The sequence below is a fragment of the Rhincodon typus genome, chromosome 32 (assembly GCF_021869965.1).
Source record: "Rhincodon typus isolate 14 chromosome 32, sRhiTyp1.1, whole genome shotgun sequence".
Lineage (NCBI taxonomy): Eukaryota > Metazoa > Chordata > Chondrichthyes > Orectolobiformes > Rhincodontidae > Rhincodon > Rhincodon typus.
In genome coordinates, this window is record NC_063363.1 from 18,528,317 (window position 1) to 18,600,405 (window position 72,089).

A 72,089-nucleotide genomic window follows, 5' to 3' on the forward strand; every position below is an offset into this window, starting at 1 on the left:
CTGAGCTGTCTGCCCTGGGGGAACTTATCAAAAGCCTTACTAAAGTCTATGCATACCATATTAAATGCATTAATCTCATCAACACACCTGTTTACCTCCTCAAAAAGTTTGATCAAATTTATCTAAATGCAACTTTCCTGTAACAAATCCATGTGGACTACCCCAATTAATCTGAGTCTTTCTAAGTGTAGATCCATTTTGTCCCTCAGCCATTCTTTCTAATAATTTCTCCACCACCAAGGTTAGACTGACTGGCTTGTAATTTCCTGGTCTAGTAATTTCCCTTCCTTCCTTTTGTAATAATGGGAAAATATTAGCAGTCCTCACATCCTCTGGCCTGTAGCCAGAAAAGATTTGAAAATTAATACCAGGGCCCTAGATTCAATCCTTCACCCCCTCAGGGCTTGGGTTACATTTCATCCAGGTTAGGTTTATCCAATATTAAGACAACTGAACCACAAGTACCTCTCTCTCTCTCTGTTGACTTGTTGTAATATTTCAGTTATTTGTTCTGATGCCTATACCTACATTATAATTTTCCATTGTGAAGACTGTCACATGGTATTTATTAAGGACGTCTTCTGCATTCACGCACAGATTATTTCAATAGTCTATAATAAGCCCTACTGTTTCCCTAGTGATTCTCTTGTTCTTAACTTATTTTTAAAATACCCAATGGAATTTCCTTTATTCAACACACCAATGCTTCCTTATGCACTCTCTTAACTTTTTTTAATTTCCTTTTTAAGTTCCCCTGTACTTTTATATTCCTCTAGGGATTCTTGCATATTAAGTGTTCAGTATATGCTATTGGCTTCTCATTTCCCATACTCTTAACCTTTGACACCCATGGTTCTCCAGTTTGGTCCCATCTTTTGTCTTTACAGGAACATGTTTGGCCTGTACTCTCATTATTTCCTCCATAAATACCTCCTACTGCTGCTAGGGAAGGTGATGACCTAGTGGTATAATTGCTTAAACTATTAATATCAAGTAATGTTCTGGGGTCCTGGGTTTTAATCCTACCATGGCAGATGATTGTCAGGAAAAACCCATCTGCTTCACCCATGTCCTTGAGGGAAAGAAACTCCTTCCCTTACCCAGGCTGGCCTACATGTGATGCCAAAACCACGGCAATATACTTGACTCTTAACGGCCATTAGGGCAATTAGAAATGTTGGCCTAGCCATTGATGCCCATATCCCGTGAATGAATTTAAAAAGAAACTGTTCCCAGTTCACTTGGGCCAAAGTATATCTTAGCAAAATCAATTTTTCTCCAGCTTAGAACTTTCATTCCATGTCCATCCTTATCTTTTCCATAGCAATCTCAAAATCTAACTGAATTATCTTCACTATATGCAAAATGTTCCCCTCCTGATATGCCTTCCAACTGCCTGCTGGATCCTTTATCACTCCCTGACTGTCTTGAGAGGCTATAGTACACACTCAACAGTGTGCTTGCCCCTTTTGTGTTTTTTATTTCTACCCTCTGGCCTAATTTAGTGATCCTTCCAAAATACCCATCCTCAATGGTATAATTCATTCCTTTATCAGTATTGTGATTCTTCTATCCCCTCTTTATTTGGTCTGAATAAAGTTAGTCCCAACGTTAAGAATGGGTTCTGTTCTTGAGTGTGTCCGTAAGTTGATTTGTACTCAAGACTGAACACATTACAGTACAATGTAAAATAGCCATTCATACTTACAAGCAAACGTTCACATGTCAGATCCTTGGAGTGTTTGAGATAAAAGGAAAGGTTGAATAGTCTGGGATGACAAGGTGTAGAGCTGGATGAACACAGCAGGCCAAGCAGCATCAGAGGAGCAGGAAAGCTACCGTTTCAGGTCTGGACCCTTCTTCAGAAAATTTTCTGAAGAAGGGTCCGGACCTGAAACGTCAACTTTCCTGCTCCCGATATGCTGCTTGGCCTGCTGTGTTCATCCAGCTCTACACCTTGTTATCTCAGATTCTCCAGCATCGGCAGTTCCTACTATCTCTGAATAGACTGGGACTTTTTTCACTGGACCGTAGGAGCTTGAGGGTGACCTTATAGAGATTTATAAAATCACGAGGGGCATAAATAAGGTGTTTCCCCAGGGTGGGGAGTTCAAAATTAGGAGGCATATTTTTAAGGTGAGAGGAGAAGGAATTAAAAGGAACCTAAGGGGAAACTTTTTCACACAAAGCGTGGTTCGTGTGTGGAATGAACTGCCAGAGGGAGTGATGGGTGTAGGTACAGTAGCAACATTTAAAAGATGTTTGAACAGGTACATCAATAAGAAAGGTTTAGAGGGATGTGGGCCAAATGTAAACAACTGGGACAAATTTATTTTGGGAAACTTTTTTGGCATGGACTAGTTGGATGGAAGGGTTTGTTTCTGTACTGCATCACTCTCTGACTCTATATGGGATCTCATTCCTAGGTATGAGCATTCATAGTTTGGATGTTTGTAAATCGGTGACTGTCTGTATCCTATAACTTGGAATATCGAAATGCCAATCTGCCCATCTTTCAGCCAAGTCTTGGTTATAGATACGATATCATACTCATGCCTATCTGTGCAGTCATTTCATCTGTCTTATACCTCAGGCTGTTTGCATTAAAATACATTAAAATAGCCTTGTTAAACACATTTCTTTCTTACCTAGCCTATTCCAAACTCACTTACTAACATTTTAACTTCTAATTCCATCTTAATTTCTCTCCCCTCTGAACCACTTGTTAGGATCCCAACCCTTGCCAATCAAATTTAAAGCTACCTCAACAGCAATAGAAAATCTCCCCATGAGAATGTTGGTTCCAGTCCTGTTCAGATACAATGCATCCAACCCAAACAGAATATACCATCCCCAGAAAAGGTCCCAATGCCTCAGGAATTTAAAGCCCTCCCTTCTGTAACTTTTATCCAGCCGCATATTCGGCTGCTCTATACTTCTAAACCTATACTCACTACTGTTTGGCACCAGGCGTAATCCTCAGATTGCTACTTTTTTAAAGTCCTACTTTTTAATTTTCGACCTAATTCCCTTGCAGGACCTCATTTCTCTTTCTTCCTAAGTCATTGGTTCCAGCATTGGGTAAGCCCTCTGGTTGTTCACTATTCCCCCTTAGAATGCCCTGCAGCTGATCTGTGACATCCTTGATCCTGGCATCTGGAGTCAACATATCACCCTGGAGTCATATCTACGAATGCAGAAGCATCGATCAATTCCCCTTGTTAATGAATCCGCTATCACAATTGCCCTTCCACACTTCATCCTCCCTCACCCAAGCAGTGGGATCACTCTCAATGTCATGGCTTTGGTTCTGGGTGGTCTCCACAGAGGAACCATCACTCTCACTGTATTCCAAGTCCAGAAAACAGCTTGTCATTGTAATGGATGTGGGGATTCGCTCATTACCTGCCTGGTCCTCTTCCTCTGTCTGCCAGTCATCCATTCCCACTCTGCCTGCAAGGCTCACATATCCTGAAATTTGCTCCCCATGAATCTCTCAGCTGCATGAATGCACCATAATACCCTCTAGCTGCCACTCAAGCTCCAAAACCTGGAGATCTTGCTCCAATGAGAGGCACCTCCTGCTGGTCATCCAGACTGCTGGGGGTGTCTAGGATTTCCCAAATAGTGCAGGACGTGCAAAATCACGGGACTGAGGTCCCCAGACATATCTTAAATCAATAGAATATAGATCCTTGTTTTAGTTAAACCCTTGTACCTACTTAGATATAGACTAGAAAAAAATGTATTCTTCTTTAGCTCCTAAATCTGACTCAGATCCATTGTTCTTCTGTTTGCTTCTTTGTGAGGATTCTCACCTCACCCATTCCTCTCTGTGATACTGATTGTCCATTATGGAATCCTCACCTCACTCATTCCTCTCTATGATAATGACTGTCTCAGGGTCCCCAATCTGAGCAGCCATCCCTGTATGACCCAAGGACATTGAAAAAATGCTGAAACTTGCAAGTTCTATTGTATATATGCATCATGGCAGCTCCCAGGATTTCTGCTGCAGATGTCCAAAATCTGGCATCAATGGTCAGAGATGAGCTGGACAATGCTAGAGTTGAAGCCTTTTAATTTGATGAACTTTGCACGTTGGTGACAGACATTTACAAAGCAACATAGGTGCAGTTTATAATATCCTACTTTGAGGGATGCCAGCAATATTGGAGAATCTCACTGTCCAAGTTTGACTCTCCTCATCACGTTGGAAGGATATAAAATGATGTAGTTTAAAGAAAATGGTGTATGTTACATCTTGGATGCATTTGTGGGTCAAGGGTTGGGAGATGCCAAAACTCCCCAGTTGCTCCTTGGAAGAACCTGCTGGCATAACATTTCAGGGTCAATGTAACCTTGATGGGCACTGTGATGGGATGGCATCTCATTCATTCTGAGCATAAATACCATATTAACAGATGACACAGTCAGGCGATGATGGCCTGGACATCCTCATTCACTGCCTGCACCGGTTCTGTAAGAGCTGTGGGTGACAGAAAAGCCAGTAGATTCAGGATCTGATCATTCTCCTCTGCCTCCATGAGGGGCTTTCATCTGCTGGTTCTCTCTCTGCAGGCTGTGTGCCAGTCATTGGAGGTTGCTGGGTTTAGTGACATTGTTGTAACTGATGTCTTCTTCAACACTGTCATTGCATGTTTACCAACGCTTGAGGGAACTCTCCAAGTGAGGCTTCCATCTCAGATATGTGAGCTGATAATCTGTTAGAAATGTTGGAAATAGAAGAGCATATCAGTAACAGTTCTTCTGATCCTGTACCATCATTCTCAATGAAGCAAAATGTCATGTTGAAGTTACAGTATGACATGGAAACTTCACAAACAGACCAATGTCATACCTCGCTATGGAGCTCTGAGTTAATACAACCTTATTCAAATATATGCTGCAGATCCAAAGTGCCAACGCTACATTGGTGGACATATATACACTATACCAGTAACACCTTCCAAAAGAAAAACCACCTTTAAACATTACAGAGCATATAATTGTACACTTGCAGTTAGGTGTGAGAATGTGGCAGCTCCAAAGCATTATGCTTCAATGTCCAGGTTTGAATAGTGATGCAGAAATGAGAAAGCCAGGTGAAACTTTTAGTTTTTCATCTGCATAGCTTGTGTACCTGAGGGTATCAGTGAGCCAACTGATGCAAAATATATAGTGTTCATAATTGCCTTAAATCATAATTTTTAATGTTAATTGTTGTCAAAAGAATGACTTATAATGGTATCTAATTTGATGGCAGATGGGCAGCATTGCAAAATCAGTGGATGTGTGGTTAATACATTACATACATGCACTTCACTATTTGCTGTCTGTTGTTTCTTAGCTCCATCAAAACAAATTCTCCAACTTGATCATCCAATCTAAAATCACCTCTCAGTAAGGTATTGACCACATTCTTTATTACCAGCACTACTCACTTCCTTTTCCATTCCTTCCAAAATGGTAAATACCCTTTAACATCCAGTTCTCATCCTTGCTCACCTTGCAATGGTGATTTGGTAATGTCAATTACATCATATCTATTTACATGTATTTGTGGCACCAATACATCAACCTTGTTTTGAACGTTGCATGCATTCAGATAGTGTACCTTGACTGTGTTTTTTAAAATTGTTGCTAACTTGAACCTTAGCTGCAGGAACACTCTTAACTTTGTAGCTGTCCTATCCTGTCCCACTCTGAATTAACAACCTGCAGCCTGATTTTCAAAAAACACAAGCTACAAAGTGCTTCAAACATGATTATCTTCCATTCCCCATCGTCACGTCATAAAATGGTCACCGTCAAGCCTATGTCAAACATTTTAGAAAAGTGTGACTGACAACAATAATAGGTGGTATAAAAATATTTACTCAGTGAATTGGAGAACCCCACCCTATAATGAAACCTAAAAGTCACATAATCAGAAGTGGCCTTGGAGTAATCATACCCTGATATAATACATATTGCATCTTTTGAGAATAAGTTAGTGCTGAAGCAATAGTTGATACATCACCTCTTTCACTGTCTTAGAGATTTCACCGAAAGAACTGGTTTCAGTTTTACCAGTGCTTCTTTTTTGCCTGTTTTTTCAATGCACACCAACCTACGCTCGAAATCCTTGCATGATTCAGAATGCTACTGCTGGCGGTCCATTCAACCTAACTATTAATCCACAGTATTACATGGCAAATACAGAATATAATGGTGAGTTACTGTCAGTTTCAGCAAAGGCAATTTTCTTTTCTGTAGGGTCAGCCTTAATCCTTAAGACAAATGTTATTATATATTTTTCTATCTTAAAAATAGAAAATGCAAAAATGATCGTAGTGGAACTTTGTTTTTCTAACAATTGATACATTGGTATTTTCTTCCATGTTCTTAAAGTGCAAAAAGAATTTGGGAAAGAAGCAGATAGTTGATGAGTCATGATGTCCAAAAGGGTCTCATAACTAGCAATGTGCAGATATAGATAATTAGGTTATTAGATGTAAGCTGTGAGATGTAAAGATATTTCAGTTGGGTCATAGTAATCCACTTCAGAATTTTGCACAACTCTGTGTTGATCTAAAGTCAACAATTAATCTAGTACTAATATGAGTTTTTTAAAGCATTAACAAAGAAGGTTGATGAGGGCAGAGTATTGGACGTGACCTATATGGACTTAAGAAAGGTGTTCGACATGGTAGACTGGTTAGCAAGGTTAAGTCACTAGAATACAGGGAGAGCTAGCCATTTGGATACAGAACTGGCTTGAAGGTAGAAGACAGAGGGCGGTGGTGGAGGGTTGTTTTTCAGACTGGAGGCCTGTGACAAGCTGTGTGCCACAAGGATCGGTGCTGGGTCCACTGCTTTTTGTCATTTATATAAATGATTTGGATGTGAACATGGCAGGTATGGTTAGTAAGTTTGCTGATGACACCAAAATTAGAGGTGTAGTAAACAGCGAAGAAGGTATCTCAGAGTACAGCGGGATTTTGATCAGGTGGGCCAATGGGATGAGGAGTGGCAGATGAAGTTTAATTTAGATAAATGTGAGGTGCTGCATTTTGGAAAGGCAAATCGGGGCAGGACTTATACACTTAATGGTAAGGTCCTGGGGATTGTTGCTGGACAAAGAGATCTTGGAGTGCAGGTTCATAGTTCCTTGAAAGTGGGGTCCCAGTTTGATAGGATAGTGCAGAAAGTATTTGGTACGCTTGCCTTTATTGGTCAGTGCATTGAGTATAGAAGTTGGGAGGTCATGTTGTGGCTGTACACGACATTGGTTAGGCCACTTTTGGAATACTGCATGCAGTTCTGGTCTCTCTGCTGTAGGAAGGACATTGTGAAACTTGAAAGGGTTCAGAAAAGATTGACAAGGATGTTGCCAGGATTGGAGGGTTTGAGCCATAGAGAGAGGCTGAATAGGCTGGGGCTATTTTCCCTGGAGCATTAGGGGCTGAGGGGTGACCTTGTAAAAGTTTGTAAAATCATAAGGCGCATGGATAGGGTAAATAGACAAGGTCTTTTCTGTAGGGTGAGTAGTCCAAAACTAGAGGATGTTGTTTTAAGATGAGAGAAGAAAGATTTCAAAGGGAACTAAGGGGCAATTTTTTCACGCAGAGTGTGGTACATGTACGAAGTGCTGGAGGCTGGTACAATTACAACATTTAAAAGGTATCTGGATGGCTATTTGAATAGGAAGAGTTTAGAAGGAAATGGGCCAAATGCTGGCAAATGGGACTAGATTAATTTAGGATACCTATTCAGCATGGAGGAATTTGACTGAAGAGTATATTTCCATACTGTACGTCTCTATGACGGTTTACATACGCTTGAACATAACATGATCCTGTGATTGTCATGTGGTATTGAATGTTACTCATAATAAATGACAATAAAATTTTATGTAAGATTATGTCATGTCCTTTGTCATCTTCTTTGTTCATACTGCAGCTTTATATGGAAGAGTTAGCAGCGAGTCTACAGTTTATAATCTTCCATGCTCTAGTTACTGAACTGCTTTGCCAACAACACAGTTTGCTGTATTTATCAAATCATATCATAGTTTGAACTTTTTTAGTAACTCTCCACTTAACCTTCTCTGGCACTAAGGGGAAAAATATTAGTTTCATTTGTCTGACCAAAGTGTGAGTCCAGAACCACAGCAATGTGGTTGACTCTTAACTGCCCTCTGGGCAATTAGGGATGGGTAATAAATGCTGACCTAGCCAGTTAAGTCCTAATCCCATTAATGAATTTTTAAAAAGGGTTTGATTTGACATAGTGGCTAACACTTCCAGCCATCAGTGAAATTTTTGTCTGCATAGAGAGGGCAGAAAAAAACTAAAACAGTATCTTGATATTTTGGAGTTATTTTGAATTAAAAAGGGAATGATTTATATGTTACTATAATCTTTTTTACAACTATAATGATTTAAGATTATAAATACAGATTTTGTTAACAATTTTACCCCACCCCCTTGTGGAATTTAAAATCCTTCCACACTAACTGATCACCACCTAACCTTACTTCATAAGTTTATTATTAATAAATTAAAATGACTAATTTACTGGACATACACATGTTCTGGTGTGATATCAAGTCATATAGATAACACTGTCCCAAGCTCCATCCAGCCTTTGCTAACTCCTGTTTCTAGTCAGGATAGCAGAGAGGCAGCCTAACAGATTTCAAGACCTTTCTGCTGGCAAATGTGAAGGTCAGATAAAGTCAGGCTCATTTATGATAGCTCCTTCCACCAACTCGATAGAAATATTCACTTTTCGTATTCATACAGTTTGTGGCAAGGTGTCAAGAGACAGATATTACCTGCAAAACTGCATTTCAGAATGACAGATGTACTCAGTAGGTCAAATCTGATGAAAGGTCATTGACCTTAAACTCTGAAAGATAGGCTATTATGCTCTCCACCAATGCTGCCAGCTCAGCTGGGTATTTTCAATGTTTTCTGTTCATATTTCAGATTTCTGTTGGTCTAATATGTTTTGGTATTTGTAGATGTAATAGTAGAAAAAATAACATAATATACTATGGATAAATGCAAGTTATTGCATTTTGGTAAATCAAACAGGGGTAGGACTTATACAATTAATGGTAGGGTCTTAGGTAGTGTTGTAGAACAGAGGGACCTAGGAATTCAGATACTTAATTCTTTGAAGGTTGCGTCACAGGAAGCAGGGTGGTTGCAAGGCATTTATCATGCTTACCTTCATTGCTTTTGTGTATAGGAATTGGGAAATCACTTTGAAGTTGTACAGGACATTGATGAGATCTCTTCTGGAATACTGCATCCAGTTCTGGTCGCCCAGTTATAAGAAGGATATAATTAAGCTGAAGAGGGTTCAGAAGAGATTGACCAGGATGTTGCCAGATATGGAACTTTTGAGTTATAAAGAAAGGCTGGATAGGCTGGGACTTTGTCCACTGGAGCATAGGAGGTAGGGAAGTGACCTTATAGAGGTTTATATAATCATGAGGGGAATAGGTAGGGTTAATGGTCGGTGTCTTTTCCCTAGGATGGGGAATTTCAAGACTAGGGGGTGCATTTTTAAGGTGAAAGGAAAGAGATTTTAAAAAGACATGAGGTGCAATTTTTTTGCACAGAGGGTGGTTCACACGTGGAATGAACTTTCAGAGGAAGTGATGGATATGGGCAGAATTACAATATATAAAAGACCCTTAGATAAGTTTATGAATAGGAAAGGTTTGTAAGGATATGGGCCAGGAGCAGGCAGGTGGTACTAGTTTAGTTTGAGATTATGTTTGGCATGGATTGGTTGGATTAAAGTTTCTGTTTCCATGCTGTATGACTCTATGATAGAATTCTGGTTAGCAGTCACATACAGTGTTATGGGATTGCGTGGCAAAAGTCATTATCATATTGAATGGAAGAACAATCTCAAAGGTAGGGCTAAATATCCTGTTCTTATGTTCCAATAATCTTCCTTACACCTCTAAATTGCAAGATGAGCTTACCACATTTCACTTACAAAAGAAAAATTGCAATTAGCTGTCATTTTTACTGTAATGCTATGTTTGTGATTGCCATTATACCAAAATATAATGTCAGTGTTGCTATTTTATCTCCAGTTACCATTTTGGGAATTGAATCTGAGGCTAAAGTGGGTCTGTCAGCTGTGAAGAACAATACCAGCTTTGGTTATTGGAAGAACAATTCATCACATTGCTCAGGTATTTATGCGAATCAGACTTCACCAAGTGACACCTGGATTTCACCGTCAGTTATGTCAGCTACTGTGACATTTAGGTATATGAATAAAAGCATTTTTACTTATGATCTAATTCCCACTCTGTAGTGAGAAACTGTGACACAGGAATATCATATGCATCCTACATGGTGTACTTTATAATTGTACAAAGGATATAAACTATTTTACAAAGCTGCCATACCTGTGAAAGGTATCAGACAAATTCTTTTATTACCACTTCTATCATCTTAACTATCATCTACCTGATGATGGTCAAATTACCCATCGCTGGTCACTGAGTAGGTTACTTGAAAAAGGTCCCAAAAGTGCAGTGTAATTTCAAACTGACAGAGGAATAAAAAAATGTGAGGTGGTAAAAATCAGAGTCAATACTTATTCCAATTAAGAAGCAGCATGTTACAAAAATCAATTCAGAACAGTCATCCTCACTGCATGGCTTCTGAATAACTGAATAATCCCTTCCATCAAGTGGTGCATAAGCACTATAATACAAGACTGGGAGTTGCTCACTAAAACCCAGAATTGCAAGAAGAGAAAATAAAATAATATCTACGGTTACCTTAACTAGCCCAATTCAGGTCAAATTATGGTTTCATTTCAACTTAGACGCTTCGCATAAAATTGCAAAAAGTCAGGGTATTTTCACCTTCTTAAGAAGATTTGAAAATGTTGTTTAACTCAATGAGGAATAAAGCAGAACATTCATTGATACTGAACTTAATAGTCCAAAGTTAGTTCTCAGTGTTGTTTAGAATCTTTAATTGTGAATTCAGTCATTTGGTAGCAAATATTAACCACTGGAAATGGCAACTTTGTACACTTTTCACCATACTCATGTAACCACGTACTTAAGTACATGGGACAATGAAAGTCTAGTTCTAATTCTAACTTCCTTTTTTTTCTACTCTGTTTCAGAGCCTATATCAAGACAGTGAATAAAACACATCTTCTAACTAAAATGATCAGCACAAGTAGGTCTTATCTTCAAATACTGCTCATAATGATAGATCGGTGGATAGATTTACCACTCTTTTTATAAGGTTTCATTCTATAATACATTTCATGCAATTGAATACGTAATTATTCCCATAAAGGTTAAGGTCCTGGCATAAGGTTACTTTCAGTGGAATCTCACTCCTCAAGCACAATTTGAGTAAACATCAGATTGTCGAATCTCATTGCAGACATAAATGGTAACTAATTTAGAAATCTTTAGCTACACTGTGCATAAATATTGTGGCATATGGCTCATACATTGAGTTCCTCATCTCAGTCATCCATTACACAACGCAATAATCAGAAAGATTAATCAACTCATACAATGATGAGTCCTTTGTCTGTCTTAGGTTATAGTGAGCAAAGAACAAATTGTCTACCTTCTCTTCATATCTGAAATATTAGTCAATTATAGACACACAAATATTATGGGGCATAAATACCTCAAGGAATTCATTCTCTTAGCAAACTATCACCAAATGTAACTTGTCAGTGTGTGGGATATGTCTTTTATACTCCTAAGATTATTCAGAATAAGATGTTTCCCCCAAAATGACTGCAACATCATTCTATATGCACATGGATCATTCTCAACAAATATTTCAAGGAATTAGTATATATAGCATATTTATTTATATACATATATATTTTGGAACTTAAATTCTTCTCTTCTATTTAGAACTTTATACTTTGTTTCCACTCCCTCTTTTTTCTTTGCCCTCCCCACAACCTCTAGGGTCTTCTTCAAAAAATATCAGTAGAATTTGGGTCATTCAATTTGCCCAATGCAGAGTTAGATAGATTTGTGATAGTCACGGGTTATAGCGGGTATACAGGACAGTTGAGTTGAGACCGCAACCAGATCAGCTATAATCTTATTGAAGCTTTTTTTAGCCACTTAAATGCAAATTAAACCATATTAAATCAAATTAAACTGGATTAAAGGGTGCCAGACCATTAAAGGAGCACTGAAATAAAAGTCAAGCGTTCAAAATTTAAATCAAAACAAAACTTAACCAGAAGCTCAGTTGCGAAATTAATGAGGAGATCACATAGGAAAATTCACTTCAGGCCATTCTCGACCTGATACCATGAAAGTCACTCGCCTTCACACTTTAACTACAAATGGGAAAATTCAAATTCAGCCTGAAGTGTTCAGGGTTCATGCCTCAAACAGAATTCAGCCTCTTATGTATACAAGTAAGAGCTGTATCGCAGGCCGTCTGATACAGGGCTAGCTACATTCAAGAAAAACAGGACTTCACAGGACCAAACAGGTATTCCGTAAATGTTCAACTGTAAGCTGCAAGTAACAGGAAAAGTATTTCAAACGTAGTTGCCTGAATGTGAAGCCAGGGAGGAGAAGAGCATTCCTCTCAGTTCCATACTGAAATTTTACAAGCTCCTGACTGACACCATTCTATACCTAAAACCATGCTCCAACACTCGACAATCAATGACATTACTGTCTCCAATTGCCAGCTTCAACATTCATCCTTCTGGTCAACAGAAACCTCATTCCCATCCTCACAAACTGCCCCTTTCCCAGCCATCCCTGATCCTGGCTGCCTCAACCCTGCAACACCATACCCCTCTTTGCCACTGCTTCCTGTTTACAACCTTTCCTTGCCTCAAGGCCTGCCCAAGGACCAGGCCTGATCATTGCGACTTCTCTTGTGTCGCAGCTCCATGGCAATGAGGCCAAAAATCCAATCTTATGTGCACCTCAGACTTACCTAATCACTCACCATACAGCGTTTGTTACAGTGGTGTCCACAGTTCTGAGCCAGAAGCCCTGGATTCAAGTCCCACCTGCTCCAGAGATGTATAATAAACGGTCTGGATAGGTTGATTAGAAAATACCTGCACAGCAAGATACTTAAAGGAATGTCAATTATACAGCCCCTGCCAGTGAGAACGATTATAGTGCAGTGGCAGTGTCCCCACCTTTGAGCAGGAAGCCCAGATTTGAATCCCACCTGCCACCAGAGGCATATCATAACATCTCTGGATGGGTTAATGTAAAGAAAAACCTGCCTGAGGGACCTCACGGTACAGTGCGAGTGTCCCTGCCAATGAGCCAGAAGGCCTGGGTTTAAGCCTCACTTGCTCCAGAAATTTGTCATAACAAATTGGAACAGGCTGGTTAAAGATTTATATTAAAAGACTTGGTTCTTGGTTGGGCTCTTGTGGCACAGTGGTATTGTCATTTCTATGGACCAGAAGACTTAGGTTCAAGTCTCACCTACTCCAGATGTATATAATAGCATACCTAAACATTTTGATTAAAAGTATCTGCAGTAACTGAATGCCCACTTTATGCAAAGATTTAGGTCCATAATTGATGAGAGAACCCAAGGGTCCCCCCAGTGACCATGTCATCCACCAGCTATCTCAAATGTTATGCACTCTATATTATTTTTCTCTGTGCATGTTAAGATGCCAGCTCTCAAGTTAATAAAATATTTACTGAACAATTAATGCTGTTTTCCTTCAGAGACCTGATAATGATTCGAAGTTTTAGTCAAGATATCCCTGAGAGTATGTCAATGTTTACAGGGACTGTTTGGGGATTTGTTGATATTTCCAAGGAGAGGTCTCAAATATAAGTATTTAAAAGCAACGTTGTACATGGTCCTGATGTGTAGCCATTGAATGACAACACAGAATTTTGAACGACCACTTCTGATAAACAATATCATATCTATTGAAAGGTTTATATTGTTGCAATACACAGAAATGTCTTCAGTGCATTGGAACTGATAACTCCTGATTGAATAAATAATGTCAGTCATATATTTCATCATTTATAGATTCACAGCGTTAATTTAAACATAGAAACTTCACAGATTTTAAAAATGTATTTTGTCAAGTATCTTCTGATTTTAAAGACTGAGAAGTGCAAATTTGTCTTCTGCACTGTGATCACCACTTTGTCAAGTTGAATGTAAGATAACCAGGAGTTAACAAATAAGTGTAGAAATGGAATTTCTAGCCGTCAGTCTATAGCATTAAATCCTAAGGAAATGTATGTATTGTTAACTACAGAGAAAATATTTATGAATACAATTGAAATTGCACAGATTCTAGTTCTGGAGCTGGGACCACTGCTTCACCCAAAGTCAAAGTAAAAATTGGCAACATGACCATAGCTTCATCCAAAATCTATGTAACAACTGGCAACATGACCATTGCTTCACCCAAAGGCAATGTGACTACCACTGGTGCGAAGATGAACAGTACCACAAATTCTCCTATCAGGATTGTGACTGTGAATACCTCTACCCTTTCTCGTACCAGAACAACCACCATGAAGATGAATGTCACCTCATCAACAAGCACCATGTCAGATACTACCGCCACATGAAATGCTGTGAACACTGTCAAAATTTCAGGTGGAATCGTCATTACTTTGATGCTCTTAATATTTATAGCAATTGAGCACACAGTTTCACAATAAAATTAATGTCATTTCTGTGGAAATGTTCACCTGTACTTACTTACAGACATAACTATCCTAACACAATTTATGTGATTTTGCATATTAACACTCCCTGATGTTATACAGTGGTGATCTTAGAAATGTTATTTGGAAGCACCTGGTGCTCTTTACTTTCTTTAATATGCTGTTAAATTCAATCGATAAATGCTGAACTGTGCTTTGCCCTGTTATAAATTGCAGTTGATACTGATTTCCTAAACTAACTGGCATGAAGAAGCGTGAAACATTTTTTCTTGTTGCACTTCTGATCAGAACTTATTAAATGAATATACTTGTTCTGCATTTATTAATTCAGAAGTTCAGCCAACAACTGTCAATATGTCAGTGTGGGACTACAAGAATGTCACAGCTATTTTGTTTTGTGTAATTTTTATGGCTGTTTGTTGCCTTGTCTTTTTTTGACATTATTAAATTGTATATAGGATGTACAAGATACCTGCACTGTAGTAGCACTTCCAAAATATTGAAAACTTATTGGTCAGCTGTTGAATTATTTAACTACATCACTTCGTTTTGATGATGAGTCTCACTTAATCAGGCAGCATGTTAGATGATCTGTTGGCGATGGAAACCAATATTTGGCCTCTGCTAAACAGTGAAGTCAAACAACAAGTTCAGAGGAAGCCTGAAAATTACAAAGGATAGATTCCGCCTTACAAACAAAATTTGTGATTGGCTTGTTTTACTTAGGCTTCTTCAAGATCCTGTTCCATCCTGACTAATAGATTGAAGATCAAGTTGTTTGTAATCTTTTAAAATGATCTTTGAATTCAACATATCATTGATTAGTGGAATCTTCACATTGATTGGATGCAATGCGTTCTGGGTAAAACAGTTTCTATGGGATGTCATTATGAGCTATAACAGTTCTGACACTTTAACAATCCATTTTAACAATCACAATCTAAGACTAAGGGGCAAGGCATTCAGCACTGAGATGAGGAGGAATTTCTTTACTCAGAGAGTTGTGAACCTGTGGAATTCTCTCCCACAGGAAGCTGTTGGGGCTAGTTCATTAGATATATTCAAGATGGAGGTGGACGTGGCCCTTGTGGCTAAAGGGATCAAGGGGAATGAGGAGAGGCTGGGAATGGGATACTGAGATCAGCCATGATCATATTGAAATGGTGGCACAGGCTTGAAGGCACAAATGGCCTACTTCTACACCTGCACCTATTTTCTATGTTCCTATGTTTGTTTGAGCTTTAAGTGCCACTAATGTAATTACATTTTATTTGACATCATTTATAAGAGGTAATCCTTTAAAATAATCTTACATTCTCAAATTAATATGTATCATCATGACACACAGTCCATTCTGATTCCAAAATTCAGACATTACCATAGATATCACGTGAAAATCATTGACTATTAATTTATTTTCTCAGCTTTCATTCTTGCTCATTTTCAATGCTCATTTGTTGCTTGAATTGGTTTGCTTATCCCTTATTAGTGCTATCTTAATTGTTAATTTTATCTTTTTTTCGTGCATTTGATTGAATAAAATACTGCACAGCTCTAAATATTCCAAAAGCAACAATATATTTGAAATTTTATACATGTTATGAAGATTTGTAGTATCTGGTATCTGTAGTTCCTGCTATTGCACTTTAAAAGATAAACACTTATCAACTCATTTAAGCTTCCTCTCTCGTTAATTGAAGTAATTGTTAACTTTTTTGGTGAAGTAGCAGTGAGATTACTGGTATACCTCACGTATCTACTTGAATAATACATTAAACTACGTAAGAATTATTGGGCTAAATCTTAACCTGTTGCAGCATGTGAGTGGGGAGTTGATGGAGCTTTCAAATTGGGTGTGAGGTTGGTTCAAACACAATTTCTTCTACACTTTGACTGACTACATTGTAACAGCCAGTGCGCCATTCACCATACGTCAATTGTTTAAATAGAGCAATATTTAAGTGTACATTACAGCTGAATAATAAGGCCATAGATTATTGGGCTTCTACAAATCGCGAGTGCAAACAAGGCATGTACACAACAGTAACGAGGAGACTGAAGCAACTTCAAGGGAACATACCACATAATATTTAGTAGCACCATTGATTTCCTACCTGCTTGCAGGACTGAGTTTATTCACAACACTTTTACTGAGAGTTTACATTTTGGAGATCAGATGTTTGATCTCTAGCATCACTCTGATGCAGATCTAGCTCCCTTAGATTGGACCCCAGACGAGGACAAGATGACCAGGAAAATCACCAACAACAGCTGCAGCCTGCTAGCCACTGATGTGTAGCTGCGCGGAAAAGAAACCAAAGTTTGCAGAATTAATGATGACTCTTAATGAGTCACAGTATATACTGTTACAGGAAGGGATGGCAAGCCTTGCTCTTCCATGCAGCATCGTGGCAAAATGAAGCTGCAATCAGATGTTTCTTAATCAAACTTAATGTTTTCCTTTTCTCAACAGACTATAAATGCATGCTTCGATAACAGAAGAAGGTCAAAATATCAAGAAACAAGAACAGTACTTTCATACCAGCAATCACCAGAAGCATCCTACAGCCAGGGAAATACATTTGAAGTGTGGTCACTATGGTAATATAGGAAACATAACAGCCTATTTTGCAAATGACAAGCTTCCATAAACAGCAATGAACACATGAGAATGACCAGATCTGTATGTTTTGCATTAATACCATGACTGGGGGCTGCATGTCATTGTTAGAAAAGAGCTCACAACCATGCTGTTTTTATAAAAGGCATGAAAAGTTTTCATTGCTGCCATAATCTAGTAAGTGAAAAGTTTAAAGATCTTGAAGCCACTGAGAGAAGCTAAGTTTGTAAGGTAAGTGGTAGATGGAGCAGGGTGTCAGCTGGATATGTTAGGGATTAGGGTGGCAAGTAGATAAGGGGGTTAGTGTGCCAAGTTTGTACAGTTATGGGGTAGGACATGCATGTCGAGCTAGGTTGGCAGGTGGGTGAGGGAGTTGGTTAGCAGCTAGCTTAGGAGTAGAGGTGTCAGGTAGGTAATGGGGTAACGTGAAAGATGAGTGAAGGGTCAGGCTGGGAGTTGAGTGAGAAGTTTGGGTGAAAGATGAGTGAGAGGGGCACAGGTAGCAGGCAAATGAGGAGATAGGGTTAGGTTTAAATAATAAGTAGAATTGCAGATGTATGAACATGGTATAGGTGGCAGATAAGTGGGTGAAAAGGTAGGTTGATTCAGTTGTCTGGGGAAGCATTTTAATCAACCTGTCTGGACATATTATGACAAACTTCCATGGTCATGAGGTACGACTTGAACCCACATCTTTAGGTCTAGAAATGAGGACACTATTGCTGCATCACAAGAAGCTTCTGAGGATCAGTTAATTGTCCATCAAAATTTTAAACTTCCTGGGCAATAACCCAAGCAGCCTTGAGGTATATCCAGTCTCCATCTATCCAGATATTGAAAGATCCGGATTAAGATTCCCAGGCAGATGCCAGAGTGATTTCATCAAGCATCAGGCCAGGCAAACTGGTCTCTTTGGCCTTGGAAGCAAACTTAGAGAATTGCTAAGGGCAAAACTAGCTGCTGACATTCATCAAGTCCCCGCTCAACACTGGACCTGCTAAAATGAATGCCATACCACCATCAGATACGTGATTGGCCAGGCCATTGGCTTGTCCTTCCATGGAATGTGCAGATCTGGAAACACCATTCGGTGTACAAAGGTTGGTGTTTCCAACAAGGCCTGAGCTTGCTGGCTACTGCCCAGCAGTGAGGCTGATACATGCAGGAGAAATAATTAAAGTGAAGACTGGAGATCCTCCCTCGAATGATTTAGAGAAGGAAGAAGATGATGAGGGCAGTAATACCAGATGCTCTTATTAATATCAAATACAGCATCTGGCAGATACAGAAAAACTTAAATTAAAAGGAAGAACATTCTGAGAATACCTAGCAGATTTGATAACATCTGTGAAGGGTGAAATGAAGTTAATGTCTCAGGTCAGTGACGTTTGGTCAGAAACCGGCCAATGAGATTGATGATAGCAATAAGGGTCATAGAAGTGGTGTCCTCATCAAAATGTTAGTGAGTGGTAAATATCGAGAAAGTTAGCCTTTGATTACAGGAGGATCTGGGTGGGCTAATCAGATGGGCTGAGCAGAGGCAAATGGAATTCAATCCAGAGAAGTGTCAGGTGATACACTTAGGCAGGATAAGCAAGGCAAGGGAATACATGATAAATGGTAGGACCCTGGGAAGCACCGAGGATCAAAGGGACCTTGGTGTGCATATACACCGGTCCCTTAAGATAATGGGATTGCCTTTATTAGCCAAGGCATAGTTTAAGAGCAGGGAACATTGGTTAGGATACAGCTGGCATATTCTGTACTGTTCTGGCATTCACATTATAGGAAGGATGTTATAACACTGGAGAGGGTGCAGAGGAGTTTTATCAGGATGTTGCCTGGGCTGAAAAGTTTCAATTATGGAAAGAGATTGGACAGACTGTATTTGTTTTCCTTGGAGCGGAGGAAATATACAGGGGACATGATTGAGATGTATAAATTGTGAGGGACATAGATTAGATAGACAGGAAGAAACTTTTCCCCTTGATAGAGGGTTCAATTATCAGGGGCATGGATTTAAGTAAAGGGGGCAAAAGGTTTTGAAGGAGAGGTAAGAAAAAGCTTTTTCACCCAGAGGATGGTGGGAATCTGAAACCCACTACCTATAAAGATGGTGAGGCAGAAATCTTTGTAAAATTTTAGATTTAGATGTGCACTTGTGATGCCAAGGCATACAAGACTATGAGTCAAGTGGTGGACATAATGGGGCAAAGGGCCTTTTTCTGTGGATTCTGTGGATCTCTATGACTTTATGATACTGCCAACACTGCACTCAGATATAGGTTGGTGCATACCAGTATGGCTCTTCTTTGTAAGGCCAAAGTCAAGATATATATCCACATATTTAAGGTAGCAGACATGATGGCATAAGGTGACGTGAGTTCAAATCCCACCAAGTCACCTGAGTTGAATCGAATTTAAATTCAATAAATAAATCTGAAATAGTCTCAGTAATGGTGAGAATGAAACTAGAACAGAGAACATAGAACATAGAACAGTACAGCACAGTAGAGGCCCTTCAGCCCATGATGTTGTGCCAAACTTTACCCTAAACCTAAGGCCTATCTAACCTCCACCGCTACCTTATACTATCATCCATATGCCTGTCTAATAGCCGCTTAAATGCCCCTAATGAGGCCAACTCCACTACCCTCTCCGGCAATGCATTCCATGCCCCTACCACTCTGTGTCTGTGAAACTGTCATTGGCTAGTTTTAAAAAAAAACACCTATTTCACTAATCCCATTAGGGAAGGAAGCCTGCTATCCTTACCTGGTCTGGCCTATATGTGCTTCTAGAACCACATCAATATGATTGACTTTTAGCTGGTCTCACAAGCCACTCAGCTCGAGGTCAGTTAGGGGTAGGCAACAGTCTTGGCCAACAATGTCTCTGCAGTCATGGTGAGTCCATTTTGAAGCCCTGTTCCAGCTATTCAAGAACTTCAGAACTTCAGTGACAGAACATCAAGTGAATCAACTATATCCAGCTGTATAGAGCCTGAGGTGGGTTGTCTCTTCGAAGGCAGACAGTCCACTGCCATTTTTAGCATCTGTTCCTACTCACTAATGATGTCCTAGATTCATATCACATAGCAGAAGGCCATTTGGCCCATTAGCTTTGTCTCACTACAGAGGAGACAAAAAAGCATTCCAGCGTTCTCTGTAAATTGAGGGGGAAGGTATTCAATGCAATTGCAATCATGAGGGAAGTCATACTGAGCAAAATGATGGAGCTATGATCTGACAAGTCTCTGGGTCCAGATGGACTTCAACCTAGGGTCTTAAAAGAAATTTGTATTGAAGGTGTAGATGCGTTGATGTTCATTTTTCAAATTCCCTCGATTCAGGAAGGGTTCCATCAGATTGGAAAGTAGTAGACATATCTCCTCTAAAAAAGAAGGGAGAGAGGCAGAAAACAGGAAACAATAGGCCAGTTAACTTTATGTTTTTACCAAACAAAAACAGAAATTGCCAGAGAAGCTCAGCTGGTCTGGCAACATCTGTAGAAAGAAAGCTGAGTTTTGTGTTCACTGAGGGTGCTGAAGAAGAGTCACTGGATTAGAAACATTACCTCTGCTTTCTCTCCACAGATGCTGCTAGTCCTGCTGAGTTTCTCCAGCTTTTACTGTTTTTTTTCAGATAGGCAAGGTAATCTGAAGTGTCAGCATTGTTTCAGCAAAGGGAAATCAAGTTTAACCGGACTGTTCATGTGCTTTGAAGGAGTGATTTGCACAGTGGATAAAGGGAAGTCAATAAACTTGGTGTACTTGGATTTCCAGAAAGCACTAGATAAGGTGCCAGATCAAATTCTGTTATTACAGAAATTAAAAGCTGATGGTGTAGGGGTTAACATAATAGCATGAATAAAAGAATGGTTGGCTGGCATAAAACAGAGAATATGTAAATGAGTCTTTGTTTGATTAGCAGGATGTAACATGAAATCCTGTAGAGGTCTGTGTTGGAGCTCCACCGTTATACATTTACATCAAGGACTTAGATAAGGGAAGCAAAGACATAGTAGTGAAATTTGCAGATGACATGAAATAGGCAAGTACATTGTGAAGAAGGCATAGGATGTTGCAAAAATGTTGGGTTGAGTGAATGGGCACAAATCTGACATATGGAGTATAATTTTTAAAAATGTGAAGTTGTTCACTTTGGCATGTTGTAAAAACAGAGTTCTTTTTTATTCATCTTGTAGATGGTACACACTGCATCTACTGACCATCTGTGATAGAGAGAGGATGTTTGTGGATGTGATGCCAATCAAATGGGCTTTTTTGTCCTGGATGCTGACAAGCTTCTTGAGTGTTGTTACAGCTGCACTCACCCAGGCAAGTGAAGAGTATTCCATCACAGTCCTGAGCTGTGGCTTGTAGATGATGGGCACATTTTGCAGTCAGGAGGCAAGTAACTCGCTCCAGGATTTCTAAGCTGTGACCTACTCTTGAAGCCATTTTATTTATATGGTTGAGCTAGTTCAGTTTCTGGTTACTTATTCTTGCCAGGATGTTGATAGTGGGGCATTTAGTGATGGTATTGCCATTGAATGTCAAGGGATAATGAATAGATTCTCTTTTGTTAGACATGGTCATTGCCTGGCATTTAACTGGCACAAATGTTACTTGCCAGTGTTGTTGTCCGAGTCTTGCTGCATTTGGTCACGGACTATTTCAGTATCTGAGGGGTTGTGAATGGTGCTGAACATTGTTCAATTATCAGTGAAAATCCTCAGAGTTTGAACTTATGATGGTGGAAATGTCATTGATGAAGCTGTTGATGATGGTTGGGCCTGGGACACTATCCTGAGGAATGAAATCAGGATCATTAAGTTAGGTAGAAATGTAGAATTTAAAATACAAACAGATCAACCACAACCTTATTGAATATTGGAGCACACTCAAGGGACTTTTTCTGCTCTTTTTTTCATAAGTTCTATATTCAAATACATGATGAGTCAGACCATGTCTCTTCAGATTATCACTCTACTCCGCAAACAAAGATGCCCAAGTCTGTGGGTATAATTTTGCTCTGATTATCTTTCACCATATTCCACTTTATCTTTTGTGTATAATTATGACAAAGTTCAAATAATTCAAAAATGGAACTCACCTATCAAGATCAGTGACAAACAGGTTGCTCGATATCTTCACAATCATGAAGCAATCTTCAAGGGGTTGTAGACTCAAATTCCATGAACGACCTTCACATTAATGACCCCCTACTGCCTTCAGACTAAACCAAGAATGAAATAATTGGTCAGACAATGCCACTCTGACCTATTCAAAGGTCACCCCCACCGTGGCCTCCAGCTCCTTCCAGATGCCTATGAGCCCAGGGCTGGGGTGTCTCCCAGGAGCAGTACTTCTGCTCTACTAGAGGAATCCCTTCAATTAAATGTTCCCCATGGAGTGCCAGGAGACCTGATAGAAAGGTTGTTGCTGCCAGTTGCGAACTTATAAAGCCTCTATGATTTTGAACATTTCCATTGAATATCCTCTTAATATTCTCTTCTCCAAGAAGAAGAATCCTGGGACAGGATGTATGAGGTTGTTAGACTAAAAAGTCATTTCACATCAAATCATTCAGTTTTTTCCTGCACAATGTTGTTAGTGATAGCATTGCCGCAGTACAAAAAGTACCCACAAGAGGGCATTGGGTCCATTCTTGTGTTCATTATGATTCTCAATTCCTAAGTATTTTCCCATTTTTATCAAAGGCACCAAGATTAGAATGATTTCAGAAATGAGAGCTCATTGGAGTGACCAGAAAGGCCAATTTCAAATTTGGATATTGCAGAACCTAAAACAACAATTTAAGTCACAAATGACATCCTAAGTGACTGCGACAAGGGTGAATCACCTTCTTACACTGTCTATTGCCTTTCGTGCAGTTAACCACAGCACACACCTGCAACACTGTATTGTCCTCTGCTTGCAGGGGCTCTGCTCAGCTGGTTCCATCCTTAGCTGTCTTCCCTTTCTCACCAACATGTGTTCTTTGGCGAGGTCATCTGCAGGCATGGGATTAGGTTTCAGGTGGGCACTGATGGCAGAGCCACAACCATTTCAATCCACTCCTCCAATGTTGATAAATTATCAGACAGCTTATCCAACATCTAGAACCAAATGGGCAGAAATATCCTCCCATTAAATATTGGGAAAACTGAAGGCATTGTTTTTATTCTGTGATCCAAACTTTGTTCCCGTTCTGCTGATTCCATCCTCCTCCCTGGCATTATTTGGTATATAACGTTGATATTATAGTTCACACTGTCGTGAGCACCCAATTATATATTCACAGCATCGCTAAGACTACCTCTGGTACAGCATCCAGCTTCAGCCTGGCTCAGCAAATCTGCTGCTGAACCTCTCATTCATTTATCAACAATCTAAAGGCTAAACTATTTCTGTGCCATTGTGGTTGAGTCTTCCACATTTTCTCCATGTTAAATTTGAGGGTAGTCAAACCTCTGCTGCCTGCTTCTGAATATAATTCCCTTTGATCCCTGAGCTAAATTGGTTCGCAGTCTTGTTTTTCGAAATTCTCATCCTTAATTTCAGATCATTCCATAGTTTCACTCCTCCCCATCCACATAATCTCTTCCACTTAATAACCCTCTGGAGATACATGCACTTATCTAATTTTAACCTCTTGAACATTTCCAATTCCTATTTCTTCACCAACAGTATCTGTGCCTCAAGTTCTGGAATACCCTCCCTATATTTCTCTGCTTGAATTTCAACCTCACTTTAAGACACTCTTTAGTGTCAATTCGTGTCAAGTCAGTCAGTGAAACAGGAACCAGGACGCCTTCCTTTAGAGTATAGTTTATTTACAACAGGGGGATAGGAACCTATGTAAGGAGTCAGAGAAGGAGGGAGCAAGGACAAAAATAAAACGTAGAAAAGGGAGTAAGAAATGTGACAGGCAGACAAATCAAGGACAAAATTCACACAGGGCTATTTAGAGAAATAACAGTGAGACAACAAATGTTAAAAAGAGATAGTAAGAACTGCCGATGCTGGAGTCAGAGATAACACAGTGTGGAGCTGGAGGAACACAGCAGGGAAGGCAGCATCAGAGGAGCAGGAAAGCTGACGTTTCAGGTCGGGACCCTTCTTCAGAAAAAGATTGCAGTGAGAGAGAGATCCACTGAGGTCTTTCCGCAGGGAGGAGGATAACTTCTTCAAGGTAGGCATCCCTCGAAGAGGTTTCGCCGTGGAGTTATAAGTCATTCAGAGATAGTAAGAACTGCTGATGCTGGAGTCAGAGATAACACAGCGTAGAGCTGGAGGAACACAGCAGGTCAGGCAGCATCACAGGAGCAGGAAAGCTGACGTTTCGGGTCGGGAGAAGGGCCCCGAACAGAAACGTCAGCTTTCCTGCTCCTAAATGTTAAAAAGACAAGCTTAAAGGCTTTGTGCTTTCATATGCAGAGCATTTGCAATAAAATGGATGAATTAATCGCACAGACAGACATAAACAGATACAATATAATTGGGATTACATAGACATGGTTGCAGGGTGACCAGGGATGGGAACTGAATGTCCCAGAGTATTCAATATTTAGGAAGGACAGACAAAATGGAAAAGGTGATGGAGTGGCATTGCTGGTTAAATAGGAAATTAACACAATTGTGAGAAAGAATATTAGCTCTGACAATGTGAATTCTGTATGGGTAGAGTCGAAAAATGCCAAGGGGTAAAAAAAATTAGCGGGTGTCACAAATAGACCCCCAAACTGCAGTGGTGGTGTTGGGAACGGCATTAAATAGGAAAGTAGGGATGCATGTGACAAGGGAATATTGGTGATCATGGGTGATTTTAACCTGCACATAATTTGGGCAAATCAAATTAGCCACAATGCAGTAGAAAAAGAATTCCTGGAGTGTATACGGGATGGTTTTCTTGACCAATAATATGTGAAGGAACCAACCAGAGAGGAGGCCACCTTAGACTGGGTACTGAGTAATGAGAAGTGAACCATTGCCAATCTACCTGTGTGAGACCCCTTGGGGATGAGTGAACATAACATGATTGAATCTTTTATCAAGATGGAGAGTGAGGTTGTTGATTCGGAGACTAGGGTGCTGAATCTTAATAAAGGAAACTATGAAGTTATAAGGTGTAAACTGGCCCTGATAGATTGGGGAGAGTCATTTAAAGGGATGACAGTGGATAGGCAATGGTAAACAGTCAAGGAATGCATGGGGGAACTGCAACAACTGTTTATTCCTGTCTGTCGCAAAAGCAAAATGGGTAAAAGGGCCAATCCAAAGGAAATTAGAGATAGTATCCGACCCAAGGAAGAAGCATACAGATTGGCCAAGAAAAATAATATGTCAGAGGATTGGGAACAGTTTAGAATTCAGCAAAGAAGGACCAAGGGATGGATTAAGAAGGGGAAAATACATTACGAAAGTAAGCTTGCATGGAGCATAAAAACTGACACTAAGAGTTTCTATAGGTACGTGAAGAGAAAGAGATTGGTGAAGACAAATGTAGGTCACCTACAGACAGAAACGATGTAATGTATGATAGGGGACGATGGAATGGCTGAGCCCTGAATACATGCTTTGGTTATGGCTTCACAAAAGATGACATAAGTCAGATACCAGAAATGTTGGAGCATGCAAGATTTAGTGAGAGTGAAGAATTGAGGGAGATCAATATTGGTAGAGAAATGGTGCTGGGAAAATTGATGGGATTGAAGGTGGATAAATTGCCAGGGCCTGGTAATCTACATTCCAGAGTACTTAAGGAAGTGGCTTTAGAAATAGTGGATGCATTGGTGGCCATCTTCCAGGATTCTATAGACTCTGAAACAGTCTCTGCAGATTGGAGGGTGGCTAATGTCACTCCAATATTCAAAAACGGAAGTAGAGAGAAAACAGCAAATTATAGACCAGTAAGTCTAACATTGGTAGTAGGGAAAATTCTCAAATGTGTTATCGAGGTCTTTATTGTGGAGCATTTAGAAAGCAATGGCAGGATCAGATAGCGTCAGCATAGATTTATGAGGGGGAAATCATGCTGAAAAATCTGTTGGAATGCTATGAAGATGTAACTAGTAGAGTTGACAATGGGGAGCCAGTTGATGTGGTGTATTTGGACTTTCAGAAACCATTTGACAAAGTCCCACACAAGAGATTATTGTGCAAAATTAAAGCACATGGGATTGGGGAAACAGTGTATTGAGATACGTAGAAAACTGGTCAGCAGAGAGGAAACAAACAGTAAGGATTAATAGGTCCTTTTCAAATTGGCAGGCAATAACTCGTGGTGTGCCACAGGATTGGTGCTGGGACCCCAGCTATTCACAATATATATTAATAATTTAGATAAGGGAACAAAATGTAACATCTCAAAGTTTGCAGATGATACCAAGTTGGGTGGGAAGGTGAACTTTGATGAGAATGCAGAGATGTTTCAGCATGATCTGGTCCGCCAAGGTCACAGGTATCTCCGCAATGTTCAAAATTCCACAGAGAGCTGTTCTCACCACATCCTGAGATCCACCCTCAGTGCTATGTATCGTCATATGCACACACTCGACCTCTCTCTCCAACAGCGCCACTTCATGCTGGCTCAGAGTGCACTGCCCACCAGTTCCACTTTATCCTCCGACTCATTCGCCATGATAATAAGAAACTTTTATTTTCCTTGTAGGCATCTAGGAACACAAGATGCAACAACTCCGAGATACCCATGGCCCTCTGGAACCTTCTTCCCCTCCCCTCCCTTCTAACTCCACTTCATCTCCCAACCCCCACCTCAGAACAGAAATTGCTAGAGCAGCTCAGCAGGTCTGGCAGCATCTGTGGAGAGAAATCAGAATTAACGTTTCAGGTCAGTGACCCTTCCTGGGAACACAGGGTTCTAAGGATTATTAACTGATTGGATCATTATAAGACAGCAACTGAGACATGAGTACAAGTCCCACTTGCTCCAGAGGTGTGAATAATATCTCTGAACAGGTTCTTTAGAAAATATCTATAAAATGGAAATTGAGGGTTCTTGTGGTGCATTGGCAGTGTCACTATCTCTGAAGCAGGAAGCTTGGGTTCAAGTCCCACCTGCTCCAGAAATGTATACAAGCATCTTGGAATGGGTTGATTAGAAAATACCTATCAAAGTGGGACTACAAGGAACTGTACAACTGAGTTAAACATAGAATGTAGGAGTAGGAGAAGTCTATTCAGCCCTTCGAGCCTGCTCCACCATTCTTCACGATCATGGCTGATCATCCAACTCAATAGCCTAATCCTGCTTTCTCCCCATAACCTTTGTCCCCATTCACCCCAAGGGCTATATCTAGTTGCCTCTTGAATACATTCAATGTTTTGGCATCAACTACTTTCCTGCGATAATGAATTCCACAGGCTCACCACTCTCTGGGTGAAGAAATGTCTCCTCATCTCTGTCCTAAATGGTTTACCCCGAATACTGTGATCCCTGCTTCTGGACACGCCCACCATCAGGAACATCCTCCCTGCATCTACCCTCTCTAGTCCTGTTAGAATTTTATAAGTCTCTGTGAGATCCCCTCTCATTCGCCTGAACTGCAGCAAAAATCTAACCTAGTCAATCTCTCCTCATAAGTCAGTCTTGCCATCCCTAGAATCAGCCTGGTAAACCTTCGCTGCGCTCCCTCGAGAGCAAGAGCACCCTTCCTTAGAAAAGGAGACCAAAACTGCACACAATATTCTGGGTGTGGCCTCACCAAGGCCCTGAATTACTGCAACAAACATCCCTGGTCCTGTACTCGAAACCTCTCGCAATGAACCCCAACATACCATTTGCCTTCTTTACCGCCTGCTGCACCTACATGTTTACCTTCAGTGACTGGTGCACAAGGACACCCAGGTCCCACTGCACACTCCCCTCTCCCAATTTACAGCCATTCAGGTAGTAACCTGCCTTCTTGTTTTTGCTCCCAAAGTGAATAACCTCACATTTATCCAAATTATATTACATACTGATTTGCTCACTAAAGATGGAACTTGAGTTGGAATCCACATGGGTGAGTCCGAGCTGGAGGCAGTCACTGAGGAATGTGATATGGCTGTGGAAACGAGCTTTCACAAATACCTTGTTCAACACCAGGAGCAACAGCAAAAATAACGACAGTAGACCAGAAAAACGATTGGAAATGAAATCCTGTCAGAGAATCAGAACGTCTTCAAGGTGGTAGTGAGTTAAATACTAAATAAAAAGTGAAAGAACTGCGCATGCTGGAAATCAGAAACAAAGCAGAAATTGCTGGAAAAGCTCAACAGCTCTGGCTGATCTTGTTAATGTTGATCTTGCCTTGCACATGTCCTGTGTGGTGTAAGCTGTATGTCTTACTCCGTCCAAGTTTTCTCACCCAATGATCTCTATGTCCTTGCTTATTAAGATGTACCTGTACTGCTCACAAACAAAACTTTCCACTGTGCTCGGGTATGCGTGACAAAAAATCAAATCAAAGTGTCTGTGGAGAGAAATCAGAGTCAACGTTCCACTGGGTCTCCTTCTTGCTGTTGCCATGTAATAGTTATATTGCTTTTTTTTCTTGCTTTATGAACATTAACACTAAAAGTATGAAAAAAACATCATTTCTCTTCTTAAAAAAATGTAGCAGCACTCATTTGTGCTGCTACAGTAGAGGGTAAGAAAATTAAATCAGTGGATGAAAATGAGTGTGGGGTTTTGAGGGAGTGAAAGAGATTTGCAGTTGTTGCTTCAGTACATCTGATTATAAATGGAGGGGAGATGAAGGATATTCCCTAATGTCAGTAAAGTGAGAGATACAATTGTGATCCCCTCCCTTCCCTCTCTGCTGCCCCAGTCATTCCCGATACTCCAAAGGGGAGGTGATGACCTTGTGGTATTAGCACTGGACTGTTAATCCAGAGACCCAGATAACATTCTTGCAATCATGTTCAAATCCTGCCATGGCAACTGGTGGAATTTGAATTCAAAAAATATCTGGAATTAAGAATCTAGACCCATAGCAATGTGGTTGACTTTTAACTGTCCTCTGGTAACTCGGGATGGGCAATAAATGCTGCCTAGCCAGTGACACCCGTATCCCGTGAATGAATAACAAAAAAAAAGATAAATAACTCACTGCTGCCTCCTTGGGCAGGATGGAGCTCAAAGATATAGTTAGAATCAGATGTGCCTTTAAGGAAATCAACACCAAACCAATACTATGGCTCTCTTAATTCTCCATGACTCATCTGCTTCCTACCTAAACATTTCTTCAACTTTAAGGGGATACAGGCGGATTTATTGCTGTATGATCCAAATAGCTATTTGGCAAGGAATTAAAGCCATCATACAAAACAATTCTCTACGAAAATCTCAGGGACCTGTGTTCACTAACAGTGGCAATTTAAAAGGAAACAAAAAGTTAGATTTGCATTTATGTAGTACCTTCATAATCTCGAAATGCTTTTCAGTTAATGGCATTCTTCTTGAAGTGAATCGTAGTGAATTAAATAGATGGTTCTCCCTTCATGGAAGAAACACAGGAAATGAATGTTTCTGCCTCTAGTGGAGTCTGAAAATATTTTGTATAGTGCAGTGTTTCTTAGGAAAGGGACTAAATTTCACAGGAGATTTTGGCCAAAAAGCACTTTGAGCCATGTGGCAGTGAAAACTTCTATACAGGCACATGTCAGTTTTGTTTTGGTTTTAACTTTTCTTCTTTCTGTGTTTCTTTCCTTTCTACCCTTCTTTTATTTCTGATATTTTTTCTTACTTTCTAATCTTTTTTCCCTTCTTTTTTCTATCTTTCATTTTCTTTCTTTGATTCCTTCAATCCTTCTTTCTACTTTGTGTTCCCAATTGCTTCATTCTTTCCTTCATTCTTTCTTTCCTCCTGCCCCAAGATTTTCTTGTAAATTCTTGTATTGTCCTCAACAATTCACTGAGAACAATATTCAAATTCACTACTTTGGGATCCTAGTGTTCATACCTTAAAGCTAAGTATTCCCAAATCACATCAAGTCTTAAATATCAGTGGGGAAATGTGTGCTTCGTACAATACAATGCTGCAGGTGACAGTGAGTTAAGTCAATGGAAATGAAACTTGGGTGAAACATAAAATGGCTTGACATTCATTTGACAACTGCTAAAGTCAAATTTGATCCTAGTTTGTCCAGAATTTGTGAAAGAAGTGGAGTTATTACAGGAAACAAGGAGATAACAAGGTGTAGAGCTGGATGACCACTGCAGGCCAAGCAGCATCAGAGGAGCAGGAAGGCTAACATTTCGGGCCTAGACCCTTCTTCAGAAATTTCGAAAAAAAAATCTCAGAGCTGGAAAAATGCCATCAGTTAGAGTCATTATTATTCAAATTACCTGTGGTTTCCGTAACTGGGGGGAGGTGTTTCCTCTGCAATATAACTGCACCTGACTCTCAAGAGTCATCAGAACTCAAGCTGCTGCTGACTCTTCTCTGAATCAATCCAGAGGAGCCTCTAGAAGAGAGAAATGGCTTCAATATTGTCAGCCCTGCTTCTTTGCCTGTTTCTTCAGTATGCATCATCTGGATCTCTCAACCTTTGCATGATAGAAAATGCTACAATGGGAGGCTCATTCAGTTTAATGATTTCACCAAAATACCTCATGCCAAACACAACATACAAAGGTGAGTTGCTGATCAACTTTGTAATCTACATAATTTGTTCTTTTGTTCAACTATTCTGAAAATTTTTCCAGATTTTCAAGGAAAACTGAAGTTTGGATTATTAAGCGCTCTTCCTGTTCCATTGGATTTCAAATAACTGAATGTGGCTTTATGGGGGATGATTATTTTAATTGGGTTTCAACCTACTTTGTTTGTGAGCCAAGATTTTGTTTGTGAGCAAAGGTGATTCCACTCAGAGCAAAGGGCTTATACATCTAGAGTAAGATTTTTTATACTGAAGTCATGAACAGGTTAAGAGTTTATAAATTTACTACTCTGAGTGACAGAGGGAATGTTCCATCATGAATGTATAGTTGTAACTTTTTTTCCCATGTTTAAGGAACATTCCAACTGTTATAAAATCTGAGTTTAAATTGTTCGTATTAATTTATCCCTGAACAGACGACCTGAATCAGTCACTGTACTACCTGCCTGCCAGTATTTGTTCAGGTGTGGCGCACATTGCAATAGCTCCTGTTTGGCACAAATACAGAAAAAGAATAAGAAGCTCTGAGACAATGAACCACTTAGCATGATGAAACATAGAGTACAATTTTATTTGAGTCCTTTCAGATTTAAGTATCTCACAAGATGCTAATCGGACTTTTGCAGTCATGTTGTAATAAATAGTTACAGAGAGCACATGAATTGTTAAAAACCGAACTTCGTACACTTAAATGTGTGCCCACTAAATGTGTGCACTTTACAGAGAAATTAAAAAAGAAAGATAGGTGATAGATTTTGTAACATATACAGAGAGCTTGTTTATATCTTCAACATTCTAGAACAAAGAGCAGTGAAGTTTGTGAGGGAATTTTCACCACATTCAATCACTAGGAAAGAAGCATTAAAAAGAAAGGTTAAAGTGGAGTAGTTTAAATCCCTGTTTTGTTCATACCGATCTGCAACTTTAATGCCCCAGGTTTCAGCTGTAGATGAGGCTCCCATCCATACTCACAGAGTTAACTATCCAGTATCGATTGCTGAGCAGGATCAACCTGAGTTAAAATGCTGTCTACAAAAGCAACAAATTGCATTTATATAGCATGCTTGTTAGAAAAATATGCCTTAAAAGCATTTCACAGATGCACAGCAAAAAAATTGGATTAGCTGAGGATGAAAAAATGTGGAATGATCTAGGGTGTTGGCGAGGATTTGAAAATGGACAATCAAAACAGCACGGCAAAGACAAGGCTGATGCGTGAGTGGAAACAAACAGAGAATGCTGGAAAATCTCAGCAGGTTTGGAAGCATCTGTAGAGAGATAAACAGAGTTAATGCTTCAAGTCTGAGCTGACTCTTCTTCAGAAGAGGTAAAGCATTAAGTATGAAGTCGAGTTCTAAACAAAAGTCATATTGGATTTGAAACATTACGGCAGGGGAATTGAGTTTAATAGCCATGAGGTTATGCTGCAACTCTATAAAACTTTGGTTAGACCACACTTGGAATATTGTGTTCAGTTCTGGTCACCTCATTACAGGAAAGATGTGAAAGCTTTAGAGAGGGGGCAGAGGAGATTTACCAGGATGCTGCCTGGACTGGAGGGCAGGTCTGATGAGGAAAGGTTGAGGGAGCTAGGGCTTTTTCTATTGGAGCAAAGAAGGATGAGAGGTGACTTGATAGAGGTGTACAAGATGATGAGAGGCATAGATAGAGTGGATAGTCAGAGACTTTTTTCCAGGACGGAAATGACTATTACAAGGGGGCATAATTTTAAGGTGATTGGAGGAAGGTATATGGGACATGTCAGAGGTAGGTTCTTTACACAGAGAGTGATGGGCGTGTGGAATGCGCTGCCAGCAGTGGTGGTGGAGTCAGATACTTTAGAGACTTTTAAGCGACTCTTGGATAGGCACATGGAGAATAGTAAAATGTAGGGTATGCAGGCTAGTTTGATCTAAGTAGGATAATAGGTCGGCACAACATCGTGGGCCGAAGGGCCTGTACTGTGCTGTACTGTTCTATGTTCTATGTTACCTCTCTTCCTCAGTCCACAGATACAGTCCAATTTCTCCAGCATTCACAGTATTTTGTTCTATGAGCAGACTAGTCTTCGTACAACTGTGGAAGTAGTTTTTTTTTAATTCATTCGGCAGGTGCAGATTTCACAGGCTTAGCCGGCTTTTATTCCCTATCCCTAATTGCTCAGAGGACAGTCAGGAGTTGATCACATTCCAGTGGGTCAGGTGTCACGCGTAGGCCAGTGCACATAAGAATTGGCAGGCTTCTTTACTTTGTTTGCACTGTCACCTTTAGGTTAGTTTTTTAATCTAGATTGTTATTGAATTCAAACTTCAACATCTGCAATACTGGATTTGGCACCCGTGTCCTCAGAATGTTTAGCCTGGAGTTCTGGATCACTAGTCCGCTGACATTACCTCTGCACTACCAGGTCTCTGCAGTAGAAGTTGGCAAAGATAAAAATTAAGATGAAGACATGCTGGAGCTGGGCAATGTTGTAGAAGTGGAAATAGATTTCTGTTTCTTCAACTGACTAGATTCTACAATTTGGAAACTCTTCTCTTTAGTTTTGCGTTCTTTTCTAGAAAAGCTACCTCCTTGATTGAGCTTTAGTCCATACCTTCTAGTCTTTTACATTTTTGGACAAGTGCCCATTTTCCTTATCTCTTTGTGAGACACTCTGTGTGCAATGCTGTTGTTGTCTAGGAGATTGGCTGGATGCAGAGTTGGAAGCTCAGTTGAGAGTCAACAGATTCTAACTCACAATACTCAGCACCATCTTAAGTGGGGAGCTGGATGACATAGGGAAATATTCCAAATTTCTGATGAAAGCAGATGAAGTTCGTCTTGCAAACCTTGCAAAATTCATGACATCTTTAATAACTTGATGTTGGACAAGGAGCCAGGCAGGAAAGTAGTTGACATGTAGTTTTGTGTGGAGGCGAAAACATAAAAATAGATAAATTATGACATATACATGGAAACTTGCACATAATTCACTAAATGAGGATTTGAAGACTCCCACAAATGCAAATTTGGGTGCATTGATGTGACAGTGGGCATATGCAGGAGAACACATGCTGCTCATTTTGAGGTCATAGAGGAAAGAACTATATTCATCGTGTTGCCCTGGAATTGGATCAGGAAACTAAGGCACTGGTTTAAAATAGCACAGCATTAGTCCTGCAAGCTTTGGAAAGGTTGAAATTAATGAAACCTTTTAAACACGATATTTCAGTCACCTGAGCTACAACAAATAATCTTGAGCAAGGTGTTCTTGCTCTGTGTTTGCAGTGGAAACTAAAATTATTTGTACAAGATAATAGAAAAAACTTATTTAACAGCGAGTATAAAAGGTTCATTTCAAAGTTTTTTTTGAAAGGTATATGGGATTTAATAGTAGAAAATCCAAGAACAGACATTTTAAAGAGTCACATTATGTCTGTAATTTGGAAGGGTGGATCTAGTTTAGGGAAACTATGACTGTGAGTATAGTTGATAAAATTTCCCACATCTCAACACTAATTTGCAAATTATCTTCCATAGTTGACTGGAACATATATTAGCTGCATGAAAAAGATTATTTGAGATGGGGCTTGAAAAAGAAAGTAAGTGCTCCCCACGTGGTATTCGATTCACAACAAGTAAAAAATTCCAATGAGTTCATTTCTGCATCTATCAACCTGTGTCCTCTATTTCTCAGTACAGGTTCCATTGATTTAAGTATTTTGAAATAAACTTACAAGTTGCACTCCCTATAGCGAGGAACACTAGCAATGGGGAATGAAATGTTGTTCAAGCTTAGCTTGCTGCACTGAACACTCCAGGTTAACAACATCGATACTGAGAAAAGCTCACTTTACCTCTGCCCAACATGCGCCTTATGCCACATGTCAGATAAGCACTACGATAACAAGACAAAGTATTAAGCCCTCACTAGCTAAAGATATGTGGCTCTTCAAAGAGACTGACAGTTTTATGTCTTTTGTTGCATTTTAATGTTTGCTCTCAATGGGTCAAAGTGGCAAATGTTAATGTGGTTCTACATGTTACTGGCACAATACAAATGACAGTCACCACCACCGAACATGGTCATTCTTCTACAGTGCCAACAATTGTGTTTCAGTCAAGAATGGAGATAGGCAAAGCAGAAGTCTTAACCTGAGGAATAGGGAAAAAAAAGCTGAGTGAATGATGTTATCCTTTTTCTGTTCTGCATTTGGATTCTCCTCTGGTTGACAACGTGAAAGCATTCCTTGAGTGATAGCTGCACGGTTCTTTTTCAACTGGGAGCGAGCACCCCCAATCCAGTTCCTAGTAAGAATGAAGTCAGAAGAAAACTTAAAACATTGAAGTGCCAGCATCAGCCAGTGATTCAGTAAGGGATTGGGTGGTAGGAAATGCTGCACACTTTGCTGCAAAGTACTTTTCGTACAAACATACAAATTTGGAACAAGTATTTCTCAGTATTGGCATCTTGCCTTTGGTGATGAGAAGTCAAAATCACAAAACCTGTAAAGTTAAAATGTAAAACAAAACTCCAATTCCAAGCATCTTTTACTTTTAGGGTGCCACTGTGGTTCAGAAGTTAGCACTGCTGCTTCACAGTATCAGGGACACAAGTTCAATTCCACACTCAGATGTGTGGAGTTTGTACATTCTCCCTGTGTCTCCCTGGGTTTCCTCTGAGTGCTCTGGTTTCCTCCCCAAGTTCAAAGATCTGCCAATTAGGCAGAGTAGCCATGGGAAATGCAGGGTTACAGGGCTAGGAAAGGGAGGTGGCTCTGGGTGGGATGCTCTTCAGAGGGTTGGTGTGGACTCAATGGATCAAGTGGCTTGCTTCCACATTGTGGGGATTCTATGATGGGCCTAAAAATAAAAATTGTCATTGTTAGAGATACCAATTCATTACATTAGTATTTGAAGAGAAAAGACATGCTAGGAATGTTTTATATGATAAGTATTTGTATTTAGTAGTAAACACTGTGCACACACAAACCATACTACATGCCATACATTTTTGAGGCAATGTGCTATCACTGAGCTGACTATCTGACAATGTTTAGTTAAGAGTTCCCTCTGAAAGGAAGATCAGCTATGTAGTCAAGATTTATAGCGAAATAAGAGATTTCTAAGAAATTATAACTATTAAGCTTCTCATTGGTCTTATTCCCTATTTTATCCTACAGCTAGCCTAGTTCATGACTTTTATAGCAAGTAAAAGTCAAAATCTATGCAGTGGAGGAAATTCTGGCTCCCACCAGCACATATTGGGAAATGATAAGCATGCCGCCCACTTTTGTTTGAGTTGCTGGTAGCAAGAAAGTTGCCTCACTTGTATCTTACACAACAGGAAATGACAGAAAATATTCAGCAAATCAATCAGCATCAACAAAAATAGCGTGACTTAGTATTTTCAAAACAGGTAGTTACACCCAGGCCCTTGTCATGCTATTGTTTTCCTGAGCAGTAAAGTCTCCAGCTGAATTCTGTAGCTTACTGAAGAAAATTGTAAGAGAAAATTCTGCTATCTTTCTGTACCAGGCCACATCCCAACACTGCAATGTAGTGTTGATACTGACACTTACACGAGCAACACAAATGAAGTTCGCATTTCTTCCAAATTTCAACAAAATGGCTTCACTCCTAAGTAAAACTAAATAGATACATTTTCGTTTGTTGTATTCCATGCAAGTAATAACACAATGTGTTTACTTTCTGTTTCCAGTTACCGTGAATGGAACTGGAGCCAATGTAATTGTAACTCTCTCAGCTTCCTATAATGGCAGCAGTATTGGGAACTGGACAAATAATACTGAAAACTGTGCAGGAATTTATGGCAGAGGGAAACTCCCAACCACTGAAGGGTGGATGTCACCCAAAAGCATGATGAACATGCATAGCAATGTTTTATTCAAGTAAGGGTTCATTTTGTTTCTGTCATAGATTCATATAAGCTGCTTCTCCTTGATGTTTGGTAAAAAACAGAAGTTGCTGGAAAAGCTCAGCAGATCTGGCAGCATCTGTGAAGAAAAAAATCAGAGTTAACATTTCAGGTCCAGTGACCTGAATGGTTCTGAGGATTCTGATTTTTTTCTTCACAGATGCTGCCAGACCTGCTGAGCTTTTCCAGCAACTTCTGTTTTTGTTCCTGATTTACAGCATCCACAGTTCTTTCGGTTTTCCTTGATGTTTGCTCAGTGTGCTGATGCTGTTACTGGCATGAGTGCTGCATATATAATACATAACTATCATACAAAGAAATGATCATATGCCATGGATGTTTCACGTGTGCAAAATGCAATACATCCTGATTCGCTCTTTTACATCTGGCATCTGGAGTAGTACATATACAATTTAATTGATGTTAATCCAGTACAGTTATTCAAGCAAAATCTGAAAACAAGTCACATAGGGAGATATTAGGTTAGATCATCAAAAACTCAGTCAAAGGGAGGTAGTGAGGTGGAGACGCTTAGTATTGGATCTCTATGTTCAGGGTCATCAATGTTGGAGAAATTAAATGCTGAAGTGACCAGTATTAAAGCAGCACAAGTATCTTAAGAGGGTTGGTGGAGGAAACTACAGAAATAGGTAGCATCAAGGCCATGGAAGCATTTACAAACAAGGATTAGAATTTTAAAATTGAGGTGTTGATTAACCAAGAGTCATTATAAATCAGCAAGGTGGGGAGTCTGTTAAAGTACAATTATCCATTTATCTTTCACAAATCATTACAATGGCTGCAATTACTAAGCAAATAAATATCCTTCAATCTCTGCGTTGATGTAACTTAACCTTTGAAAATGCATCATATCAATGACACTACTTTGGGCCGATATAGAATATATGGAAAAGCCACTGGAAATAAACAAAATACGGGAAAGGTCAGCTGGAACCATTAACCATACTTCACCCACTACTCATCCCTTCCAAACCCACATTGAATAGTGAACCAAAGACAAGACAAATTTGACTGTGCGTGTTCTCAGCACTTCTTATGCCAAAAGATTTGCTGTCCCATTTTGGGATTGAACAATACTTCAAAAGTATTTCATTGTCTATAAAACTTGTAGTTGTGAAAGGCAAAATACAAATACAAGACCTTTACTATGAATTGAATTAAGGAAATCGGCTGCATACAGATCCATGTTACAATATATCAGTAGCTACTTAATTTACTGTTAAACGTCACAGTGAGAAAACTTTGATTGCCATTGAAGATAAAGAAATGAACTTTTGTCCTTTAGGATAATCCTCATTTGTCAAAGGACAAACGCCTCACAAATAATTAGAATGTGGAAAAGTCAAATTTTGCGTTTGCAAATAAATCTATCAAGTTGTTTTTGATTTCCATTGATGTATAAATAATTTTAGAGGACTTTCCGGATTTTTCCAGTATCAGATAATTGCCTGAGTAAATATTGATTTAATTTAAAATATTTCTTGACATATAATTATAAATAAGAATGTGTGGCATTTATTTTTTTTTCCCATCTTTCATCCAGAGCCTTTGTCAAAATGTCTGAAAACAAAACATACGTCATGAACAAAACTCTCAGAATAGGTAAGATTTATTTTGATGTTTAATAATGGATAGACATTTATAACAAAGAGCTTTTCTATAATTTTTTTTGATTCTGATGATTTTTCAGCTTTCCTCATCTGTATTACTTGTTCGGTATGAACACTTAAGGAAATGTCTTGAATTCAACCTACTCCAACTCCCAAACGACCTAATAATAACCTAATCAGTAATTGGGTATGGTAATAACAAAGCATATGAACCAAAGGAGTTCCATTCCTGAACTATTCTCAGCTGGCACAAACTATTTATGAAAGGTACAATTAGCCTGTTAACAGCCCAAAAACTCAGTTAGTCAGTACTCTTTACCTCTACCCCTATAGTCTGAAAACCTCTGATTTCATTTGATCGTGGAAACTAAGCAAACTCTGACCTGGTTAGTACTTGGGTGAGAGACCACCTGTGAATGCCAAGTACAGTGGACAAAGGTCCTTTTGTGGTCCTGTGGTAGTGTCCATACCCCTGGGCCAGGAGGCACTGGTTCAAGTCCCACCTGCTCCAGAGGTGTGTAATAACATGGCTGAACAGGTTGATTAGAAAAATAAATTAAATTTTAAAAATTACAATCAATCTGTTCTTTTGTTCTGAAAATTGTTCCAAAAATCTGGAAGGTGTTCAAATGAAACAGAATGTTTTATTTGTCTGTCATACCCTGCATTTATAACTTTCTATATCTCACTTAATTCTGATTAAATAAGATAGCAGAGAGATTTTCGGGCCTGTGCAATTGTACCTTAGAACATTTTAAGATGAGCTAAAGTAATGAAAAGGAGGAACTCTGGCTGATATATGTAGCTCAAGATTTTGAGAGTATTTACAAAAAAGCAGCAATTGTTTGAATTCAGAGTATATTTATCAATGGATATGAATCTGGGTAAATCCTTGATTGTATTTAGGAAGACAATTATATGCTGCAAGTGTGATAAACCAAATGTGCACATTTGAAACCTGTTCAGACTGAAAAGTGTCCTCATGGCAAACATTTAAAGTTGTTGACCTATTCAATGTAACCAATTTCCTGAGGAAATATGATGAGTCATTGAATTAATTTACAGTACAGGAGGCAGTTTGGGCTCTCCTCATAGCCCCATACTAAGTATATTTCCTTCTATTGACCATCCAGTTTCATCTTGAAAGCATTCACCGTTTCTGTTTCCACAACCCTCAGGACAGTAGATTCCAGCAACAATAATTGCTGCTTTAAAAATTTCTTCCTCACATCCTCTGCATCTCTAGCCCTAAATCTTAAATCTTTGTCCCTTAGTATCATCACCTAATAAGAAGAATACTTCCTTGCCTACGTTATCTAGCTGCCATAAATTTAAAACACTGTATCAAATTTCCCCTTGATCTCCTTTGGCCCAAGAAGAACAACATCAGGTTTTCTGACTTAACCTAGTAACTAAAACATCTCAGCTCTGAAAACCTTCCAGTAAATCTGGAAGGATTTTCACATCTTTCCTCAAAGGTGATGACCAGAGCTAGAAGCAGTGTTTTTGTTTCGGTCTGAGCTGAGCTTTACGTAAGATTCAATATAGATCCATTGTTTTGTGTACTCAATGCTTCTATCTGTGAAGCCCATGCTTCCACATGCTTTACTAATTTGGTAAATATGATCTTTTTTCACAGCTCTTACAACCACTGCTGTATCAAATACGCAAACTACAGCTGTGTACAACAAGACCACGACTGCGTACAATAAAACTACAACTGTGTACATGACCACAACTTCATACAACATGACCACAACTCCATACAACATGACCACAACTCCATACAACATGACCACAACTATAACAACTGCCAATAATTCAGCAGGTGTCATTACCTTCAAGCCACTGAGTGGGATTGTTAGCATGCTCTTGCTCTTTGGTATAGTGCGAGAATTGCTGTCATAAAAGGTTTGAAATGCTGACCTTCACAATTCCTAACATTATGGCATATCAATTACATTGCACCCAGAAAGACTGTCAATCCATTCTAAGTCCTCTTTCTATATAAAAATACTGAAGCTTTTATCTTTGCAGTATCAATCTTGATCAATCAAAATTGGGAAATATATTTTGTGGGGACACCTGCTTTCTTTAATAAAAAGAAGTTTGAATATTTGCTGCAATCCCAAATATTGTCCTTTGTTTCTCACTATCCAAATTCCAGGCAAGCCTGAAGGGTCTAGGCCCGAAATGTCAGCCTCTCTGCTCCTATGATGCTGCTTGGCCTGCTGTGTTCATCCAGCCCTGCACCTTGTTGTCTCTGAATCAATTAAGTTTAGTAACTCACCTTCTACTCTTTACTATACTTCTGTGCAAGGGTGTGAAAAGTACTCTTGTTCTATATAGAGATGAATTCTATTGGAAATATAAACCTGTTTAGAATACATGGCCAGTTCTTCAAAATTATAATGAGTTGACTAATAATCTTTAGGTTTTTGTCCGTTTTCATTCATTATTAAATTGTTAATTTTTTCTGATTCTTTTTTATTGCATTTTCTTTTGTATTTCTAGGCTTTTGTGCCTACCATGTCAGAAATTGAATATTCAGCACCTTCATTGTTCAATTGCTTTCTGTAATGTAGCTTTGACAATCAGTTGCACTGAAAGCCTTGACCAACTATCTAGACAAATGTCGCAACAATGGAATATTTACAATTCTAAGATAAGCAAGTAATTGGTTTCAATTTCTTTAGGATCTTATTCCATCCTGCAGATTATTAACAAATGTCTATTGGGTTCACAATGCAATAATGTTCTATAGCCTATCAGATAGCTTCATAATGTCAATAGATTACATGGATGGGATTTATAATTGTAATGTCACTGTTATTTAGTGGGTATCAATAATGATCATTTCACTTCTACCCATTTTTCAAATATGAGCCTCAAAATTCATCAAAATGTTCAATAAAGGTACAGCACAATTTTGTTTCCTGACAAGTAAAATATCACATGAAAATCTCAGGAAAAGAAAATCCAAAAACTGTGCAATGGACAATCGTTTACTTTCATCATGTTCCACTTAATCGTACATATTCTAAAGTACAAATCTTTTAGATAAGTGCCAGAAGCCAACTTGTTTAGTGGACCTGCTCATATTGTGCTTGGTGAAGCATGGTTTCACTAGTAGTGTAAGCTTAAAAATCAAATCACTGTACGTTAGAGAGAAGAAGGTTAAGAGGTGGCTTAATAGAGACATACAAGATGATCAGAGGATTAGATAGGGTGGACAATGGGAGCCTTTTTCCTCGGATGGTGGTGACTAGCACGAGGGGAAATAGCTTTAAATTGAGGGGTGATAGATATAGGACAGATGTCAGAGGTAGGTTCGTTACTCAGAGAGTAGTAAGGGCGTGGAATGCCCTGCCTGCAAAAGTAGTAGACTCGCCAACTTTAAGGGCATTTAAATGGTCACTGGATAAACATATGGATGATAATGGAATAATTTAGGTTAGATGGGTTTCAGATTGGTTTCACAGGTCGGCACAACATCGAGGGCCAAAAGGCCTGTGCTGCGCTGTAATGTTCTATGTTCTATGTTCTAAAGATTTAACATATGCTTACTAAATTCCACCATTTGTTACTTTAAGTCAGTTCTCAGTCCACTTAGTTCAAGTGGGTTCATGGCACCGTTAAAATAGTGCAGAGAAGATTTTGATACCTATGGGATAAAAGTTCATCTGATAATGTTGTTCTTTATAACCTCCAGTCTAATCATTCACCATAGTTATGAAACCATCATCCTACATACAATTATTCAAAGTAATAATTCTCACACTTTATTCCCTGATTCTAGAATTAGATGGTTTTCAATCACCAAAAGAGTAATTGATCCCAATTCTTATTTATTAATTATTGTTTTGGTTTCACATTTATATATTTAACCTCACTTCATACCTCCATTCAATTGTTTTACTTTAATTAAACATTTATTGACCCTCTGTTGGTATTTTATATAAGAAGTAACTTGCACATTTCCAGACAATTCAGACATGATACCAAAGGCAAAAGTCTTTTGAATCACTGTCCATTTTATGAAGACCTGCAAGCACTAGCCTGCAAGCCTGATAATGCCCTAAAATGAAGTATGTTTTCACTAGTATGGTGTCCAAAGATAATGCCTAGGTAGAAAATCATTGTTTAGAAATGTGCTGAGCTGTTTATAAATACACTGAAATTATTTACAAAAGTAATGTTACTTTCTTTAATAAAAGTTTAACTTGATTTATATAAGTATGCAATCAGTTTTTTCTGTGTGTTTAAATTATTCAATGGTGCAGTCAGAAAAACTGTACTTCATCTCTGAGATATGAAAAAATTGAGCTGGGGATCTAGGACAATTTACTAGCATTGACATAAGAACATAAGAAATAGGCCATCTGGCCCATCGAGCCTGCCCTGCCATTCAATAAGATCAGGACTGTTCTCTTCGTGCACTCAGTTCCATTTGCCCACCCACTCACCATATACAAAACCTATCTAGCTTTGTCTTAAAAACATTCAACGAGGCAGCCTCAACTGCTTCACTGAGCAGGGAATTCCACAGATTCACAATACTTTGGACGAAGAAGTTCCTTCTCAACTCAATCCTAAATCTGCTCTCCCTTATTTTGCAGCTCCGCCCTCTTGTTCTAATATCACCCACCAGTGGAAACAGCCTGCCTGCTTCTATTTTATCTATTCCCTTCATAATTTTATTTTTTCCGTAAAAGGCCCCTTCATTCCCTGAGGAAGAAGGGTGAGCATGACTTTTAAGAAATTTTGAAAACAAAACTTTGGAGTTCAGAAAAAAAATTATGTGGATTAGCAATTAGATGTTTCCACCATTGAGTTGATTGAGGTGCAGTAACCAGAAGTCTAGGATATGTGTTTAGGTTACTCAATGGGATCCTTCAAGATCCACTCTACTACCTCTTCACTGACCCTTACCACTTCTGTCTGAGGTACTGGATTGTACTTTTAAACAGAGGGTCATTTACGTCAGCTCAAGTCGGTGTAAAGGATTGTCTGGTACTACATCGAAGACCAGCAAGAGAACTTTCTCCAGCAACATCTCTTAAACAGATTGTTTGGTCACATTGTTGTTTATTAGATCTGGTTGTATTGGTGTGTATCCTTGCAACAAAAAAGAAAAGTACTTCATTGGTTGTAGAGCACACTGAGAAGTGTGAGGCTGTGATGTGTGCTATATAAATGCAAGCCTCTTTTTCTTTTGCATTTCACTCTCCCAAATATTGGGCAATTGCATATTAAATCTGCCCAGATAACATAGAATGTATGGCACAGTAATTATACCCCAAATTGCTGTATATTAGCAACCGCTCTCTCTCCCATCAAGAATTAAACAGAAATCTTCAGGTCTAGCTTATTGGTGACCCTGCACTTGCTCAGTCAGTTACTTGCCATCTGTTCCAGGATGAAGAGTGGAATATAGAGGGTGTTGTGTCTAAGTGCTGTTGAGATGGTTGTCAGTTTGCATAGCTGTCAGACAATACTATACCTTCTAAACCAGGGTTGCTTTAATCAGAGAATGCATAATATCACCAAAACAAAATTGCGTGAAGGAATTGAAGAGTTAAAAGTTTGAAGATAGCATTTCAAGCAACAATCTAACCATGCAAATAACCATGCAATCTAACTATGCAAATAATTCCCTATTAATATCCTTGGTCCCAGTCAAATTTTCTTTGATGTTTTGCATAATAAGGGACCTTAAAACCCCCAGATGTGGTACGATTTAAATAATTTAGCATAGAATTTAAATTTAATAGAAAATATACAACAGAGTATAAATAGCAACTTCATAATATTTAACGTAGTTTTGTAGCAATAGTGTTGAGATTTAAGACCAGTACGGATCTTGGTGCCTCAGAATCAAAGTTCAGCAAAAACATTGCATTCAGACTCATAGAACTGTTACCGCATTGAGGGAAGCCATTTGATCCACTGTGCCTGCAATGGCTCTCTGAATGAGCAATTCACTTTGTTCCATTCTCCAGCCTTCTCCCATAACCCTGCACAATCTTCATCCTCAGATAACAATCTAATTCCCTTTGTAATTGTTTGATGAACCTGCTGCCACCACATTCTCAGGCACATGTATTCCACCCTCTGACCACTCATCGCCTGATGACTATTTTGCATTGAAAACTTTTCTGAAGAAGGGTCTAGGCCAGAAACGTCAGCTTTCCTGCTCCTCTGATGCTGTTTGGCCTGCTGTGTTCATCCAGCTCTACACCTTGTTATCTCATGACTATTTTGCATGTTGCTTTTGCTTCTTTTGCCAATTACTTTAAAACTGCTCCCTCTTGCCTTTGGCTCATTCTTGAGTGGGAACAATTTGTCCCTATCCACCCGATATATATCCCACATGATTTTGAATACTTCTATCAATTTTCCACTGAAGAGAGTTTCAGTGCAGAATCTTAAAGGGGCCTGAATGGCGTGGGCTTTGCCAAGATTGTGGTGGGATCAGACAAGACGCCTACTGAGACCTATCGACAACAGGAGCAACATGTTTTCGTCTTTTATGCACTTACTGGGTGGTGATGTGAGACTATCATCAGGCAGTGGCGAGTTGCCAGTTAAGGAGGATTATAGATTTTCAAACACCTTATTAACACCAAAACTTGCCTCATTAAGAATCAGCTTCTTATTTTACCAAACGCTCGAAACAAACCAGATATCAAGAACTCTTGGCAGGAAAGTCAGAGCATTTGGTAAAATGTGGAATCGCATGCGAGGGAATGCCAAAAGGGCAGGGAGTGTAAGTAAGGACACGGGTTTGAGAACATAAAAACTCAATGTAACTCTATATTCTTCTAACCAATCTTCATAAATGAAACTTTTCATTCTTAAGTCATTGCATAACTTAAGCAATCCTGTTCTTCCTTACTAAGCTTTCACACTTCACTCTCCTCCACTAGTCTAAGCCTGCGATAGTGAAGGGTCTAAATTGGATAATACACAAAAGCAGTAGCAGGAGTTGCAAAGACAGACAACACCCCAACTTCATGCTACAAGCTCATTTGAAAGATTTTTGCATCCAGCCAGTGCTAACCTTGCTGCACATTGCTTCAGATGCCTCAGCAGGAGCCAATATCATGAGTGTTCAGTACCACTTAAAGCCAATCTGCATTTCTTAAAGGAACAATGCACTCTGTGGTTCTGCAGTGGGCCTTCTAGATGCGGAACTGCTCATGGTGTTCCTCCAAGGCCTGAAAGTAAACAGCCTTCCATCAAACTTGCAGCAGACTGTGGTACCATAAAACCCCTACAGTGTGGAAACAGGCCATTCTGCTCAGCAAGTCCACACCACCCCTCTGAAAAGCATCCCACCCAGACCCATCCCCCTACCCCTACATTTCCCATGCCTAACCCAAACATCCCTGGGCACTACGGGCAATTTGTCATGGCCAATCCACCTAACCTGCACATCTTTAGACTGTGGCAGGAAACTGGAGCGCCCAGATAAAACCCATGCAGGCACGAGAAGAATATGCAAATTCCACACAGACAGTCAAACCCAGGTCCCTGGCACTGTGAGGCAGCAGTGCTAACCACTGAGCCACCGTGCCGCCCCTAGTGCTGCATTGTATTGGAGAGACGGAAAAAGGTAAAGTCACATGCAGTCAGTGGGTCTTAAGTTGGGTGTTATGCAAAATATGGCATGATGTAAAAATTTGGTTTTCAATGATTATTTTGAAGTGGCTTTTGTAACTGCAGCTCACCATACATAGAGACAGTGAAGGACAGAGGATAGATAAGGTTTGGAATTATTGGTGGATGGGGTATTGAGAGTCTTTATTTTGGATAAGCCCAGAAAAAGAGGGCTCCACCCTCTTCTTTCTCTTCCTAGGTCTGTTTCTTCTTCTTCTTCTCATCTTGTCTTTCTCATGTTTTTGCTTGATATTCAGTTGCTTGGTGTTTCACTCGTGGCAAGGTTAACCCCTTATCCAACTGAATATACAAAAACCACGTGATGCTCATTTTACCAAATATTTCAGAGCACCCCCATAGTAGTCCAGCAGGAGAAATGTTATCTCAGCTGATGGTCTGCTCAAGCGTATTTTGAATAACAACAAAGTTTTCAGTGTATGGCTGCAGAGCAGAGTATGGAATCTGTACCAGACCGTTAAACCACACCTTCAGCAGATTGAAACAAACACAGAGATGCTGGAGAAACTCAGCAGGTCCCTAGCAGCACCCGTAAAGAGAGAAACAGAATTTAGCCTTCAAGTCCAATGATCCTTCATCAGAACTGGAGAATGCCTTGTCAACCATTAAGAGGGAAAACCAAAGTAATGACAGTGAACGAGAAGAAAGATTCAAATGGAAACCCTCTCTCAGAGAGCAGAGCAGAACTTCTTCAAGACATATGGAAGTGAATTAATCATAAACACAGCGAACTGTGGATGCTGGAAATCTGAAACAAAAACAGAGAGTGCTGGAGAAATTCAGCAGGTCTTGGCTTCAGCTGTAAAGAGAAAATAGAGTTATTGTTTCAAGTCCACTGCCCCTTTTTCAGAACAGTTCCATCAACAGCATCTTGCACCAAAGATATACTGCAATCCCAGAACACTCCATTTGCTCCTTTAAGTATGAATTAGAAGAAGGTCCCTTCAAATAAGGAGGCTCCCTTTAGTCCCTTACGCAATCCTGTAAGACAAGTTTGAAACATTTTAAATATTAAATAGAGAACTGTAGATGCTGGAAATCTGAAACCAAAACAGAAATTGCTGGAGAAACTCAGCTGATCTGGCAGCATCTGCAGAGAGATAGCAAAGTCTATGCTTTAGGTCAATAGATCCTTTCTTCAGAACTAGCTTTCAAAAAGGGTCATTGGACCCAAAATATTAACTCTGCTTTCTCTCCACAGATCCGCTGAGTTTCTCCAGCAGTTTCTGATGTTATTAATATCTGTAACTCCAAAGTGGAAAGAGTTAGGCATATAAAGATGCACCACCACAGTTACATCACAGTCACTAGCAAACCAGTCCTTGCTCTGGTTTAATGCTACATTGGTATCCATGGCTGGTGGCAGATTTCAGTGGAGATATCCACACTGAAGTGCAGACATCTGATACTTCTCGCTGCGAGTCCTGTGGGAGAATTACTCCCTGGCCACCCTGAAGACCTCAGACAGAAATTGTTGCAAATGCTTCTGCCTTATCTTTTGCACTGGTGTGCTGGGCTTTTCCATCATTGAGGATGGTGATATTTGTGGAGGTTCCTCCTCCAGTGAGTTGTTTAATGGTACTCCACCATTCACAACTGGATGTAGCAAGGCTGCAGATTTTGATTGACTGATTTAATTGATTTGATTTATTGTCACATGTACCTAAGTATAGTGAAAAGCTTTGTTGATGAGCAGTACGGGCAGATCATAGTAAGCAAGAACATACAGATCATAGGGTGAAAAAAATACTTGGACGGAAACATACAGGCTACATCACACAGGATGTGCACTAGGCTAGATCAACATTAGCAAGATCAAAATTATTTGAAGTTACAGAGTCCATTCATTAGTCGAATAAAGTCAAAAATCACACAACACCAGGTTGTAGTCCAACAGGTTTATTTGAAAACACAAGGTTTTGGAGCTTCACTCTTTCTTCAGGTATTAGTAAGAGAGGTGGCATCATACACAGAATTTATAAGTAAAAGATCAAAGGGTCATAGAACTGATGTGAATGTATTGGCTATAATGTTGGGCTATAAGCTGGTGTTGTATGATTTTCGGCTTTGTTCTCCCCAGTCCAACACTGGCACCTCCACATCAGTCCAATAATGGCAAGGAAGAAGCTGTTCTTGAACCTGCTGGTGTGTGTGTTCAAGCTTCTGTATCTTCTGCCTGATGGAAAAGGTTGTAGGAGAGCATTGCTGAAGTGCGATGGGTCTTTGATGATGTTAGCAGCATTTCTGTAGCAACGGGCTGTGTAAATTGAGTCCATGGATGGAAGGTTGTTTTCTGTGGTGGTCTAGGCTGTGCACAGAAACGTAGATCTGATTCTTAGGTCATGGGATTGCAGGTTCTGTCTATCACTTTCTGATTTTGCTGTTTGGCATGTAAGTGAGAGCTGCACCAGATTGACACCTCATTTTAGGTATGCCTGGTGCTGCTGCTGGTTTGTCCTCCTGCACTCTCTATTCACGCCTTTCACACAAATAAAAGGAAGGACTTCTGATAAGGACAGCGTTTCTTGAAGTGATTGCATCTCCTTTTCACTATAGGTTAAAAAGATTTACAAGCCTGTGAATATTTAAAAGGAAATAGGTCTGTGCCATTTGGTCCATGTTTAGACAGAAATTACATTGCACATTTATTATTTAACACATATGGAATGTGGATAAACACTTTTCACTCTGTTACACTGTGCACCACTCTATTTATCTGGTTTATAAAAAGAAAACTATTTATAAGTAAGACCCACTGATTAGATAAGGTAGTTTGCTCAATCTTCCTTTGATAAAGAGAACTCACGCAGTTGGTAACCGCAGTAGCCAATGCATAGATTACAGTCCTCTGTTATTGTCCCTATAATAGATTGTTCTATTATTTAGCCTAGTTAAGCTGTAAACCACATTGATTGATCAAAGGCTTTCATTTAATATGTCTCCGATTTAATGTGCATGTTTGATACATGAGCAAGAAACATTTGGATGATACAGTCACCTGATATTCTTCACTTCAGGCTTTTATTCAAGAGTAATATATGTATCGCCTGATCATTTTACATTTAAATTTGAACGAGCACAATACGACAGGGACAGAAACAAAAACAGAAAGCGCTGGAGAAAAATAGTGGGCCTGGCAGGATCCATAAAGAGAGAACAGTTAATGTGTTGAGTTCAGTAATCCTTTGTCAGAACTACGGGGCCGGCGGCATTGTCATTTCCATGCTGTTTTGTTTCAGAGGAGGTGGGCCTACTCACCTACATTGCTTCCATGCTGAACTGGCACCATCATGAACACAAGCTCAAATGGCTGTTGGAACCAATGTGGCACTATTGAGGGGAAGATGGAAATGTGAAAGAAGCAGAAGGCAAAAATGTGCAATTACCCTCGATATTTTCTTTGACTTTAGACATTATGGATCCGAGCCAGCTACACGATACATAGATCTGTACGATTGGGGACACTGCCCTTGTGCCACTAGAACTGCCCTGCTCCCTACTGTTTTGCATCACCTTATCCTGCAAAAGGGAGAGCTGAAGGTCGGTGATTGTTTATCACTGTGTCTGGGTTATAGATAACTGAACGATTGTGGGAGATTGGTGTAAAGTGGCACCATCAGCAAGTGTGAAAGAATGAGGTAGAGTTAGGTGTGAGCTCCAAGTGCTAAGTGCCAGGGAGAGCAAGTGAGAAGGTTTTGGAGCATTGAGCAGTGTGAGATTGTGGGTGTAGTAACGGGAGTGAAACATCATGTAAGATGTAAGATAGCAGCGGTGGCAGCGGGCTTTTGAACCTAGAATCTCATTCATTCTGCCCGCTTTCCTTTTTTCTTTCCATTTTCCTTCTTTTCTCAGTTTTTCTTTAGTTTTGAGCAGCAGAAGGGGCAGAGCACGGCAGCGGCTGGGGCTCAGCGCAAGTCCGAACTGGCAGCAGTAACGGGACAGCAGCTGAGGCCAAAATTTTGCAAGCAGCGGTGAAGCCTAGTGCACCTGAACAGGTCGGAGCCCAGTGCAGGAGAGTGAGCCTTCATGGGGCAGCCCAGCTTGGAGCATCTGCAGGCCCATGGCTCAAGAAAGGACAGTAATGATTAACATCTTAACTTTATTTCTTTATTTTTCTACCTTTATGCTAAGAAGATTGTAATGCTGAACTTCTTAACTCATTCCTTTATTTTTCTATTTCTGTAACTAAGATTTTATACCGAGGCACTTTTGGAACCTAAGATGGCGTCATGTGTGGCAACATTGTACATTTTTCACTGCATTCTTGTACCCCATAATTGAGCACACATGGCAATAAAGCAAAAATCTAAAAAAAATCTAAAATCATGTGAACATATATTCACTTCAATTGACCTTTATTGACAACAATAACACCTGACACTGGGAAAGTGTTTGAGTTTATCTTAAGGGTATAATAGCAGAACATTTAGAAAGACAAAATAAAATCAGTCAGAGTCAGCAACGTTTCATGAAGGAGTAAACATGCCAGACAAATATATTTGAATTCTTTGAGGACGTAACCAGCCAGGATAGACAAATTGGGAATGAGTAGATGTAATAAATTTGGGTTTTCAAAGTGTTTAATAAGGTACCACATATAAGGCTCTTCAATAAGAAAGGAGCCGAAGGTTTTGGGGGTAGTATGTTAGCACCGATAGAGGATTTGCCAGCTAATGGAAGGCAGAGAGTTAGGATAAAGAGGCCATTTTCAGAATGGCAACCTGTAACTATTGGAGCGTCACAGGAATTAGTGCGAGGGCCCAATTATTTCCAATGTAGATAATTGAATTGGATGAGGGAGTTAAGTTTATTATCACCAAGTTTGTGGATGGCACAAAAATAGGTGGGAATGCAAGTGATGATAATGACTTAAAGAGTCTTTCGTGGAATATATACACGTTAACTGAGTGGTCAATATCTTGGCAAATGGAGTATAATGTTGGAAACTGTGAGGTTATGCGCTTTGGCTGGTATAATAGAGGAGTTGAATATTATTTAAATAGGGAAAGGCTGCAGAAAGCTTCAGCACAGTGGTCCTTGTGCATAAATCCCAAAATAAAATTAGTACTCGGGTTCAGCAGGTAGTTAGGAAGGAAAAAAATAAGGTGAATTTTATTTCAATCGGAATGGAGTATAAAAATAAGGCAGTCTTACTAAAACTATAAAAAGCACTAGCTAGACTGCGCCTAGAATACTGTGAACAAATTTAACTAAAGAAGGATATACTGACACTGGAGACTGTCCATAGAATTAGGTTTATCACGTGCATGAAAGATTGTTCTAATGAAGAAAGTTTGAATACTCATTGGAGTTTGGACAAATGAGAAGGGATTTTATTGATGCATTAGATTCTGGAGGTGCTTGACAGTATAGATGTAGAGAGGTGGTTTCATCTTATGGGAGAGTCTGAAACCAAACGGCATAGTCTCAGAATAAGGGGTCTCCTAGTGAGATAGAGATGTAGAGGAATTTCTTCCCGCAGACAGGAATCAAATGGTAGTATTCCTTGAAGCAGAGAGCTATAGAAGTTAATCTTTGAGTGTGTTCAAGGCTGTGATGGGCAGATTTTTAATCAGTAAATGGAATCAAGGGTTATGAGAAAAAGTCTGGAAAGTGGGGTTGAGAGGCTTATCAAATCAGCCACAATCTCATTGAATAATTGTTGGATCAAATAGCCTACTTATCTCCTACTTATTATGGCCTCACCTGCATGAGGTCTTCAGACTGGCTGAGGTACTGTGTTCAGATACAGCCTCCTATTATTAGTCAAGAAGCAAAAAGCAGCAATATAAGCAGTGCCAGGATCATTCTGATGTGATGGATACACAAACCTTGCATGTTGCACATCTCAATCTGAACAGAGGAAGCACATCACAAATTGTACCCAACAGTCAAAAATTTGAGTAAATACATTTCTAGGCAAATTTATTGTGTTTCTTGTTGGAATGTAATGGGCAGTATCTAATAAAGGCCTGAAAGACATGGGGTACAGCGAGATTTGTGGCAGAATTGGGTAGAAGATCAGCGAGGCTTTTCTGAATATTGGGAGCATCTCATTGCATCATTTATGTATTTACCAAGTGAGACAATTGCTAGGCAGCAGCAAGTTGCCAACTATGATGGATTTTAGCTTGCTAAAAGCCTTATTGATGCCACATCACATCTCATCAACATTCACCAAATACATTGAACAAGCCAGGTGTTGAGAATTCTTGACTTGGAAATCAGAGCAGGAACCTGGCAACTTCAGCTCAACATTGGACCTGAGTGCATTTCCATGGCCAATACAGTGTGGAGCTGGAGGAACACAGCAGGTCATGCAGCATCAAAGGAGCAGGAGTGTCAACGTTCCGGACCTAAACCTTTCATCCTGATGAAGGGTCTAGGCCCGAAACATCGACCCTCCTGCTCCTTTGATGCTGCCTGACTGCTGTGTTCCTCCAGCTCCACACTCAATCAACACTGACTCCAGCATCTGCAGTTTTTGCTATCTCTGAGTGCATTTTCATGGCAGCTGCCTTGCTCTGTTAGAGCTACTCACCTTGTTGCTCACAGCATCCCTGCCTTGCCTTGCAGCACAGGGGCAGCTTATCCTGCTGGTCAGTCTAGGGAATGGAGGTGTTGCTTTATGGCAGTGTGCCATGTCATTCTCACACTGAACCATGTGTTAGCAGCTTATGTGCAGCAAGAAGGAAGCAACATCGCAAAGTCTTATGGGACTAGTCCTCAAAAAGCCCATAGAGGCATCCATCAATCCAAACTGCCCACACGGTAAGTCATGAGTAGCCTCCCATACCACTCCAAGGGGTTGACTACAGTCAGACTTCTGGTCAGGACATATGTGCCTTTGCAGTCTGGGTTCCATAATGGTCAGCCCGAGGGATAGGACTAATGCTGTGAGGGAGACATACAGACATTGATCAGAGATCTGGACACTTCTTGTTTGGGCCTGAGATAGTAGGAACTGCAGATGCTGGAGAATCTGAGATAACAAGGTGTAGAGCTGGATGAACACACCATTTCTGATGAAGGGTCTAGGCCCGAAACGTCAGCCTTCCTGCTGCTATGATGCTGCTTGGCCTGCTGTGTTCATCCAGCTCTACACTTTGTTATCTCTTGTTTGGGCCTATCCGGTTAGGATGTGGGCCACAGTTAGTCTGTCAGCTCCGTCCACAGACACTGAGGGCAAAGCAGTGTGTGGATGTTGGGGGTAAGGGCATGACAAAGGGGGCCATTGCAGTGAGAAGGAGCCTTGTGAACCTATCCTTTGGGATTGAGGCTGCAGGCTTGGGGCGGAATGGGGATGGCATTTGAGAAGAAGGGCAACAGTATTTCATAGAATCATAGAATCACAGAATCCCTACAGTGTGGAAAGAGGCCATTCAGCCCATCAAAACCACACCAACACCCCGAAGAGCATCCCACTCAGACCCAGCCCCCTACGCTATCCTTGTAACCCTGCATTTCCCATTGACTAACCCACCTAACTTACATATCCCTGGACACTATGGACAACTTAGCATGGCCAATCCATTTAATCTACACATCTTTGGACTGTGGGAAGAAACCGGAGCCCCTGGAGGAAAGCCAAGCAGACACGGGGAGAATGTGCAAACTCCACACGGGCAGTTGCCTGAGGGTGGAATCAAACCTAGGTTCTGGTGCTGTGAGGCTGCAGTGCTAACCACTGAGCACTTTTATACAGGGGAAATAGGCTAAACCATGGATGAGGAGGGGGGATATGCAGGAGTGAGGTCTGTCCAGAGTCAGGAGCACTGTCTTCAAGGGAGGAGGTGGGGACAGTCAATGGATTTGTCACTTCATTTTTCGAGGGGGAAGAGTTGGGGGTGAAGTGGGATCGTGTATGTTCTTGTCGACAAGTTGGTTGGAGACCTGAGGAAATGTGAAACTTATTAGGGTGATGGAAAAGCCTATCAGGAGGGTGATCTAGATGCTTGGGGGTCTAATTGTCATGTGGAGGCAAAAGCTGGAAGGCACTGGCAAAAGAGAACTCACTGTGGCTCATCATTGTGCCAGGGATCGAAAGCGAGCAGTGGCAAAGAAAATGGCTGTGACCACACTCAAAGAGTATGGGGTAAGTGACTCAACCTGTGAGGCAAGGAGCTGTAGGATCCAGTGATATGAGGCCCTTTAAAGAGAAACAACATTGCAAACAGACTACTGCATTGTACATGACACAGACCACAGGTCTCCCTAATCCCTGGTGGTCCTGATACATTGGCCCCCTGAGTGATGCACACCTCCCTGCCCCAGACAACACAGGCCACTTCATTCACATTTGGACAGAGAGACCAGGGAACTAATCAGGGTGTCGTTGGATGAGGGCCAATGGTGTAGGCAGGCCCCATTTTGCTGTATAGGTCTTGTTCTTGCTCCCACATGCGACAGCAGGCTCTCGATGCACATCGATCTATAGTAGATCCTGTGTAGGCATGAAATTAGGCATCAGGCTGGCACAGTCGCAATTGGGACTGCACAGAGACAATCAAACAGATGTCGAGACAAAACAATGACATTTATGCAAATGTGAGACCTTGCATACGGCGAGGTGTCTCCAGTACCACCAAAGTGTTCTCGGCAGGTTTTCGTCTTTCACTCCCCCACTCACAATGTCTCAGTGTAGCCCCCAGGGTGGAGGGATCCAACTCAATAAAGGACCCTGTGGGTCCTTGAGGTTTGGCCAGGTGACCCATAGACCATTTGTGTTTGGACGACTCAAACATGCTGAAGGTCTTCTTGTCAGAGACCAGTGGTCCCTCCTTGGCTCGAACCTTTAAGGGTTGGAAGGGGGTGTAGGCAGGCAGGCAGGCAAGCAGGGTGGAGGTGGAGGTGGAGGACCTAGCACCACCAGATTGTCCTGAGAGGAAACGTCTAATGCCCCTGTGTGTGGTTCCTCCTCCAGATGGGTGCCTCCTGACACCATCACATCTCCATGTGAGGAACAGGAACCTGCAGTGTGTGCCGGATGAGGGAAGATGGTGCAGGAAACAGTGAGACTGGCAAAGCAAGAGCCTTGGTGCGAGGTGGGTGCAGTAGCAGAGATAAAATGTCAGATAGCACAGAGAAGAGTCTGGCACTTATCCGGGCAGAACAGAGACCCTCTAACCTGTTACAGCGGGCTGTTCCTATGCACCACTGAGGTGGGCCTGGGTGGTGACCAGGGACCAGGTTGACAGTGTCTGGTAGTGTGACATCCTTTGTTAATCCTCATGCCTTCCTTTGTACCAACCCCTCCACTAGGATCTCCTGTTGGAGAATCATGACGCCACTTATCCCCTCTCCAACACATTCAGATTCTGCCCTTAACTGCGCAGGGCAGCTTTGGAATGCCAGTGCTCATCCAGGTACACAGCGGCCTTTAAAATATAGTGCCAGCCTTCCAGCGGATACCCACTGAGCGGGTACTTTGTTGGCCTCACCCCTCTAAAAAAAGCCGAGCACAAGTCACACTTAGCCAAAAATATCCGAGTTTCAGCACAACGTGTTTTCTCAACCCCGTGTGTCATTAAATTTAACAAAAGAAATATTTACAGGGCTGCAATGAAAGAGCAGGTGTTCAGCAGAACTGGACAACTCATTCAGAGAGTCTCTGTAGGCACAATGCTGTGCTTCCGAGCTGCTCTCTGATCCTATGCTCACTGGGTCTCTGTCCCTCAGAGCTTTCTGAAGGTGACAGGAAGCTGACTGCTGCATTGGAAAGGGATTGATATTTTGCAATATTTATTGTGTTCACAAAAAAGCCTTGCATACAAAACAGTGAACTGTCCACATGGCTGCCGTGAACTAGATCACCAGTTTAGGAAAATACTGGTGAGAGACAGCTGGTACAATTAACTCTGACAAAGCAGATGATCCAGTTCCGCAGAAACTACGGCAACTTTTGCTAAGGATTAACACAGTATTTTTCTCAGAATATAATGTGCATTCCTGGCAGAGCAGATTCACGGAGAGTCAAAGAAAAAAGCCACCATTTTATGAAAGAAGCAGTAAAGACTGTAAAGTCTTAATTTTACATTGAATCATTTGTTTATTGTTGAACAAAATCCTAAAGCCTGAACTGCTAAATATAATTCAGTGAAAGATAATAGCTTGCCTTTACATTAGCACCTTTCATATCCTCAGGATACCCCAAAACATTTCTTGACCAATTAAGTACTTTGAATGTGTACGTTCACTGTTGTATTGGAAAACGGCAGTTCAACTTGCAAACAGCAAGATTCCACAATCATCAATATGTGGAATGAGCAGTTAATGTGTTTTGCGGAAGTTGTGAAGCATAACTGTTGCCCAGAAATGTGCCCCAACTCTTTTTCAAATGTTACCAAGGGATCACTTGGATCCATCTGAGGCAGCAGATAGAGTCTTGGATTACACTCTCAAACAAAAGACTGTGTGTTGAATTTTGACCTGGAAGAGCTCTGAGTTTGGGCACAAATCAGAGATTAAAAAGGGATGATGTCAGACCATCAGATAGACAGCTCCAAACAATCACTTTCCACGTTAGAAAATATTAAAGACTTCAGATGCTGGAAGTTAGAGTCGATAAAAAGTGGAGCTGGAGGAGCTCAGCAGGTCAGGCAGCATCAGAGGAGCAGAAATTCGATGTTTTGGGTCTGGAGCCTTCATCAGGACCTTCCATGTTTAGCTGCTCTGTATCCCTTAAATGACAGTGAAAAATCCAACCATCTGCCTTGTTGGTTCTGCCATAGCGAGCATCTGAATCAGTGCAGAGTTCTTACAGAGTGCACCATCAGGAGGACTCAGTTCCTCAGGGCTCATCACTCATCACACCCACTGATGGCTGCTACACACATGAAGACCCTGTCGGAGGTAAAGACATGACACACAAGCTAACAGAGAATCATACAAAACTAAAGAGGCCCTTCAGCGAACCAAGTCTACACCAATAAAAAAGGAAGGACTCTAAATCTACACTACCATTTTCTAGAACTTGTTCCATAGTCTTGTATGTTATGACACCTCAAGTGCTCATCTAAGAACTTTTTAAAGATTGTGAGCTCTCCCACCTCAGCTACCCTCCCAGGGAGTGCATTCCAGACTGCACCCCCTGGGTGAAAATGTTTTTCCCCAAATCTCCTCTAAACCTCCTCCTTTCCATTTCAAGATTGCACCCCCAAATTATTGACCCTTCAACTAAGGGGAGCAGCTGCTTTCTCTTCACCCTGTCCAAGCCCTTCATAATCTTATACACATCTATCAGGTCTCCCATCAAGTTTCTCTGCTCCAAAGATAACACCCTGAGCTTGTCCAGCCCCTCTTCATTGCTGAAATGCTCCATCCCAGGTGATACCCTGATGAATCCCCTCTGCACTCTCTCCAATGCAATCACATCATTCCTAGTGTACCGTGACCAGAACTGCACCCAGTACTCCAGCTGTGGTCTAACTCAAGTTCTGTAAAGCTCAAACATGACCTTCCTGCTCTTATAAACTATGCCACGACTGATAAAGACAAGCATTCTGCATAACTTCTCAACCACCCTATTACCCTGTCCTGCCACTTCCAGGGATCTGTGGACAAATCCTAAGATTCCTTTGATTCTCTGAGCTTCCTAGTGCCCTGCCATCCATCGAGTACACCGTTGGTCTTGTTACTTCTTCCAAAGTGCATCAGCTCACACTTGACAGCATTAAATTCCATTTGTCACTGATCTGTCCATCTGACCAACTTGTGTATACCCTCCTGTAACCTAAGACCATCTTCTTCACTGTCAATCACCTGGCCAATCTTTGTGTCATCTGCAAGATTACTTATCATGCCTCTCCCCGGCCCCCACCCCCCACATGTTCTTCTATATTGTTTGCATATGTCAGGAACAATAAGGGACCCTGCACTGATTCTTGTAGTATGTCTCTGAACACTGGCGTCCAGGCACACAAAAGCCTTCAACCACCACTTTCTATCTGATAACACTAAGCCAAGTTTTCATTCATCTTGCAAAGTTACCAAGTTACTCTTGGTATGTCACAAATAATGCTAATCATCTTACCCTCATTGTTTAACTGCAACCTTATACCATGTAGGTTGCTCTTATCTACTTAACTCCTACCACCAACCAGAAAGGCACCAGGAATGGTTGCATGAGCACTGATGCTATTGGTGCATGCATGACTCACCGCAATGCCCTTCCAGGCATTGGCAGGAGCAATAGTTATGCAAATACCTATTCATGTACAGTTTAGTTAGTTCATTTGATAGTTAATTGCGCTCCAAATCATAGAGTTGTTCATTTTAAAGCTTGAATTTTGCTTGGGTATTAAAAATCAATTTTAATACTTCATCTTTTTAAATTCAAAATCTGAAGGCCTTTTCTCAGTACGTGAGTCAGGAGAGACCAGCTAATGCATCTATTAATACGTAATGCAGAATGATGTAAACACACACTCTACAATGCTTCATGATAGCATTTGCAAAAATTCCTATTAAAAAAAAGCAATACCCATTTCTACCTGTTATGAGAATTTTAATAATTATGAGTGACAAATGCTTGGAACATTTTGGGAAGCAGTGAAACCTAACATGATTGTATTTTAATCTCCTCCCTAATCACAGGTTTCAGTTTGCATCACATAATTTAATCTGCCTATCTGTTGCAACTGGTAACTACTGCACTTAAAAGCATCTCTCATTCTCTGTGACTGACACGTGCAGGATATTGCTCCCCCTCATTGTGTATTTAATTGTTTGCTATGTTTCTTCATGCATGTTCGAGGGTAGTGAGAAGTATTGATTAACAACTAACTGAGCTACATCACATTTGCTCCTTTTGTAGCCTGGAGGGGAACTTGAACCCAAAACCTTCAGTTCAGAAAAGTGAAACGTCTGAGTGATCCAAATGAAATTGACTGGGATGTTCCCATTTTAAGTTAGAGGATGGTGGTGAGCGGGTTACATGATATAATTTCCTCCATGTTCAGGTGCAAGTTATTCTACTTAATTATCTTCTCTTTGGTACCTCACATTCACAGAGCCATTAGTCACTTTACTACCTTACACATGCCTTACTGAGGCTGATGGACCAAAACCCACAGCATCACGCAAGGGCTCATACTCACCTCACCTATTGATCCTTCCTGCCCTCTGTGCTTCCTATTCACTCACTGTGGGCACCTTACATACATCATGCATGAGCAGTAACTGCTTTTCCATCCACTTTCATTGTATCCAATCCTTCAACTCAGTCATGAGAGGAAGGAATCTCCTAAAACTGGGCCGAGTGGCCCAAGGCAGTTAGTGATTCCATGGACATCAAGCTCCTTACTCCCTGTGAGGAGAAGGTAATGAGATGGCTGGAGAAGGCCAGTAGTGTTCATGTGGTGTTGGGTAGGCATCATGGACAACAGTGTTCCCTCTAAGCTGGGCAGCCGTTCTGCTTCTCCTAGTTCCACAAACAGATTGGTGAGATTGGCGTGTTAACACATTAATTTCCAGTTTTGGAGAGTCAGACATCCACACACTGAAAAGGATTTATATTGACTATGGATTGGTAACCAACCCAATAAGCTCCATTGTTCTGATCTCCCCATCCATTACCATCAGCACTAGCTCAATCCTCTTCTGTACAAGCTTCTATAAAACAACTTCCCTCCTTTCTTTTATTCAGGGACTGGCAATACTTAGGGATCCTCCGCAAGGAAAAAGAACTCAGCCTGAACTTCTCAGCAACTGCGCCATCTATCAGACAATGCATCAGCAGAACATCCACCAGCACCCTCTACTGGCTCAGAGACTTCCACCTCAGCAGGTTTAAATACACAGTCTACAAAGCACATCACTGAGGAATCTCCACAGGAAATGGAGAAATGAGCGCCCAAGATTCCAACATGTAAGCATTTGGTTGTATACGTGGAAAAAGTAACAACTAGCTTGGAGACCCAGTCGAGCAGAATGCTCAATGCTGCCAGATTTACACTCAGACCTACACCGCATTGCTTTAGCCTTGAGTGCTCAGCATCTATGGCAAAACAATAGTTGGTTGAGGGATGTTGACCTCAATCTCTGCCTTTCAGGGAGGTAGGGTAGTGGCAGGAGGCACCCACTGAGAGAAGCAGCAACACAAAGCCCCCAAGAAGCTAATTCTCAGGATGTTTTAGATGTGCCCTGCCTCTCCATGCCACCCATGTCTATGATCCTAAAGCCTGCAACAGTAGAAGCCAAGGAGAGTGAGCCTGCTTCTTGGCGTGAGTCTCTCAGCCAACTTGGGCTATATAAGTCACAAGATATCAGGGAAGACTGCTCAAAAGGACCAAACACAGAGGAGGCTCACTCCACCGTTAGGCAAAAATCAGGTCTTCACATATACAGAGTGTGGGAAGTAGGGGAGAAGAAGAAGAAAACAGACTGACGGTGCACATATGCATCTTCAGGGCTAAACGTGAAGCTAAAACATGGATAGTTGCTCCATATCAGCAACAAATGTTCTGTATAAGGCTGTCCCTTGATGCAAAACAACTTGGCAGAGGCATGTAAGCTCTGGCTGTCACTCAGCTTGTAAGTAGCTCTGAAGTCATTGGGCTGAGAGCAAGCACAACAGTGTTGCGAGGCTGGTGCTTTGCCATTTCCCATTTGTGTGAATGAAGGCTCCAAGAAAAGCATGCCCATTGATCATGGAAGCACCTTGTGCAGGGGAAGTGATTCCACATAGAGAGAAACAAGGTGACCTGGTCAGCCATTCCCTGAGCTGATAGAAGCTGATGTGACAAATCCTCAGATCCTAGCTCTGATCCAGTGGTTGGGCTTTTACATTATTGCATGTTTCTTGAATGCCGAGATGTAAGTTGGAGGTGTGATGTTAATGTGGTGAGTTTGGCTAATAATGAGATGCACACACATGGAAACAACAAGATTCTGATCTCGCCATCTAAGCAGTGACTTGATTGGGTGACTTTTCTCAAAGTAGAGAATCTGATTTCTGAATTCATGCCCAATGAAGTCAATTCACTCACGATCATTCTCATTAACTCTGAGAGGGAAATACTCTGCCCAACCTTTTATGTAAATACATCAGCAACCCACATTCTGGAGTTGCCTCCCTAAACTATACCAATTCCTTCTTCACTTTCTCTCGACCCTCTTTGAGAACCATCTATTTGACCAGGCTTTGGTCATCCATTTAATATCCTCTTCCTTGCTTCAGCCTGAATTTCATTCTGATGATGTCACCTCCCACATCCTATGAAATGCATTGGTGTTTTTTTCCTATGTCAAAGACTACAAGCAAATAAAATTTGTTATTGTAATAAACAATGTAAGTACGGACATAGCCAAATAATCCTTTAGCATAAATAGAGGCAATGAGTACAAAAGCAGGAAAGATAAGCTGTACCTTTATAAAGCTGTGGTTAGGCTGCAACTAGAGTAATGTATCCAGTTTGGGTCACCACATTTAAGCAAAGATGTGTGGAAAGAAGTTGAGAATTTTACACCAAGTAACTCACTTCCAGTCTCTCCAAATCTTGTCTATCATCTACAAGTCAGGAATGTGATGAAGTATTCTCTATTTGTCTGTTGCAGCTCTAACAACACTCAAGGAGTTTGACACGATCCAGGAGAAGGCAGCCCACTTACTTGGCACCCCATCAACCACCTTCAACATTTACTCCCTTCACCACTGACGCACAGTGGCAGCAATGTTCACCAGTTACAAGATGCACTGCAGTATCTCACCAAAGTCCCTTCAACATCACCGTCCAAACTGCTAACCCCTATGACATGGAAGGACAAGATCAGCAGATGCCACAGATTTATAGGATTTATACGCATTTGGAGTGGCAAAGAATGATTAGGGATAGCATGGTTTCGTGCAATAGAAATCATGTCTTACAAACTCAATCGAGTTTTTTGAGGAAATAATCAAGAGGATTAATGAGAGCAGCGTGGTAGACATTGTTTGCTTGGTAAAGCCTTTGATAAAGTTCCTGCTATCCTTTCTGCACACAACAAAAGGGGCAGCACAGTGCTTCAGTGGTTAGCACTGCTGCCTCGCAGTGCCAGGGACCTGGGTTCAGTTCTAGCCTCTAGTTCTAGTCTGTGTGGACTTTGCACATTCTCCTCATGTCTGTGTGGGTTTCCTGCGGGTGCTCTGGTTTCCTCCCACAGTCCAAAGATGTGCAGGTTAGGTGAGTTGGCCATGCTAAATTGCCTACAGTGTCCAGGGATATGTAGGTTAGGTTACAGGGATAGGATAGGAGAATGAGCCTGGGTGGGATGCTCTCCAGAGAGTTGTTGTGGATTTGTTGGGCCACATGGCCTGTTTCCACACTTTAGGGATTCTATGTTCTACATAGTGGATTCATTAGTAAAGTTAAATCACTTTAGATTAAGGGTGAGCTTACCAATTGGATACAGAATTAGTTTAACAGGAGGAGACAGATGGTGGTGGTGGTGGAAGTTTGGTTTTTGGACAGGAGGTTTGTTTACCAGTGGTGTTCCACAGGAACTGGTGCTGGGTGCATTATTGTTTGTCATTAATATAAATGGTTTAGATGAAAATATAGAAGGCATGGTTACTAAGTTTGCAGATGACACCAAAAATGGTGGTAAAGTGGACAGTGAAGAAGGCTATCCAAGATTTAGAAAGAGATCTTGATCAATTAGGTCAATAGGCTGAGGAGTGACAGATGGAGTTTTAGTTAAATAAATGTGAGGTATTGCATTTTAGTAAAACAAATTAGGGCAGGACTCATTTAGGGCCCTGGGTGGTGTCGTAGAACAGAGAGAATTAAAGGTTCAGGTACATAATTCTTTGAAGTTTGTGCCACATATAGACCAGATTGGTTAAGGAGGTGTTTAGTGCGTTTGCCTTCATTGCTCAGACCTTTGAATAAAGGAATTGGCATGTTGTGGTGAGGTTCCTCAGGACATTGGTGAGGCCTCTTCTGGAGTATCATGTCCAGTTCTGGTCGCCCTTTTATAGGAAGGATTTATTAAGCTGGAGAGGGTTCAAACAAGATTTTTCCAGGATGTTGCTGGGAATGGAGAGCTTGAGTCATAAGGAGAGGTTGGATAGGCTGGGACTTTTTTCACAGGAGCGTAGGGGGTTGAGGGGTGACCTTATTGAGTTTTGGTGACAGCACTTTTCTTCCTGGGATTGATGTCATAGTCTCCAACTCCAGATGCTGTCTAAAAATTACTTTTAAAATCAATCTGCTGGACATGGGACTTAAGCCCAGATCTTCTAGTCCAGAAATAGGGACACTTCCACTGCGCCACAAAGTCTCTCAGATGATGTTTATGCAACGATAATTTGACACAAGTTAAATAAATGAACTGCAATAACAAATTGAGGTGAAAGTGACAAGCGCTTCACCTGTGTCCCAGTTCACTGCCAACCTGTGGGCACTGAAATGCTATTAGCTCAGCTGCCAACATCGATTCTACATTTGCTTTTATGCCAATGTACCACTGGGAATGCAAATGCCACTATCTTGGAACCTTTTGTGTGACTCTCAGAAAATAAATCCAGGTACAACAGTTTATTTTTAAGGCAAGGTCCACTTGACCCGTAAGACCATAAGATATAGGAGCAAAGCTAAGCTTTCAGCCATTTGCTCCATAATCGACCATGGCCAAATGTTTCTCAACCCTAATGTCCTGTCTTCTCCCTATAACTCTTCATTCCCTTGCCAATCAAGAACCTACCTCATTCTCTCTTAAATACACCTAATAACTTGGCCACAGCAGGCCTCTGCAGCAATGAGTTCTACAGATTAACTACCCTCTGGCTGAAGAAATTCCTCCTTATCTCAGTTATAAAGGATCATTCCCTTCACTCTGATCCTGCGCCCTCGAGTCCTACTCTCTCCTATGAATGAAAACATCTTCTCCATGCCCATTCTATCCAGGCCTCTCAGTATTCTGTAAGTTTCAATCAGATCCTCTCCTCATCCTTCTAAACTCCATCGAGTACAGATCCAGAGTTGTCAACTGCAGCTCATAGAACAATCTCTTCATACCCAAGATCAATCTTGTAAACCTCCTCTGGAAACCAACCCCCTACCCCATCCCCAACCCTGCCCCCCACACTGCTCCCACCCCTCCCCCCAACCAAGGCCAGCACATCCTTCTTCAGATACAGTGCCAAAAACTGCTCACAATGTTCCAAACATCAGTGACTTACGCAGCCATTTCTGCTGTTGTATTCGAGACCTCTTGAAATGAATGCTCACATCCCATTTGCCTTCCTAACTGCCAGCTGAACCTGCAAATTAACCTTAAGAGAATTCTGGATAAGGACTCCCAAGCCCCTTTGTGCTTCAGATTTCTGAAGCCTTTTCTCGTTTAGAAAATAGTCTACGTCTCTATTCTTCCTACCAAAGTGTATAACCTCAGAGCCACACACATTGTATTGCACCTGCTATTTATTTGCCCCCCTCTCCTAGCCTGTCCAAGTCCTTCTGTAGCATATCCATTCTCTCAAGAATACCTACCCTTCCACCTATGTTTGTGTCATCTCAAAACTTACCAACAATGCCCATAGTTCCTTCATCTAGATTATTTATTTATAGCGTGAATAGTTGTGGTTCCAACACAGACCCTTGCTGAACTCAACTGGTCACCAGCTGCCACTCTGAAGAAGATCTCTTTATCCCCACTCTCTGCCTTCTGCCAATCAGCCAATCCTTTACCCATGCCAGTACCTTGCCACTAACACTATGGGCTCTTGTCTTATTTAGCAGCTTCCTGTGCAACACCTTGCCAAAGGTCTTCTGGAAATCCAAATAAATCATTGCTCAATACATCCATGAAGAATTCTAACAGATTTGTCAGGCATGACACCCCCTTGACAAAGCCGTGCTTTCTTGGCGCTATTTTATCATCGACTTCTAAGTACTCCGTGATCTCATCCTTAACAATGGGCTGTAATAGGATCCCATAGTTTCCTCTTTGTCTGCCTCCCTTCCCTCTTAAACAGGAGTGTTACATTGGCCATTTTCCAGTCCTGTGAGACCCTCCTTGACACCAGTGGTTTGATTCTTGAAAGATCATCACAAATGTATAACCTGTACAATCTCCTCAGCTATCTCCTTCAGAATTCTGGGGTGTAGTCCATCTGGTCCAGATGAATTGTCCACCTTTTTATGTTTCTGCTTCCACAGCACCTTCTCCTTAGTGATGTCCAATACATTCACTTCTGCTCTCTATCTCTCTTGAAACTCTTGTATGCTGCTGGTGTTTTCCACTGTGAAAACTGATGCAAGGTACCTATTCAGTTCCTCCACCATTTCTTCGCTCCCCATTACAATTTCACCAGCTTCATGTTGCAGTGGTCCAATGTCCACTATTAGAATCATAGATTCATAGAATCCCTACAGAGTGGAAGTAGGCCATTTGGCCTATAGAGTCTACACTGACCCTCTGAAGAGCTTCCCAACCAGACCCATCCTGTTACCCTATCCCTGTAACTCTGTATTTCCCATGGCTAGTCCCCTAGCCTACACATGCCTGGATACGATGGGCAATTTATCATGGCCAAACAACCTAACCAGCAAATCTTTGGACTGTGAGAGGAAACCAGAGCACCCAGACAAAGCCCACTAAGACACAGAGAGAATGCAAAGTGCACACAGACAGTAACCTAAAGGTAAATTGAACCCAGGCCCCTGACACAGTGAGGCAGCGACACTAACCACTGAGTCACCATGCCACTCTCCTCTAAACATCTATAAAAAAAACTCATGAAATCTTTTTTTCTAGTATAAACTAGCTTAGTCTCATATTTCATCTTTTCCCACCTTATTTTTTTTTTAGTAATTTTCTGCTGGTTTTTAAAAGCTTCTCAATCTTCTGGCTTCCCACTAACCTTCACTGCATTATATGCTTTTTCTTTTGCTTTTCTGCTGTGCCTGACTTCCCTTGTCAACCCTGGTTCCCTCATCCTCCCCTTAATATGATTCTTCTTTAGGATTAATTGCTGCTGTGCATCCAGAATTATCCCCAGAAATTCTTGCCATTGCTACTCCATCATCTTCCCTGCTTGGTTCCCCTTCTAATTTGTGCTGGCCAGCCTTTCCCTTCTGTCTTTGTTGTTAACTTCACTCAGTGATAATACCATTACATTAATTCCAGCTTCTCCTTCTCAAACTGCAGGGAGACATCTATTATATTATGTCCACTGTCCCCGAGGGGTTCCTTCACCTTAAGCTCTCTAATCAGGTTTGCCTCATTATATGTCACATAATCGAAAATTGCCTGCTCCCTAGTGGAGTCCACCACAAGCCACTCCAAAGGACCATCTTGTAGAAATTCTATGAATTTGTTTTCTTGAGATCCACTGCCACCCTGACTTTCTCAGCCTACCTGCATACTGAAGCCCCAATTCCACCTAATTGTAAGCTCCTATTGCCTTATTGTTTGCATTTTACAGACATGCTTAGCTTCAAGTCCACAAAAGCTCCTAGGTTTCTTTCAGTTTCAGTTATACCTATGTCAACATTGCTCCTGAAATATATGGACTGGCTGTTACAGACCTTAGTATGCCCTTCCCCTTTACCCGAACTAATGACTTGTGTTGCAAAGTTGGGTAGCATATTTGTGGAATAGAATGGAGGATGTTAGAATTTGATGTTTGTAGAATGGTAGGGGGGAATCTGTGTGGTCCTTTAAAAGATGGTGTGCTTTTCTAGGCTTGGAGATTTTTTAAAAATGTGCAGGTGCACAAGGAACTACTGAAATTGAAACATTGTATCAAAAGGCTGATGGTTAGAAACCCAGACAGTAGTCGTGTTTTATTAGCAAGATAACCAGTTTAAATATCAACCAATAAATTTAAACCAGGCACTTAGGGCCAAAAAAACAATTAAATTTAAAATCTGATGGCTCTGACAACCTAAGACTAAACCTATTGCAAGAAATTAACAGATCATCAAGGGTATAGAAGAAGAGGGCATTTGAAAATCAGTGCGAGAGTCAACTGTCAACTGCCGAGAGAACAGCTCTCAGCTATAAAAGAAAGAATCATTAGTCCTCACAGAATCCTCTAAGCTCTCAGAAAAAAATCATCTCAACTAAAGGTACAGCGGCACTTTTAGCTAATATTCCTGACAAGAAGTTGACAGAGAAAGGTGTTCCTGAATGAGAATTAGCGGGTAGAGTGCAGAGCATTCCAGAAGATGTATCCTGGCTATAATTTTGAGAGATTAAGTTTTTTTTTATTAATTTGGTTTATACAAATGGGACTTTTATTTCTTGGAAGAGCATGCCTTTAAAATTTTGTGTTATTCGGGATTAGTAGTTGAGGGGGAATTGCTTGGTTTGTTAGTAGTTCTGTTAATTTGATCACTGTTAGTTTTAGATAAATAAATTGTTATTTGTTGACGATAGAGTGAGTGAAAGGATTTTACTTTATTTAACCACTCCTTTATAACAAATTGGGAGGTGACAGGCAGGTTGTACCACTTTTCACATTTGCTTTAATGGATTATGAGGTGAGGCGAGCTTCTCTTTGTGTTTCAGTTTTAGTTATCGGCAGGGGTTGTGGGGGGGGGGGGGGGAGGGGGGGGGAGGAGTTGACTTCCGCTTCATAACAGACTGGGGGCTCGATTCCAGGATCTGGCTGGTTCATGTGCGGGATCTGAATGGATTTGGACAGATTTGGGGTACAAAAGGCCCAGCAGATTTAAACAGACTTGGGGATTAGTGTCTTGGATCTCTAAAATAAAACTTAGTTGAGAAGTGGAAAATCTTGTTAATTTCAGTCACTTGAGGTTGGTTAAAACAAAAGTGAGGGAAATGGCTCTAAACAATGCTAAAGAGGTTCTGGGGTTTGATGATGCTTCCCAAATTTGCCAAGAAAGCTTAGAAAGATGGTGAAAGGATACACGTTTAGACTTAGCAAACAGGTTAGATTTGTGTTTAACTAGAGATAAGAGGAAAGCTGAAATTGTAAAGGAGTTAGTCAAGCATTTAGGTATACCAGAGAAATAGACAAGTGCAGTGGAGTTAGAAAAAAATTAAATTGAAAATTAGACAATTGGAGTTAAGAGCCAGGGCAGGAGAAGAAGAAAGCAAACTGAAACGGTTTGAATTACAGTTGTAAGCGGAGGAAAGACAAAGAAAAAAAGAGAGAGAAGAAAGGGAAAAAAAGAGTGAAAGGGCGAAAGAGAGACCATTTGAAGTTCAGAAATTGCATATTAAATGGGAAAGTCAATTTAAAAGGATGGAAATGAAGGTAGAAGATAGGCTTAGTGAGGAGAGTGATGATGAGCAAACCTATTGTTGCCAAAGACAAATATGTCAAAACATTACCAAAATTCAATGAAAAAGATGTAGATTTTTTTCATTTCCTTTGAGAAATTGGCTAAGTAGATGAATTGGCCAGAGACTGTGTGGGTAATTTTAATTCAGACCAAGTTGGTACGTAGGGCTAGTGAGGTGTTTGTAGTGCTGTCAGATGAATATGAAGACATAAAACAGGCTATTTTGAATGCCTATGATTTGGTACCAGAAGCATTTGGACAATTGTTCAGAAATATAAGGAAGGAACCAAGTCAGACTTAACATCGAGTTTGAAAGAATTAAACATAGCAAATTCGATAGATGGGTGAGAGAATTAGATAGAAAAGACATGTGAGGATCTCAGAGAGATTATTCTGCTGATGGTGTTCAAAACCTCACTTCCAGAAATGATAAGAACTCATGTTGAGGACAGAAAGTCAAAACAGCGAGGAGAGTTGCAGAGATGGCAGATGAATACACATTTGTGCATAAATCGAAATCTAGCTTCCGACAGCAATTTCATTCCGTGAGGGATAGAAATTGGGAAACAGAGCTCGTTTAATGAAAAGCAAAAAGATAGATCACACTGGGAACAGATTGCCATGTGAAAAAAGAAACCCAAGAGGGTGGAAAAGACGTAAAAGGCCTCATGCGTTTCCACTGTAATATAGTGGGACACACACAGTCACAGTGCTGGTGGGTTAACAGAGGCACTGCGAAAAAGGATGTGGTAAAAGAGGCCAAACCAATTGGTTTAGAGAAGATAGTGAAGGAAATCCCAAGAGGAGTTGAGGAGCTGCAGGAGAGTGCACAGCCTAGTCACGGGCCAGATAATAAGATAGTGCCTGATCTTTTCAAAGACTTCACCTGTATGGGTAAGGTTTATTCAGGAAGAACAGGAGGAGAAGGTAAAGAAGTTAAAATATTGAGAGATACAGGAGCTGGTCATTCTCTAATAGTAAGAGAGGAAAGTATTTGCGTTTCTTCTGAAATGTTACCTGAGAGAATGATAATCTGTGAAATAAATGGAGAGATTTAGCATTCTCAGTCTTAGATAAGGCTGGAAAGTCCAATCAAGACTGGGGAAGTGACAGTGGGAGTGATTGAAAGAGTGTCTATTCCAGGAATACAGTTTGTACTTGGAAATGGTATAGCCGGATCTCAGGTGGGAGTGATATGCATTGTAGCGAAGAAGCTGAAAGAAAACCAGGGAACTGAGGAGTTAAAAGAAAAATACCCTGGAATTTTTCTGGACTGTGTGGTGACAAGATCCCATAGTCATAAGTTAAAGCAAGAAGGGAAGACCAAAGAGAAAGATGAAGGGGTTGAGGTCCAGTTAGCTGACACCTTGATGAAATAGTAAAGGAAAAAACCTAAGCAGGTGGAGGATCAGGCAGAGGTGTTTAGTTCCGAAAGACTAATGGAATTATACCAAAAAGAAGAGACCATAAAGGATTTATATCATAAAGCCTACCCTGAAAAGGAATCAGAATGTATTCCAGAGTATTATTACTTTAAGATAAAATCTTAAGTTGGAAATGGAGACCTTGGCAGGTTAGTGCATGTGAGAAATGGGCAGAAGTTCACCAGATTGTGTTGCCAGTAACATACAGACAGGAAGCATTGCAGGTAGCACTCAAATACCTGTAGGAGGTCATCTAGGAGTAAGGAAGACTCAGGCTCAGATACAGAAGCATTTCTATTGGCCTCAATTACATAAAAATGTGGTTGAATTTTGCCATAACTGTCATACGTGTCAGATGGTAGGAAAGCCACAGGCAGGAATAAAACCAGTGCCTTTAGTGCCAATTCCCACATTTGAAGTACCTCTCACGCGGTTTATGATTGATTGTATAGGTCCCTTCCCTAAAACTAAACGTGTGAACCAGTATTTGCTAGCCATAATGGATGTGTCTACCTGATTTCCGGAGGGAATTCCATCACAGAATTTCAAGGCAAAAAAACATTGTGGAGGAGTTGCTTGCTTTCTTTACCGGTTATGGTCTCCCAGGGAGATTCAATCAGACCAAGGATCCAATTTTACTGCCATATTGTTTAACCAGGTCATGGATAGTTTAGGCATCCAACACTTTAAATCAAAAGCATACCATCCTGAATCCCAGGAAACATTGGAATGGAGGCATCAGAATCTAAAGACCATGCTGAGGGCTTATTGCCAGGATTACCCAAATGATTGGGATAAATTTATTTTATTTGCTATTTGAGCTGCTCCAAATGAATTGATTCAGTTTACTCCATTTGAATTGATATTCAGACATGAAGTAAGAGGGCCTTTAAAATTAATTAAGGAAAAGTTAGTAGGTCCAAAGTCAGAGATCTCACAGTTGGATTATGTATCTGATGTGAGAGAAAGATTAAACAGAGTAGGTGAATTAGGTAGACAACATTTGAAGGTGGCACAACACATAATGAAGCAAGAAACTGATAAGAAATCGAAAATTCATACATTTGCCCAAGGGGGTAAAGTATTGGTGCTGTTACCAGTGGTAGGAGATCCCCTCGAAGCAAGGTCTGGTGGTCCCTATCAGATTGAGAAGGAGTTAAGTCAGCTGAATTATCTGGTAAAGATGCCAGATAGAGAAAAAAAATTATCGGATATGTCATGTGAACATGCTGAAACCTTACTATGGCAGTGAAAGGGAACTGGAGAAACAAGTATTAGTTACTGCCACTCAGAGTGAGGAATCGAAACTAGATGATTTGGATTTTGATGTGCCTCAGAATAAATTGGATAATGAGGAAGTCCTTAAAGGATGGGTTAAGGTAGTGAGCTATCTGTCTCAGGAACAGGGAACTGAATTGAAAGACTCATTGTAGCACTATGAAGACATATCTAAAAATAGAATTGGGAGGACTAATATTATAATTCATGAGGTTGATGTAGGGAATGCTGTTCCGATAAAACAACACCCCTACAGGCTTAATCCTCCCAAAGCAGCGCAGGTATAGAAGGAAGTGGAAGCGATGCTCCAAGAAGATGCCATTGAGGAGAGACAAAGCGAGTGGAGTTCGCCAGTCATGTTGATTCCCAAACCTGACGGTACTCAACGATTCTGCATAGATTATTAGAAGGTCAACACAGTGACAAAATCAGACTCATACCCAATTCCAAGGCTGGAGGACAGTGTGGAAAAAGTAGGACAAGCCATTTATATCACAAAGTTGGACTTATTTCATGGCTACTGGCAAGTACTTTTGTCAGAGAGAACGAAAGAAGTTTCTGCATTTGCATCAATTTGAAGTAATGCCCTTTGGAATGAAGAATACACCATCCACATTTCAAAGACTTATGAACAGAGTTGTTCTATGTCAATATAGATGACTTAGTGATCTTCAGCCATTCAAGGACAGATCATATGGCACATTTGGTAGAGCTCTTTGAGAGAAGGCAAAGTTGGTCATAAATTTGGCAAAGACAGAATTTGCGAAGGTGATAGTGACATTCTTGGGACACAACATCAGACATGGATGGATGACACCAAGGAACATGAAACAAAGGCCATCAAGGAATTTCCAAGACCATCCTCGAAGAAGGAGGTGCTACAATTTTTGGGATTGAGTGGATTCTACAGGAAATTTGTGCC

The 72,089-nt window shown here is 40.6% G+C and overlaps 1 protein-coding gene across 2 annotated transcripts; it reads left to right on the plus strand.

Annotated features, from left to right (window-relative positions):
• The first annotated feature begins 24,305 nt into the window (after window positions 1-24,305).
• LOC125486717 (placenta-expressed transcript 1 protein-like) lies at window positions 24,306-42,778 on the plus strand. Of its 2 annotated transcripts, XM_048615508.1 has the most exons (5): window positions 24,388-24,523; window positions 30,475-30,971; window positions 36,701-36,890; window positions 38,481-38,539; window positions 40,187-42,778. In XM_048615508.1, the coding sequence occupies exons 2-5, from the start codon at window positions 30,815-30,817 to the stop codon at window positions 40,453-40,455; spliced, it is 675 nt and encodes a 224-aa protein (XP_048471465.1). In that variant the 5' UTR covers window positions 24,388-24,523; window positions 30,475-30,814; the 3' UTR covers window positions 40,456-42,778. The 2 variants fall into 2 exon arrangements, 1 of the variants encoding a protein (XP_048471465.1); XR_007265353.1 differs by lacking the exon at window positions 30,475-30,971 and having other exon boundaries at window positions 24,306-24,523.
• Window positions 42,779-72,089: the final 29,311 nt, after the last annotated feature.

Bases quoted from the DNA above. Each gene is read 5' to 3' on its own strand.
- LOC125486717 (XM_048615508.1), top strand. From the start codon at position 30,815: ATGGCTTCAATATTGTCAGCCCTGCTTCTTTGCCTGTTTCTTCAGTAT. The intron at 30,972-36,700 runs GTGAGTTGCTGA...TTCTGTTTCCAG, and splicing joins GCCAAACACAACATACAAAG to TTACCGTGAATGGAACTGGA. The intron at 36,891-38,480 runs GTAAGGGTTCAT...TCTTTCATCCAG, and splicing joins CATAGCAATGTTTTATTCAA to AGCCTTTGTCAAAATGTCTG.